This window comes from Seriola aureovittata, chromosome 13 (genome assembly GCF_021018895.1).
Source record: "Seriola aureovittata isolate HTS-2021-v1 ecotype China chromosome 13, ASM2101889v1, whole genome shotgun sequence".
NCBI classification, from domain to species: Eukaryota; Metazoa; Chordata; class Actinopteri; order Carangiformes; family Carangidae; genus Seriola; species Seriola aureovittata.
Window position 1 is genome coordinate 21,517,556 of NC_079376.1, and position 72,089 is coordinate 21,589,644.

The 72,089-nt window shown below is 39.8% G+C and overlaps 4 protein-coding genes and 1 long non-coding RNA gene across 8 annotated transcripts; 3 read left to right on the plus strand and 2 right to left on the minus strand.

The window, feature by feature from the left end:
- Positions 1-11,194: 11,194 nt before the first annotated feature.
- On the plus strand, positions 11,195-15,055 carry LOC130180434 (uncharacterized). Its single transcript, XR_008829403.1, has 2 exons — positions 11,195-11,905; positions 13,146-15,055. It is a non-coding gene; the product is annotated as an uncharacterized LOC130180434 (long non-coding RNA).
- Positions 14,333-28,379, minus strand: wdr43 (WD repeat domain 43). Its single transcript, XM_056393964.1, has 18 exons — positions 28,133-28,379; positions 27,209-27,343; positions 26,538-26,659; positions 24,446-24,566; positions 24,136-24,254; positions 23,891-23,993; positions 23,491-23,555; positions 23,006-23,165; positions 21,287-21,373; positions 20,990-21,115; positions 20,657-20,806; positions 20,232-20,318; positions 20,071-20,102; positions 19,803-19,866; positions 18,446-18,559; positions 17,125-17,194; positions 15,379-15,437; positions 14,333-15,242 (listed from the first exon to the last, which is right to left on the minus strand). Exons 1-18 carry the CDS (start codon positions 28,337-28,339, stop codon positions 15,102-15,104), a joined length of 1,962 nt encoding a protein of 653 aa, XP_056249939.1. The 5' UTR covers positions 28,340-28,379; the 3' UTR covers positions 14,333-15,101.
- Positions 28,380-29,351: 972 nt separating this feature from the next.
- Positions 29,352-32,755, plus strand: trmt61b (tRNA methyltransferase 61B). 4 transcript variants are annotated; one of them, XM_056392684.1, is made up of 8 exons: positions 29,352-29,440; positions 29,671-30,412; positions 30,531-30,633; positions 31,158-31,348; positions 31,508-31,599; positions 32,147-32,358; positions 32,444-32,527; positions 32,624-32,755. In XM_056392684.1, exons 1-8 carry the CDS (start codon positions 29,436-29,438, stop codon positions 32,656-32,658), a joined length of 1,464 nt encoding a protein of 487 aa, XP_056248659.1. In that variant the 5' UTR covers positions 29,352-29,435; the 3' UTR covers positions 32,659-32,755. The 4 variants fall into 4 exon arrangements, with proteins under 4 accessions (XP_056248659.1, XP_056248657.1, XP_056248660.1 ...); XM_056392683.1 differs by having other exon boundaries at positions 29,378-29,440; positions 29,553-30,412; XM_056392682.1 differs by having other exon boundaries at positions 29,354-30,412.
- Positions 32,756-32,824: 69 nt separating this feature from the next.
- On the minus strand, positions 32,825-38,046 carry spdya (speedy/RINGO cell cycle regulator family member A). The gene is made up of 7 exons (XM_056392686.1): positions 37,694-38,046; positions 37,073-37,352; positions 36,922-36,980; positions 36,749-36,834; positions 36,459-36,630; positions 35,647-35,977; positions 32,825-33,455 (listed from the first exon to the last, which is right to left on the minus strand). Exons 2-7 carry the CDS (start codon positions 37,323-37,325, stop codon positions 33,394-33,396), a joined length of 963 nt encoding a protein of 320 aa, XP_056248661.1. The 5' UTR covers positions 37,326-37,352; positions 37,694-38,046; the 3' UTR covers positions 32,825-33,393.
- Positions 38,047-39,711: 1,665 nt separating this feature from the next.
- Positions 39,712-44,075, plus strand: pcare1 (photoreceptor cilium actin regulator 1). Its single transcript, XM_056394444.1, has 2 exons — positions 39,712-43,093; positions 43,952-44,075. The coding sequence occupies exons 1-2, from the start codon at positions 39,717-39,719 to the stop codon at positions 44,073-44,075; spliced, it is 3,501 nt and encodes a 1,166-aa protein (XP_056250419.1). The 5' UTR covers positions 39,712-39,716.
- Positions 44,076-72,089: the final 28,014 nt, after the last annotated feature.

Consider the following 72,089-nt stretch of genomic DNA (forward strand, 5'->3'; position numbering starts at 1 on the left):
ACATATACAGTATATATATATATATATATATATATATATATATATATATATATATATATATATACACATATACATACACACACACACACACATATATGAACTAATATAAACTTATTTTTCTATAAATGCAGATATACAGTGATGAGATCCTGAGGTTCATTGTTGTGCCATTCATCTGCTGCCACCATCTCATGGTGTAGCCTGATATACACAATTCCTAGAGGCTTAAAGCATCCCAGTTCTTGCATGGCCTGTGAAGTCACCAGACATGTCACCCACTGACCTTGTTTGGGATGCTCCAGATCTGCATGTGCGACAGCATGTTCCACTTCCTGCCAATATCCAGCAGCTATCCACAGCCATCGAAGAGGATCAGTCCAAAATTCCTGCAATTCATGCAAGGTGGTCAAAACAGATAATGACTCATTTTCTGATCCACGACCCCCCAAGAAAAAGACACATCTGGTAGCCCAAGTCAAATGAAATCCACAGTTCACTGCCTAATAAATGTCTTTTTTCAAAATAACACAGCACATTTTTTGAAGTGGCCTTCTATTGTGACCAGAACCAAGGCGCACCTGTGCAGTAGTCATGCTGTGTAATCAGCGTCTTGATAGGCCACACCTGTGAGGTGGATGGATGATCTGGGCAAAGGAGAAATGCTCACTAACACGGATGTGAACACGGTTGTAAACAACATGTGAGAGAAAGAAGTGTTTTGCTTAGAAAAAGTCTTCGATCTTTAACTTCAACTCATGAAAACTGGGAGCAAAAACAAAAGTGTTGCATTTATATTTTTGCTTTGAGATCACCTTCCAATTCACTCGAATGCAGTGCACTGTATTTACCCTCCAACATTCAGGTTATGCTAATTTATGCCCTCAAACTTTCAGCAACGGAACAAAATAGTCGTGTTCATGTTCACATCCACCACTTTCTGTTATCAATCCGGCGACGCACTGAATTTTGTAGATATGAAAATGACATGTCTGTGTCTCTACACCCGTCGTGATGACGCAAAATAAGGTTTCATAACTGCCTGGAATCTCAATTACCTGCTATTGAGTTAACTGCTGTGTGCTTATTAGGAAGTAGTGAGTGAGGGAACGAGGGAGTGATTACAGACACGGCAAAGGTGTGCATGAAACTGTGATGAGTGATGTGATGCATCCCTGATAGCTCACCTCAGGAGGCTTGTTGGCTGAGTCAGAGCTTATGGGAAGGACATGATGTAGACCTCCTTTTACGACTCTTTGTAGTTAGAACTAGAGAATCTCTGAAATGTTGTTAAAGGGTTTTCACCTGCAAAGTTTTGAGTTTTTTAGACTTATATGTAGTTTTGGTTTGGGACCATTCTTAAGAGCGTTTTTTGGAAGTTTAACATCCACTGTGCCTGACCTTCTGTTGCTCTTGAAAGGTCTAATAGCATCACTTCCTGCTCTGTTTTAACGACAGTAATATTTTGCAGCAGACTGACACAAACAGCTGCTCTGGAGGAAATAAATTCACTGTTTGAATCAAACTTTAACAGGCAGAGCCAAATAGCCTCAACTGATCTGCATAAATCAATATCAAACTTTCGTGATAGATAAAAATTGCATATGGATTTGAAGTATCTTTATATGTATGCCTTAGGTGTGTCCATCAAGTTCTTGGCTGTAAACCATTTGATGTGGGCTTTCCTTGTGCTAAATGCTGGGATGTATAAGATTGTCATAGCAACAACAGTAAAAGAAAACATTTGGAAACAAAAAGAGAGAAAATGAATGAGTGGGCAATAACATCTAACCAGAATACGGCAAACATCATTGTTTTTTTTATTGCACGTCGGCTGTGTTCGCCATCTGAGTCTTCTTCGTTTTTACTTTATGGACTCTGGTTATCTCAGCCTCAGGCAGGGTGCCATTCAATGCAGACAGCTCATCAAGAAGACAAGTGACAAGTGTTGAAGTGTGAACATAACCATCTGAGGGAGGGGAAGTCGGGACCAAAAATACACATAGCATGAAGTTGGACTGCGGCTTTAAAGAGTCGCCCAGCATCTAAAGAGTGTTTTTAGCCGCAAAACATTGATGTGGCTTTTGTTATCCTGTATCCTTTCACCATTTCACTGGATGTTCGGAGTGTTCAGTCTGCTTACAGGAGTGAAAATCATTTTCGCAGTGTTCCCTTTGGAATGAATTTTTGTTGTAACCTCAATCAGTGATGTCAAGACAGGTGATTCACATTTGTCAGTGTGAAAAGCTCTCAGCAAAATGTTCTTACTGTCAGGAAAAAAAGTCTGATCCAGTCCCCAACATTCAATATTTTTTGACTGAGTACCAAGCAGAGACTGGCCACGAGACAGTGTTCGAGCGCTATATAAAGCAACATTACAGAAACAGAAGTTGCTGCCGTGATATCAAATGGAGCCTGTTAAAGTTAACGGGAGGGTGATTTAATTGACCTTCTTTTTAATGTTTGAAGCCCTTTTTCTCCTTCTTGTTTTGCTGTGTTATCCAGTTACTCAAATTCAAGTTAGTTTGAATCATTCAATCAACCAAGAAGCAAAACATTTCTCTCTTATTCTGCCATGTGGATCCAATAAGTACTGGCCTCCAACCAGGCCTCTAGACTGCTTTGATTGGGGGGGGGCATTAAGAGATGTTAATTGGTCACTAACTGCCAGACTTCAAGATTCGTTACTGGGGTCCTCAATACATGCACTGTTTTAAGTTATCCAAAACTAAAGCCATAGAATCTAATAAAACATAAGCCCCTAATGTATTTAATTTAATGTCAAACTGAAGTTAGCTAACATTAACACACGCAGCTAACTAGCTAACCACTACGTCTTCAAGGTGCTTGCAAATGACTGACAATAAATAATCATAAAAACTGCAATTTGCAAAGAGCCAAATAAATGTGATCAGATCTGGAGCTCAAATCTCCTGCATGAACTAAAACCAGGCTGTTCTCATCAGTCACGCGTGAGCAGAGTGGGCTGCTAACCAGTAATGAAGTAACTGCTCTTCCCGCTGTATCATGTTTTTATATGGCCAGACCAACCAATCAGATACAAATAATCTTCAATCATTGGATGTGGCATGTTTATGATTGGTCAAATCGACAAGGACAAAATAAAATACTTTTCTGTTATTCTTTTATTTTTGGGATTAAGCAGGGCGTTTAAGTGGGGCATGTACTGCCCCTGACAGGACTCTAGATTTCGACTCTGTTAATTTATTGTTCCCTTTTTTATTTTGAAATTATCACATTGTGTGCTGGATGTTTCACTTCCTGTCTTTGTGTAGTTTTAAATCTAACAGAGAGGTTCTGTTGCACTGTGACTCTGTGCATATGAATAGCTGATTTTTCTGAAAATGGAACAACCCACGCAGCTTATTATTTCATATTGGTCTAACATCTCTGCACCGCTGCTGTGAAACTACAGTCCTTATTCTTATTCATATGCAACAAGCTGGAATAAAGGCAAACCCTAAATCTAATGATCTAATAATGTATCGTTTACATGATCACTTATGTTTTTATGTTCATGTTTCCTGAGTCGTATCAACCATTCAACTTGTTTAATGATGCACTGTTGAGATTTGGTTTGTGGCCACATTGTCTTCTCTGCAACCTATGCAGTTACATATAACAGACTTCTGGTCAGTGGAGACGTTTGTTTGCTTGTAAAGTGGCTCAGCTGATTCGAAAAACTAATTATTTTATTAAAAAATGTCTCTATCCCAAAAAATTACTCTCTCCCAGCTGACAATGGGTGGGAGACAGAATCCAGTTGCCAGTCTACTCTACCTCCATTTTTCTTGGCTCTTCTTATCTATTTTTCATGTAAAGCACTTTGAATTGCCTCTGTGTATGAAATATACTATATAAATAAACTTACTTTGCAAAGAACCAAATAAATCTGATCAGATCTGGAGCTCAAATCTCCTGCATGAACTAAAACCAGGCTATTCTCATCAGTCACGCGTGAGCAGAGTGGGCTGCTGAAGTCAAGTGATAACGAAGTAACTGCTCTTCCCTCTGTATCATGTTTTTATATGGCCTGACCAACCAATCAGATACAAGTAAACTTCAGTTATTGGATGTGGCATGTTTATGATTGGTAAAGGACAAGGACCAAATTAAATACATTTCTGTTATTTTTTTAACTTTGGGATTAAACTTACTCTTTATAATTAATTGTTAAATAACATCCAGTTTAAAGTAAATTCAAATGTACACATTTGGAACATGGTGTCAGTTAAGGGCACATGTGTCAGGGCTCTGGGTTGTGGACCGCTGAGCTGGCCTGGGATGAACAAAACTAATAAAAAAGTCATGCATCATCTTTTTTTTTGTTTCAGTGTAGCAGACACTTGTTTGTTTGACATCCTAACTGGCAGGCGTAGAAACGGTTTCCCACTGAGGTTTAACTGAACCAATTTCTGACACTCAACAGTTCTGGCTCTGAGAAATGTTTGTAAGTAAGAATCCAAATTTCTGTTTTCCTGGATGACAACATCTGCCCGTCCTGTCTGTCTGAGAGGGAACTGAGATGACAGCCCTAAATGGTATTTTCATAGCTCAAGTTCAGCAGACAAACTGCACCGATCTGAATAATCTACATCTGTATACTGTTGATTCACTAATGCAATTCAATAAGTCTGTGATTTATTTACACTCCATCCCCCCTCCCTGTTTCCTCCCTCGTCTGTCTTCTGTCTCTTCTCTCCGGTGGGAGGGGGATGAAGGGAACATCAAGCAGACCAGACTGCGAGATGCCAGATCTCAAAGGATCAGTTCTTCAACCGGCCCGCCTCCCCCATCTGCATCTTTATTCTTGAATAAATAATCACACTAAGTTCTTGTTAAGGTGTGGTTTGTACTCATGCATTTGACACAAAGCAAGTTATCACTGACATTTACATTTACAATCACTGTTGCTGTGCCTGTTGAGCTTTCCATTCTCACACAATTCACAATTATAACTGTGATAGATTTACAGCTCAAAAGTTTTAGTCTAAATTTTTTAAGATCAGCTCCTTGAGGCAAAAACAGGCTTCTCATTAGTAGATGGCAGCCGTCTTGGGCGGCTGAAATGCAGATTTTAACAGCTGCAGCTAGCTAGCTCATTAAGCTAATGCTAGTTCCATGATCTAACTTTAAAGCTGACTCATTTTAAAACAAGAAACCTGTAATAGGTCTTAAATATTCACTCGATGAAATATACATGATATCATGCTTAAAGACTGAGTTTTAAAGCTGCATGTGCAGGGAAAACTGGTCAGCAGGTAACAGGTTGATACATGCATGAAACTATTACTGTAGCACTGCAGTGCGCAGCTAGTCCTATCATGTAATTACGTTAAGGTAAATGTAAAATCTACATTATATACTACTATATACTAATAATACACTATATACTAAGGTGCTGGCAGGGTAAAGTCTGTTCAATGTAAATGTGTTCACACATACAGCTCCTCCAGGCAATATTTACAAAAGGTGCAGTGCATGTGTGAAAGCAGCTCAATTTTCACTTCAATATTACAAGAGAAAAGACTTTCAGGATGAAATTGGTAAGAGTGGTAAACATAACACTATCTCAGGCAACCTTGGATGGAGTGTAAACCTGTAACTACGCTGTAACTAAAACTCCAGGTTTGAAACAGAGACAGACTCAACTGCTTGATGTGTGGCCTGCTTCATATGTTTAGATACAGTTCTTTTAATTTATGCCCTAATTATCTACTATCCTAGTTTATTCACTATTTATGTTTTCTAATGGCCTATGTGTTCAAAGGGCCTGCAGGGGAGGTGAGTACAAGCCGGGGGGGGGGGGGGGGGGGGGTCATGACTGAACTCTAGGCTTTTAGACAACTACAAAGTTTTACATATGAAGAAGAGAGGAGTGGTGAGTTAAGTACCTGCACTTGTAGTTTTTTCGTGGGAGCTGTAGTTTTTTTCTATGCACACAGGGTAATGGACCTCTCTCGCAGCTCCACCGTCACGCCAAACTTCAGCTGCCCTTCCACAAATACTGTGCTCAGCCCAGCATAATGTTGTCTGTGATAATAAACAGCTGAGGAGGTGGCTCAGTTGTAGCGGAGGTCTCCATTCTAGTGAGTGCTTTGTTGCTTAGCTTGTAAATTTGCATCACGCTCCAGCGGTTTATGCTGAAAGTGGAGGCAGTTGAGGCTTGGTATAAAAGTGGTTGCAATCAGCATTACTGCAGGACACTGATGATCACAATCGAATTGAGCTGTGATAAACAATGTCCTTGTGTCTAGGAGGTGAGCAAAACTACACAGCAAGAACTTGCACACACACACACACACACACACACACACACAACACACACACACACACACACACACACACACACAAACACGCACGCACGCACACACTGTCAGTCACACAACAGTGCACATCAAACGAGGGACATGTTGCATGGAGCTGTCCTCAGGCAGCTCCAGCAGAGAATCCGACGCAGCTTCTTTGCAGGAAATGGCCTTGACTATTGTGGTGTGACTGTCGCATAATGTCGCACGAATCTCAAATTAATTGTGGAACATTTTCTATTTAAACTCTGCTGGCTTCCTGCACATTTAAAACCTAAAACAATATTGACATGTAGTGGTTTGAAATCAATTTATCTACTGTCGAAGACAATTTCGAGGTACAATTTTGACAAATGGTTAAATGTGAATGTTTGACGAAACAAAAAGTGCCATCACTTCCAACAAAACAACACAGCAGAAAATAATAATAATAATAATGATGACAATAATGCAACATAAAAGGTTTTCTACAGACAGAGTGCAGGCTGAAGCTTCATCTTATTTTAATACACATCCTATTTTGAAAAGTAATATCACACACTTACTTAACCTGTCATGCTAGTGCCAACATGTCATTCATTTTTATATTGATCATAAAATTTTTATAAACCTTAGAAACAAGTGCAGAATTTCTACAAATTTTTCTGTTCCAAATGTTCCATAAATTCACTTTGTTTCTTGAACACACACTGTCTTCTCAAGTTGTTTAGATTCTTTTTACTCCTTTTAAACAAACTTTAAGGTAATATAAAGTAAAGATTTAGTTTTGAGCACGGCCCGGCGGCCATCTGAAGAACAGGTGAGCCAGGCTGAACAGGTGTTCTACATCTCCTCTGACGAACCTGATCACCGTCATGAGTAAACCATCCAGGTCGGCTACACACCTGTGTGAGTATGAAAGACTGCAGAATGAGACATGCTGTAAGTGATACATCAGATCCGCTGGTCGCAGCGTGAGAGAAGTGAATGTGTTGTGTATTAATAAGAAGAAAAATGAGATATCAGCGCTTATAAAAAATACAGTCGAACACCTCTCACAAGATGATAGATTATGGCATTAAAATTTAGGTTCTACAGTACATGTAATTCAACAGTAGTCCTGGATGTTGCCTAACATTTATTTCGCTGTGTTCTGAAATGAAAGTGTTGTAGATATTTTGTGGCAGCTCAGGCAGACGTGGTGCTGACAAACACTGGAAAGAGGAGTGAAGTCACAGAGTGGGCTGGAGTGTAAAATCAATGTCATTTCTGTGTCACCAAGATGGTCCAACTTAAAATGTCAAGTGCCATCATTGAAGATTTCCCTTTATTACAGAGGAACCTGCTGTGTGTGTGTGTGTGTGTGTGTGTGAGTGAGTGTGTGTGCGCTCTCATAAACACTTGTGAAAGCTTCTGTAAGTGTTTGTAGTTGTAGGAAATGACGTTTGGTGACATTTGAGCAGCTGTAGAAAAAAAGGAAAATAAATTGGGTGTGGTACTGGACAGTTTGGAGTGAAACCTGAAACTGTGTCAAATGTTGAATTAAATATGAAAAATTATTTACCTCTCCCCTGATGCACTGTGATATAAATAATAAGCCGACATTCAGCTTTCACAGTGAGGTAAATAATGTCAAACCTTTCCTGTGTATTACTCTTGATGCTGGTACTGACTGCATTACCTGAGCAGTGTGATGAAATATGTAAGATACTCTTGTCAAAATCTCTTCAAGCACTATATGAGATAAATTTCTCAGATAGCAGGAGGCGGTTATTTCTCTTGTCATGCATAATTCTCTGTGGACATGGGGGTGAAGTAAGTTTGCTGCAGCCACCGTCGCTTGTCAAGACACTCAAGAGGCTATTTGTTATTCCTCGTCTGTGAGAGGGACTGACATTTCCTATTGGCAGCTGAAGCACATCTAGCGGCGCCCTTTGCCCTCTTCATCTCCCGTGGTTTGCTCAGCTGAAATGGGACAAAGCTCACGGGGGTTTATAGAAATTCACAGGGGAACTCCAGCGGAGCCACATCCAGGGGTTTTCTGACAGATGTGCCACGGTATTGTGGGACTGCGATCGCCTCCGGAGACTGGTGGATCACCTTCTTACATACATTTACAAAGGAAATGGAAGCATGGAGATAATATTTGAAGCCAGCAGGCGAGTTAAAACTTTTCCATGCTTCTGTTCCATGCATGGACAGAAGCTGAGGATAATCAAATATTACAGCGCGTTCCACTTGGTGAGGAGTGTATGGATTTATGCTTTTCTAGTCTTTATTATTGAACAGGATGAATGTTCTCCCCTTCACATGATATTTTTCCCCTTATTAATGCTGATTTTATGGTGATCACTTACTTAAACCATTTCTTCTGCCTTAGTGCTGCAGTTCACCTGAAGAGTGTGACTGCGATGCGACAGATACAGCTGCTGGGGTAAGAGAACTGGTTCCAGCCACAGTTACTGTTCAGATGTCCTCGCCTGCAATGGTCCAAAACGATGGTGCTGTGTGTATTCTACAAATAATTCATGGACAAATTGAACGGCTTAGTGAGAATATGACTGAAGAAAATGACTGGGCTGTGGAAAAAGCAAGATTTGCTTTGGCCCCAACAGCCTCTGGCTTCTTGGGTCGACTTTAGAAATATACACTACTACAGTACAACATCAGCTGCCATGATGAGCACTGCTCCATTTTCTAATCTTGAGGCCAAGTCCTGAAGAGGGTCACTATATAAAAGTTTAGTTTTAAGAACTTGTTATTGTAATGTATGTGATTAATTAAACTACCACACAGCAACCCTGGGACCATGTAATATTCCAGGTTGAAAAACAGGGATTAATAAAGTTATGAAGGAGCTGCCCCCCCCCCCCCTGAATTTCCATTTCAGTATTTTATTTTAATGACATCCTCAATGTTATTTGACATAGAAACATGAGATTTTCCTGCATAAATCTTTTATCGTTCTAATAATTTCATCTTTCTTTTTGAGATATGTTTTTTCCCTCTGTTTGGAACGGCACTGAGTGCTACGATACACATGATCCCAGGCTGCTGATGCTTTGGAGAAGAAGCCAGTTACAGTCAGAGCTGTAGAGAATATGCTCCACAGCAATGCTGGCAGTTAGCCGGCTAGCAATAGCAACATTTGCTAAACCCATTCAAGAAGACATTCAAGGGTAACAGCAAGTTTTCATGCTACAGTAGCTGGTGACTAATGAAAACAGACATAGGCCTATCACATTATGTAGCCATCAAGTCACTTACACATCGACGAGAAGAAAAGCCAGTTCAGAGTCAACCTGGAGCCCTTTAGTAGCTTGTAGGCTTCTCCATCTCGGTAAAGCCAGACCAGTATCGGCTCCACGGATCAGACTGGGATAGAAATTCAAACTTGGATTTATCCACTGGGACCAGCCTACGGGCCACTGGCCAACTAGGATTTGAGTTGGTAGTCTCCACAGCCAGTCCACCTGTGTTCTGGTCTGATGTCTTTCTTTCGTCAGAAGCCTGTTTAGCCGAAAAAGTTGTTTCTTCAGTGGAAGAAATTCTGGAAGGACGCCATCGTCTGAACGCTGCATCCTGCACTGTGCCATCTCACCTGCAGGCAGACCCTGTGTGTTTATAAATGTGGGGAGGACACGAAAAGAGTTGCCTGCTGCTATATTTCTGTTTAAAATCTCGTTTACAGAACCTTTACCTTCTTCCTGCCGTCAGGGGCTCACATAACACAATTTGAAGCTCTGGGATTGTTTCTTGCCAAACTTCATCTTGTCTAGTAGTTGAAGTTAGTTGTAAAGTTTCAGTTAACTCCTCATTTTGCATTTTTTATGTCCTGAGACGTGTATATTTGCCTTTTGTATTTTCTAACACAATTATTTATTTATATTGTGCTGATGATTCAACCAAGAGAGCTTTGTGCCAGTCCAAGCTCCAGGAGTGATTATTCTGTGAGTCACCTAAAATTGTCCATGGAGAAAATGAATGAGACTCTTACTTCTGGAGCCCAAAATGGTTCCTCTTTACAACTCTACTGAGACCTAGCAGCTCATTTTTATTTATTTTTTTTAATTTTTTGGCCTCCCGTGGAGCCCTTTCAGGTTAATTCAGCCATGGCTACTGTGTGTCTGAAAAAGTGAGTCAATAAGAAATCCGGTGCCAACAGTGAAATGATGGAATAGTCAGTACTGCCAGAGAATGTATGGCCCAAAGGAATAAACCTTGAATTTAACGATATTCTTGTTATTATGTTAATGACATTTTTTACATACGCCTGTTCGTTCAATTTCATTTCACATTCCTAGATCTTCATTTTGCAATCCCAGGGCTTTTTCTTTGCCTTTTCTCAGAGTTTTCAATATTTCTTAGAGTTTCGTTCAATAGTCTCCACTCCAAATCTCCATGCAGTGCATCAGTTCAAGTGTTTGACTGACCTCTAAGCTGCTGCTTTTTTTTAGCAGCGTAGTGGACGTAGCTCATCCACTGTGGGTGGACTGAAACTTTCCCTTTTTGATTACAGAGACTTTATGCATAACATCGGTATCGTGTCATGAGCCGGGTCTGGAGGTCGGCTCACACAGTCCTTCTAAAAGTTTCCGTTTGTCCGCGGCGAGCTTCAAGAGCTGCGCTCCGTCCACCTCTCCTGCAATCAGTGACAGAGAGAGAGAGAGAGAGAGAGAGAGAGAATGTGGTGACAAAACACAGCCTGCCAGTGCCTTTTTTTTTTTTCAACCCTTTAAAGTGATGTAATGTTAAAAAGTTTGAACTATTGTAACTGCGCATTGAATTATGCATGCCATTCATTATTCATGCCTACTCATAAATGCATTATTCAATGTGCAAAAAGTCTGGTGCCCATTCACACAATTACAGCTTCAGTGGAACACTGACATTTTATATAACAGTTCATAAATGGTTAACCAATACTGGTGGCTCCGGGTAACCACTCACCACCAATCATTTGGAAATTGACACAGTTTTCTCTTCCCTTGACTGAACTTTTCTAACCACAGTTCAACCACAATCTGTGTTAATGAGCTAACATGTGTTCTGTCTGTGATCCTCGGCTGTGGCTCAGGAAGTGGTGTCAGCAGCAGGACAAGAAGACGCGTCTCGTGTGGGCTCGGTACGGACAGCTCTCACTTATTTTTCAACACTCTGCAGCCAAATCCAAGGACAAAGAAAATGTGGCTTCTGGCCAGTAAATCTGACAACAGTTGAGTCGCACGGTGTATTCCATCGAGATGAACTTGCCGTTTAATCCAAAACTGTGACGTTACAAGCTTGAACGAGGATTTACAGGAAGGACGCAGGGGGCTGACCAGAGGGGGTTTCATGAAGACGGCTCAGCAAAGTGATGCTCAGTGTGAAAGCTGTCTCGTGTGAGCCTGACAAACCAGACAGGGATTAAGTTGCACCTCGAAGCCAACGCAGAGAGCAGATCACATCGACTCGCAGTGAGGAAAACACACAAAGCTACGGAACAGCACAAATTACACATTCATCATTTGGAGAATCACATAATAAAGCAAAAACTGGCAACAAGGCAAGCTGATCCTGAAGATGAGCCAGACCAGGACCCGGTTAGTCTGCAGGGAAAGGTATCCATGGTAACTTAGGTCACTCAATACTCTGTTATGGAACAAAGTGTCTAGAGAATAAGTCTGCAGATCACTAGACACTGCTTGTAAACCTCAACCACAACTCAGACGAGAATCTTAATTTGTTGATCAACTTAGAGCTTCTCACATCTGGGTTTTGGCTGTTGGGGAGCGTTGATCAAATGAATGAATCAAACTGAGACTTTAAAAGTGTGTATATATGTGTGTGTGTGTGTGTGTGACAGACATGGTGACAGATTTGAGAGTACCTGCCACCCAACCATTTGACACCTTAACTTTCATGCTTGTTAATTGAGGTGTGTTTTGTGATATAATTTGGCTTTTCTTTGCCATATGCTTTCTTTCTAACGACAGGATGATACAGACTGAAACGTTGTTGTTTTAGTTTGTGTCCAGTGGGAGGTTGTTTGTAAGTTTATTAGTAAATGTTATTTTAAATATAATAAGAAAATAAATAAAATCTGTTGTTGTGCAAGTTAGATTTGATTCATTCACTCAGATTAAAGTTCCTTACTTGCTGTAGCTTCCTGCCAAACTCTATCCAACCCAACACACGACTGCACTTTCCCATACCCTGTTTTACAAGTTTACACTCATTACATGAGACGGTTGGTATGCAGCCCGTCCCCTGGGATAAGAACAAAGAGCAGCGAGATGGATCTTCGTCCTATACTGTAAAAAATGACCCGGACAACGGAGACACTTTACAGGACAGTCAGAGCGTCCCACCTGTCTTTGTCAACCTAAATCACAAAGTGGTGCTGCAGCACAGGAGAGTGTCCCCCTCTACTCTAATTCAAATCATAAATTCACTCCATTATCCAAATTAAATTCTCATATTGTATATGATCAGTGACAGGTTAGGACACTTACAGGAAATATTGAGGTAAAATTTAGGGGTAAAAAAGAGAAATAAGAGCAAAAACAAAGCCAACCACAAAAATAAGTGTCTAGGTAAATCCTAAATATTTTTCTGCTTCAGTTTCTTTTAACATTTCACTTTTGATTCATTTTGTCTTAACATACATTTGTTAAATAACATCCAGCAAGATTTCTTAACATAAATCCTCAAAACTCATCCTTTTATCCCATGTGAAGCCTCTTCATAAAATAGCTGTTATTACTTTAAACTCCCACCAAGAGTAGGCTGTTTTCAAAGAAGATGATTTGACTTGTAATAGCAGGAAAATCACAGAGCCAGTTTCTCTCCTCCCTTCAGGACCTTTACTCTACCTGCAGCCTGAAGAGGACTCGCTCCATCATCACAGACGGAAACCAACCAGCTCATGTCATTCTCATGCTGTTTCAAAATACTTTCTGAAAACACTTTTGATGAAACACAGATCTCACTGCGTCTGCTTCGCTGCATCCTGGTGCGCCAACCCTTGAGGCTGGACAGGAAAACCTGCAAGTTCCAAATAGCAGGCGACAACAGCTCCACTCATGCTGAGTGTTTTCCCCCCTAACAGCCACAGGGGGCAACAATGAGTCCATTCCACACTGAAACACTAAACCGACGACACGTGAGATCGATCATTATTTTCTGTTTTACATTAGAAAAACAGGAGTAACTGGTTGATTGGGTTTTTACCTACTTCTTGCACATTTACAACAAAGTAGAAACTTATTGAAGATTTAAATTTCATGAGGCGTCTAGTGAGTTTGTGATCCTAGATTCAGCCAAATTAAATATGACAGAGGGTGGGAGCAATATGACAATATAAAGTCATCAGCTAGTGATTTCTCCATACTATTTATTCCGAAATACTTCTGTTTATATTAGGCCACTGTGGGCGATGGTGCAAATATCAGAACAGCTTTATTGTAGTATTGGATGTTTATATTTTTTGGCATCAATGCAATTATGCATCTTTGCCAAAAACAGACTTCCCTGTCTGGCAATTTCTCCATCAAGTTTCTTATTTTTTGGGGGGAAATGTACTATAATCCCAATATACTGGACATATTAATATCCACCTTGCGTGTTTGATCATTTTATCCATATCACCTGCTCCTGGCCTGAACCTTAAAAATTTGTTCAGCTGCCTGGGTAATACATTTAAATAAAATATACCCATAATATTAACAAATAAAAACTCTACTTTGGTTATTGCCATGCCAACAGGTAAATAAAAAAAAAAATAAAACATCCCCACTTCTCTCCCCCCACCACACACAGTAAGCCATTTCGAAAACCCATTTATTCACCTATTAGAGCTAAGTTCACATCTTTTCTCAGCTACCCCTGTGACTATGGGTTCATGGCAATGGACATCAAGGCATGCCCAGAAACTTAGCGCACAATAGGAAAAGAACATAGTTAAAACAAGAGGGCTGCAACAAATCTGGAAAAAAGAAACAAAAAAAAAGAAACAAACAAAAAAAAACAACACAAAAACAAACCGCTTTCAGGAGACTTTACAGGAGTTCATTTAATCCCAAGGATTTCTGGGGGATAGCTGTAGAGGGAAGAGCTCATACAAACACTTCACTGTACATACAGATTTACATTGTGTGGGGACATGATGTATAGTCTTGTCTAGCAAGCCCACCTCCGGATCAAGCAGTTTTCTGTACAGCAAACAGCTGGGGGTCCTGCATCCCAACTCTACACCTGAGCTGTGTGTGTGTCTGTGGGCTCAGCTGAACAACACAGGAAGGGTGGGGGTTCCAGATGACCTACAGAGTTGAGTTAGAGTAAACCAATCACAGACAGACTGCTGTCTCATCTACTGTTAAGCTGGACATACAATAAACTCTAATACTATTTATCATATAAGGACATTGGAATGCAGACTGCAGTGTAGGCAAACTGGAAAACCACCAACTGATCTTTTCAGTCATTTGCATTGACACTCTGGCTGTAGAGCTGGGATGCAGACTGATCTAACACAGCAGGAGGAGAACTTGCACCAGTTTCATTTTGCAGACTGTTTTGCCTTCCTCCCCTAAAATGTTGCATCTGTTCCACAGACGGGGAAAAGACAGAGCATCACCCACCTTGCGAGTTATGATGAGGCAGGGGGCGGAGCTGCCCGCGTTTCAACATGTGTCCCTCGATTTTGTAAAACCATACTTTGTTCTGATAATAAAACCAAAAGCATGAAAATAAAATGAAAGTATATATAACTCTTTCAGGTCCTTTTTATGTGTGATTGGCATTTTTTTTCCTCATTCATTCTTCTTCGCTCTCGTTCTCATGCTCCATGTCTTCCTCTCCGTTTGCTTTGGACTCTGTTCTGCTGTCTGGATCCTCATCTTCCTCATCTGCTTGATCCTCCTCATCTTCTTTCATCGTCTCCTCTTCTTCCCAATTCTGAGGAGGACAAAAAAAACACAAAAAAAAACACTCAGAGTTCAACTCAACACTACTGATCTCCTGGTTCTTCCATCTCTTCTGGCGTTATTCTTGCCGACTTCTTCTACATTTGAGCAGACACGTTCATACTTACATCAGAGTCGTCATCAGGAAGACCTTCATCACCAGAAGCCTCATCTTCATCTGATGATTCTGTAAGAGGCAAATTAAGAAAAACAAGCCATCAGCTGATGCTGCTAAATTTTTCATTACATCAATAGCTGCACAAACCCAGATGCATTCAGTCAGCCACCTTCCATCTGCTGTAAACACAGTGACTGTGGACTCTGATACAGATTTTACTGACCAGTGCATTATTGTATGTCATAACTGTAAATATGTTTATATGCTGCAGAACAGGAAAATGAGCCAGAACGTATTATCAGGAATATAAAGACTAAGAATTACATTATGAAAAATGATGACAAAAATACATGAGGCACAATAATTTAAGGCCATTTTACCAATAATGCATGCTGAGTAACATAATAGGCCTGCACACATTTCCAGTAAAAGTGCAAAGCAGAGGAAATAGGTCAACTTGAGAGTCTGTGACCATTATTACTACGTGTACCCATCAGCTGAGTGAGTGAAATCAGTTCAAGTCAGGGGCAAATTGTTTTTAGAAGTGCTGCTGCATGTTGTGAAAAAACAGCTGTGACATAACGAATTGACAAAATGTACAATTTTGAAACTGGCAGCCTTATTATCTGCATCTCCCCTGGGTGCCTGCTGTACATTTATACAGGCCCAAATCTAATCCTATCATCTGACAGCCATTTCTGCAGCTACTCTAATTACACCCACTCATGCTACAGAATTATTAATTAATGTTTAATTAATGTTACCCATAAAGGCAACTACAAGTAGAGAGTGCGAAAATTGTCTGCAACCAAGAGATCAATTAATGAAACCCAACTCCGAAGCCTGTTGACACAACCTGACCAAACTGATTCACTAACTAGACTGACAACTCTGAAGCTGACTGTCAGATTCCCATGTTGGACCCATAATAAGCCCAGCTCACAGCAGCATCAACACAGGCCTGTAACAACCTCCTGCCCATCAGCTTCCTTTATCAGCTTTTATTTTTTACGAACCCTCACATCCTTAACCACTGACAGGGGTGCTGGAAGTTAAGGCGCAGCTTAATTATTTCATGAAAGCCAATTTTCTACATGGTTCAATAAAGCGTTTTCTACAGTACGGTAATGAGAAATGAGAGTGAACAGAGTGGGGCCTTGTTGTTCCGCTCAAAGGGGAGGATCTGAACGCTGCCGGTCAGGTTGCCAGGCAACAGGAGTCATGTTTGCGTGCAGTGCATCGCCAAGAGTGGCTGCATGATGGCCAAAGTTGCCTTCATGAAACGTGACCGATTCAGTGCCCATCTTCATGTAAATAAAAACGAGTTAAAGTAACCTGACAAGATAATGAATGCAAGTCAAAATAATGAGAAACAATATTCTGGCGGGGCAGAGATTTCAACAGAGCATCAGTGTGACATGTTGCATGACAACATGTGTAGGGAGTCACTACAGTGATCGTGCCCCTGAAATTTGCAGCTGATGAGTTAGAGGCTGAAACCGGATAATTTTAATCCCATCAGCTGCCGCTCACACTGCCCACCACCACTGACTCATCAGTGGTATTCAGACACACCAAGGTTAGGATGAAACACATGTGATTTGAAGGTCTTAAGGAAGTGATGTCACCAAAGGAAGAAGATTTTAAAGAACAAGGACAAGAAAAACTTGTCAATATGTTTAACATGTTGTTTGAATAACTCAGTGCAAGGGAAAACAGTGCTGAACATAAAGGAGGATACTACAAGAACACTTACCCTCTTCATACACCAGTTTAGCTGTGTGGTCAACATCTGTAACCGAGTTACTGCTGTCACTTGTTGCCACCTAGTGGTAAAGAGGAGGACAAACAGATCAAATGAAGTGTTGGTTCAGGAGATTTTTCAGTTTTTAATCCACCAGTTGCTCGTTAATTTAAATTCATCTTCACATAAAAAAGAGCCTGTGATATAAAACTGAGCAATGTTTAGATTTACAGAAAGGACATCACCTTGAAATCTCACAACAGTCATCAAACGTTGGACTTTTAAGATCACTAGGAAGGAACAGCTAACATTTAGCTGCCTGCATGTTTTTCATGTTTTCATCAGCCCAGTGCTCAAGGCCCACAGGTCCTCTCCTGTCCTGCACACCTGATCCAATTAGGGGCAGTGTGTTTACATGTTACCCTTTATTGGATTAGGTTGGTAAATTAAAAAGTGGAGCAAAAACTGATGTGCTGTCTCATCATTGGTGCAAATAAATGGCTATTCCTTTATTTTAGACTGACATCACATTCATTCAGCTCTGAAATGATTCTTAAACTGCGTTGGGGCAATTTAGGTCTCAGTCTGAATTGTGTGGATGTCACTCACTCACTCTCTCTTACTTACACACACACACACACACACACACACACACACGCATGCACACACGCACGCACGCACGCACGCACACACACACACACACACACACACACACACACACACACACACACACACACACGACAAGGAAGCAATACAAGCAGAGTGATCACTGACTATCTTCTCCTCAAGGTTGGGAGTATCAACTTTGCATTTTTTGAACTGATAATGGTCCTTGTAGGAGGTGTGCCCGAGGACTGACTTGGAAAGCACAAGTTAAAACTCAAGGTTAAAAATATATGGGGGAAAAAAAAAAACGCTAAGTCGACTTACAAATTTATTCAATTTTCCCAAAGTTAAATTAAAATGAACCTTGTGCAGTCAGTCAAGAATAAGTCCGTACCATTAACAGTTTGTGTAAACCATTTGTTATTCAACACATTTCCTGCAGCAGCAGATTTGCACAAAACGAATCACTGCACAACTAATACTGAACTAAATGTCTTAATTATGATCTTACAAAGACTTTGGTTTTGTTACTCTAATCTCCCCCACCTTTTGCAGTCTCAACACATTTCACAGCAGAAACAAATGCTGAGTAACACTGTATTTTCAGGGTGCTGCTGGGCTCTACAGCATCATCCCTACTGTCAAATTCATACGTCCAACTCTTATTCATACGAAAACACACACGGCATAGATGCTTTGCATATTTTCTTTACATGATGACACCCACCTGTGTCATCAGGAGATACAGTTTCCCATGCAGCTTAGTTAGCTTGTGGAACATCTTCACTCTGCTCTCAATCATGTGATAAAGCACTCCCAGCTGGGTAACCAGGTCTGGCAGCTGTTGGAAACACAGATGGATCAATTGAAGGTAAAAGCATTTCAGCAGCACAAAAACACACAAACAAGACAGCATCTGATGATAAAGAAAACCTCTGCCATGGCCTCATCTACCCAGTTTACCTCTGCTTTCATGTAGTGTACACACCCAGTGAGTCAGACTTCACTGGACAGTCAAGGCTACATCCACACTGCTCCGTTTTAGTTTTAAAACATGTCTATTTTGCTATGTTTTCACCTGCCGTCCACACCACTAGAGTTTTCAAGCATTTAAAATGGAGACTTTCAGAGATGGAGCTGCTGAACCTGTTTTAGTTTGAAAACTCCAGGCTTTAGTTGTAGTCTGGACAGGCAATAGCAGACTTTTGGAAATTATGGTGTAGACACTCAGGGTTGCTCCCTGATTGGGTCTCATCAGCCTCAACTACTAGTGATGAATGCAACATGGATAACAAATGACAAACATTATTGACCTTGTTGTCTCTGCTAGCAGCTTTTTTTACACTACAACTGTCTGTTCATAGTATTTTCTGCAACTAATCAACTGCTGAGTAGACAATCTGCTTCCTGTTTACACCAGCTCACGCATTCTCAGTGTATGTGAATGGTCATATATGTGTGTTTTCAGGTGTGATTGCATGGATGGAAAGTGACCAAGAGCTAAAAACGGTCACCTGGACAGAGATTGTTTTCATTTTAAAACACCGTTTTAAAACAAAAAAGTATGGACGACATTTGCTACATAGATGGGGTCGCCAAAAAATTAGCTTCTCTCTTGTTAAGATCAATGACAGCAAAAGTTGTGCCTGACTTTCAAATGACATATCCCCTGTATGTCATTTGTACAAAGTAAAGGGCACACAAAAAAATCAATCATTTTCTTCACTTTGTGCAATGATTGGATATAAAGCTGCTGGTTGTGCAGATATTTCGGCTGTAGTCATACAACCGGACAGACGGTCAGAGGCAATGCTATAATCTCTGCTGTGTGGTGGAGGTAATAACTGTAGATCAAAATAAGATTAGACATGAATGTCAGCAAGTGGAGACGACATGCAAGAAGGGTGCTGTGTGTTTGTATGCTTGTGTGCGGTGCTTAGGGGTAATCACAATATATGCACTGTTTGGATCATGTAGATCTTGAGGTACAGAAGGAAGCAGAGCACAAGTCAAACAAGCAGCAACAAACTAGAGCCTGGTGGCATCATATCAGCAGCACAGACAGAATGGGATGTTGGACTCACCGATGCCAGGTACGATGTGTGGTGCATGAGTACAGCTTTGAGCCACCGTACCATTAGAACTGCCCTGTAGGAAGTAACAAAGGGTACATGCTGTCAAGTGGGAAACTCGCTATTGACTGAATATACCACAAGGTTTTTATACTTCAAAGTAAGTGCAACGTAACAAATACCAGTATCTAGATCAAGTAGATTCAGTTTCTTAAGTGTACAAACACTGGAGTTAAGCTAGTTAAACGCTTAAGAGCCGCCTTATTGAGCTCTCACTTACGTAAAAGGGTGCCCTTGGAGCCTCTTTGTGATCTACAGGGGAGGAAATTAAACAAGTTAACATAACTTCACTTAGAAATCCTGGAAATGTGACAAAAGATCTAGGCTGACTGGTGTCTCAAAAACAACAACAACAAATATAGGCAGAAAATTGGCACCCACCTCTTCCACCAATGGTAAAACAGCAGAGAGGGGTAACCGAGCAACCGTTTTCTTTATTACCATCTCTTTGCGAGTCTGGAAAACTTTCTGTCAGGGACAAAGGAAAAAGAAAGTGATTAAGATTTGACAAATACAAAGATCTTCATGTTTAGACCTACATGACAAGAATGTTTAACTATAAACACTTTTGCAAGTCTGATCTTATGAAAGTTTAAACATATGAAACTTAATTTCAAAGACATTTTGGGGAATGAGTTTAAATTTTTACAACACAATCAACTGGAGTTTTGGCTGGTATTACATTTTGCTTTCAACTTTTTGAATGAAAAATGAGCAGAAACACACTTAAGACATTCACTTAGATGAAAAACCAAACTGAACTGAATGTTTTATTTCAGATCTCGGGCTCCGAGCAGAGAACTTACATTTAGGATGTTGGCGTCGTTGCTCTCCAGGCCCTGCACCAGCAGCACTGCAAAGTTGTCTGTCTGTAAAGAGGCTGTCCCTTTAGGAGCTCCCTTCTCGGTGGAGACCGTAGACAGATCAATTTCACCTAGTCGCTCCGCTATGGACATCTACAGAAGAACACCGTTATTTTAAATAAGTTTAAACAGGAATTGGCTCATTTCTGTTCACATGCTACATTTATCCATCTTCCAGGGTTCTACATTCAGCACATCACATTAAACTACTCTGAAAGCAGGAAAAGTCAAATGTCAATAAGGTTGGTGCATCATCATCATCTGAACTGATCCTACCTCTTTGGTGTCTGTGTCTTTTTTCCTCTTCTCTGATCCCTGTGAAGTTCCCTTCACTGGGGCTTGGTGGCCAGGAAGCCCTGGGACCAACACTCTGCCCTTGGCGTTGACAATCGGGGTTTTCACCTGGAACAGGAATCAAATTTCATATTTTTAACTTCAGTCATGGTTAAAGTTTGAATTCATCTGAAGTCCTCAAGTATCAGCAAATAATAAAGATCTGAATACCTTCCCCACGCTGTATTTATCTTTTTTGAGTTATAGAAGAAAGACTTAAAAGAAAAATGTGATTGTTACCTTGGAAACGGTGGTTTCCATGGAAAGGGACAAGCTGGTCTGAACATCCCGGGTCAAACACACATGTCTCTCTGCTGTGTTGATCTCCTGTTAAGATGGAGAGAAGGATGGTGGTGGGTGAATCCAGAGGCTGACAAGAATACCAACGTTATTCCTCTGAAGTGACCAAAGCTGGTGAATGTGTTCAAACTGGACAATTCACCAATAAAGACAAAGACATCATGCTCTTTACTGTAGAAGGTCAAAACAGAACCTCATCTAAATCTAACAGCTAACACAACTAAGATTTATCAATTGTACACCGCCATGCATTTAAAAATCACTATTTCACCATGACGCCGGTTCCCTGGGAACAGTTTTAGTAGCTGCGCACTCATCTGTCACTCACAAATATAATTTCACTATGAATCTCATTCAGAAAGAGCTCGCTTTTGCCTTGTAGCAAATGTCGTAAGCTCAGTGCTAACGATCGAACATAATGAAAGCTTATTAACATGTACAGTCTGAGGGACTTGCACATTTGCTGAAAAATTTAGAGTATTTTTTTCCTGCCCTGTAGTTTATGCAGAACAAGATACACCAGGATGACCAACTGCACTACATTAATAACCTTAGAAAGACCTTTTGAACAGAAATCCATTTTCCATGTTTTATGCTGCTGTATAAGGAGATGAATCTGTCACATCAGCTGTCCAAGCACTTCTTCACAGTGATCTAACCCACACCAGTGTTTCCCTATGTGCACACTGCTGCTGTTAATATTTCACGTTTCATTACTATTCATGACCAAATGTAACCATCACAACCTGCACTTTCTACACTGCACACAGCTGAGTGGGGCTAGTACGAAACTAAGTGGACCCTAACACGCATCCACAAACAGATGCAGTCACTGTTCAGCAGTTCAACATGTGCAGCAGCTGGACAATTCACTCGGGAGAAGTGGCATGAGGCGACGCATAGCCCTACCTACCTCTCCTAATGGAAAGTCTTTCACTTACCTAATCTTTAGCAAAGCCAGTAGAAATCCAACATTAGTATCAGAATTGAGTTAAACAAAGAAAAGGCACAGAAAAGGTTACAGTTAGAAAATGGTTCCTAGACCACACATTAACACTGTTGTGCAGCCTATTCCACCCTGTTTTTTGGAGGATAGTGCGATGGTGTAACGACTCACTGACGTCTGGAGGGAATACTACTTAACCCCATATGATGAAGGTAGGAATAAAATGATTTCAATTCAGTTGTGCACACAGAATAAAAACCGGTGATCAAAGCACTTTGGAGAAATTAAATATTAAAAATTTTAGCCTAGGCCTATTATGTCAGCAACATTTTAACTCGCTAATGACTCTAAAATGATCTCATTCATCTCAACATCATTGATGAATGTTTATAAGCAAAACATCTATTTCAACATTCCTCAGATTATCATGACTTATTTATTTGACATGTAATGCTCATAATGTAGCAAACATATATTCACAAACAGTATTCAAATGAATGAGACCAGTCATTTGGATGCTTATGCTTAAAAAGGTATTGTTTAGTTTCTCAGACACTGTGCGAGTATACATTTGTGTTACTACTATAACAAATCTAAGGTTGTTTTAAGCTAAAGCTGCACTGACATACAGAAATACTGGTGGGCAAAAAAAAAAAAAAAAAAGTTCCTAGCATACTGCACACATGTATTCCTACAGCCTCCTGTGTACTCACCACTCTCTCCATCACAGGCTGTAGGTGGTTGCCGTAGGCCAGCAGCACAGTCCTAGTATCCGCTCTGAGGGCTGCTGCCAGCAGGGGGATCGGCACTGGGGAGTCTTTTGTGTCGGACATCTGCACCGTACACAGGGGTGACAAGGGCTTCTTACAGGGCCTGTGAAGACAGAGATTTTTATGGGTTATGATCATGGAAAGTGTACAACACTGATTAAAATGTACTTGGTTAGATTTAACTTGCAACATCAACAGGATTACTGCTACTGTGTTGGGGAGCAGGTAAAATTTCTGAGGCTAAGTGTCATCTCTTGGTAGTGCTATGTCACCTAGCAGCTATTATGGAGCAAACACACCAACTCTGATTATGAACAAATATGAAAATGACTTTCAGGCTCCAGGAGGTGCTCTGGATCTAAAAATACACTTGTTTCTAACCGTGTTATGCAAAGTTGCGCTCTAAAAAAAGTGTTTTTAAGGCTTACCCATTTAAAAAGTGCTCAAAGAGATGCAACTGTCCGTCCTTACACACCACTGCCAGCCTCACCGCCTGTGTAAAACAAAAACATTTACACACAGTCAACAGGTAATGTGAAGCAGAGCTCCACCACCTTGAGAAAATGCTTCAATCCAATGTTCTCCAACTAAACTGCTGGATGTGCAGTTACAGACACTTTTTCCGTTATTTCCACAGAATAATGGTGCCCAAATTGGGTTCAACAATGTCACCACGGTTTTTTATCCAACCAGTACCTTTTGTTCAAAGTTGCCACTTGATGCAGTTTTCCCAATGTCAAGACAGACTGCAGTTAGATGCAACAATTCAGCTCAACTACAGGCAACGTTAGACTCCCAGTATACACTACAATGTGTTTCCCCTCTCACCTCTTCCTTGCTGTTGGACGTGACAAGATCAATGTGTTGTGGCTCGTCTGTCAGTGTGAAGGACACCACTGAGTTCTTGTCCTTTCCATCTTCTCGTACTTGCCTGCAGTGACACAACTTCTCATCAGTGCAATGATAACACGATTGATAGCACGGCTGATCAAAACCAGCCAAATAACAGCAGAAAATTCCAACATGACATGTAACGACTTGACATGACCAACCAACTCAGGATGAGCACTCACCATACACTGAGCAGTCGATCGTGTGCAGCACCAGACAGGAAATAGAGGCCATTGCTATCAGGAGGTCGCGTTGTGGCGAAACTCAGGGTCGTCACAGCTGTGGAGTGGCCTGTGAATTTCTACAGAAAAAAAAAAAAAGTCAGCAACTGGTTTATAACGTTCACCGTTTCTCTGTGGTAATAGCACAGATTTGTTAGTTAGAGATTGTAACTACCAAATTCGAATGAAAACAAATGCTATTAGTTGACTTTGGTCCAATAGTAAATCTACAAATTTAAATGTTGATCGGCTGATTAAACAAGACACTTACCCTGTAAACCTCCTTGGTGTCCAAGTCCCACATCTTGATTATCTGTCCAGCTGAAAGCAGCAGTTTGCCATCGTGGCTCACACACAAACTGGTCACTGCCGCACGGTCAGCCTTCCACTTACTGTGTCAGCATGAAGAGACAATGACAGTGGTTGGTGCATGTGTTTATCCATTTGGGTGAAGGTTTATATTCTAACTGCACTTTCATCGGATTCTCTTTTCTTTTTTGACATTACTCAACAGCACCTTCAAACATACCTGCTTTATTCTCCATTACTGTCAGATCCACATTGTATTTTCTCGCTCCTGTTTTCTAACGCAGCATTTTTCATATCTAAGTGAGGTGCCTGAATTTTTACAGCTACATTCAACAGAGTACTATTTACTGTTTCACTCCACCTGAAAGCAGCAGAAACTACACAAAAAACTCACCACTCTCCAAAACCATTTCATGGACTACAAATGGGCTTTAGTGAGCTTGAAGTGAGGACTCATGGTGACATTACAGGTAATGATTGTACTTTATTTCATTGTAGAGCTGTGTGCAGCGCATTGATTCACTCAACCCCTGCTTCTGACTTGGATGAAAATGTCTCCAATGAGCAGTGTTATTTTCCTGGAAGGACTTTCACCCACTCCTCACTGAACTATGCCACCCCTTATTTTTCTCTTCACCTCAAATGGGTTTTGAACTGATCGGAAGGATTGATTAACTTAACATATGCTTTTACTGCTAAATTTGGTGAGCGGCAGCTTGAGTTTGTTTTTTTTCCAGACGTGTTTATACCTTGGTGTGATCACATCAGATCTTTTCTGTTTGACAGATTAACAATGACGTCAGATTGCGTTACACTGTATGAATGTAAACGACATCTGCCAGTCAATCCATTCATATAAAACACTGGAACCTAATGCAGCGTTATGGATGAGTGAACTAAAGAGGAGCAGAAATAAAAAAAAGCAGGCAGCAGTCTGAATTAATGCTGACACTGAGTGAGTGGAGAACAGAGATGCTTTGGGTTAAAAAGTCCTGCTGTTGGCTGAATACTGCATTTGGGCTTTAGTTGTTGGTCCACAATTGGGATGAACAGGTCTCAGAAATCCCATTCTAAAACTTTTTCCAACAACAGCTCCAGACCAACATTCCTGTCTCCACAAATATTTTACACTGATATCTGTGAATGAAGATGACAGTTCTTCATAGTGTTTTAAAGTAAAATATATTACCTTTGGGGAAAACAAGTAGAGCAACAAAGACCACGCGTTTCAGGAGTGAGTAGACCTTTTCAGGTGCATTAGGATGCGTCTGATTCAGCTCAGGAGTTGACTGACAGATCAATCACATTGTACATTGCTATGCTGTGAGTATGTAGAGCAGCATGTGCGGTACTGAGCAAAACAAACATCTTAATTCCAAATTTTTACAAGTGTAAAAATTCAATTCAAGGCAATCGGCTCGGTAAGAATTAGGTGGGAGAAAGGAAAATTCACTGCCGTCAATCAGAGTATGTATCGAGCAGGGGTTTAGCAAAGAGTAGTAAAAAGCCGTAAACATTCAACTTTTGTATGTGTCCATGAAAACTTCCAGGCTTGTCATTTAAAGCACTTTCACCAGTTACAATGACAAAAGTAACAGGCAGAAGATCAGATCAGCTGTGAGCGCGACTAAGAGTGGACTGTGTGTTTTTGTAGTTCAGCAAGAGCAACAGAGTGGAGGAATGACAATGAAATGTGAAAGAGGCATATGATGATGTGTTTCTGGTAACCCTGATAGATCAGAAAACACGTCTTCAGTCTAAGACAGACTGAACAGAAAACATCTTTACAATTTCAGGTAGATTAAGTGGTTTAAAGTGGGATGAACTGAAAACAGACTATTTTTATATATTATTTCTCCCCGTTTGTGAGACAGTCTACAGTTTTCTCTGGATGTGATGCATTATTTCTCTTTTAAAAAATCGAATATCATCCAATTTAGATTTTAGCAGAACAATATGATTCTATGTAATAGGAGACACACCAAAATTGTGTTCCATGTTGATTTTTTTTTTTTTTTAAATACACTATCCTCTCTGACAAAGTAGGCACTGACCTTCGCATCTTTCCTGTCTGCAGGTCCCACTCAATAATGTTTGTATCATCTGAACCACTGTATAAAAAACTGTCGTCAGGGTGCCACTGGACACAATTCACTCCTCCACTATGGCCTCCATCCTGCCAGAGACAGAAAATTACAGTTAGAAGCGATAAACAATTTGTTCCATTATTCAATAGTGAAGACTTTAAATGCCCACATTATGCCCACACTCTAAGTTATTTCTGAACAGTCCAGGGTTTCCCCCAGGAAAATTGTTTAGTAACTGCATATCAGAGGTGTTGATTTTCAAGGCTGTAGTTTGTTGTATTGTTGACCTTTGATTGTATTATAACATACTGTATTTCTATCCAACTTCAGCCTCAGTGATGAACATGTCTGAGACTGTTTCAACAACTTTAGCTACATAAATTGAGGATATGTTTTGTATCATTAGCTCAGTTTAACAGTATGGATTGATAAAGCAAAAGATTTCTTACTCTGACAGTCAAATTCATTTGCAAATTACAAGTTCTCTACATACTACAATAAAATTCAAGGATCTATATGAAGCAATCTTTCACAGTTACAAAAAAAAAAAAACAGACTGATATAATGTGCTTTTCATTCCACTTCTATAACACATGGTGTAAAATACATCACAAAACACAAATCACTGTCAAACTCACCAGAGTACAGTGCAGTGCTCCCTTTGCTGTACTGTAGATGAGCACAGTGCCCGCTGCTGTGCCCATCGCCAACAGGTCTGCCTTCTCCTCCACCTGGTCCACCTCCGATTTCCTCTTCTTCCTCCGCGGCCCTTCCTGAAACACAGCACACTGGTACTGTTAACCCTACCTACACATGGTGAATTATGGCATAAATATTAGCATCCTTGGTATTCTTTGACTTAACGTTACCAATTCTAATGATAATTTAGGAATTTACTTAACAACTTGCAGGCTAATAATGTTAGTAATAAGGGGAAATATCATGGACACAATAAACTCATTCCAAACAATACTAAAATGCGTATTAATTGAATTGTTGTCATACATTATATTCATTTACCAGTGCTCAAGTAAAAATTAATTGGCACTAGACTCACTGAAGTAAAACTTTTTGAATCTCTCCAGCCCTAAGTGTCATGGTGGCACACGCTTCTGAAGCTTTGGCGAGCTAATGCTAACTTAAATAACGAGTTTATTTGCATTACTAACGGTCCAAAGACACTGGTAAATTATTGGTCTGACTGATGTACATGAGGTAGGTATTCTTTAAAATGTATTCACTCTGAAACGACAATTTTAGACATTGTCCATGTTTTATACGACTACCATGTGGGACTAACATGTGCGTCTTGCGCAGCTGTTAAGAGCTAGCTAACGGCTAACGTGGCTCCCCTGCTAACCCAGTCAGTCAGCAGATGAAAAGGTCTGCATTAACGTACAGCCGAGGGTTTCGAGGTTTCTGAGCACATTAATTTGTGAATATTAACACATTTCTTGTTTTAACACACACCCTTCTATACGAAACTCTCTCACAGACAGCTTGCTCAGGCCTCGCTAGCTCATGTAGCTAACATCAGGGAAATCCTCATCAGCCTCACGTACCTTGACTGTCCGGCATGGTCCCCAGGCTATGCAGGTACAAGTGGCACTCAAATGGGCTGAAGGCACATACTCTTGGTGAAGTGTTTTACTATCTGTGTTCCAAATGCGAAGTCTACCATCCTGGGCACACAATGCTAAGTACTGTCGTGATTTGGGTGAAAAAACGCAGGGTAGCTGCAGCGGAGAGCTGCCAGCATCAGCCGCCATTTCTGAAGCGCTGCTTGCATCTGCGTGCGTGGTTTACACAAACCACGTGTGGCCGTCTGAGCACATGCGCGTTAGCGCGTCAGGAGCAACGTCAGGAGAGCGTCAGGAGCACAGAGGAGCACCACCCTCCCATTGGCTGCTGCCAGACAACAAGCAGGTTGTTTGATGCTGCCTTCAAGTCGAGGCTACCGAGTCAGAGGTTGTAAATATCACATTTACAACCGGTCGATGCATTTACGTCCTTTCGATCGAAAATAACAACAAAACAAAACAAAACAAAACAAAACAAAACAAAACAAAACAAAAGAACTGACGACGTTACCTAAGTATTCCAATTTGTTTTTATCAGTACCAATAAATAATACAATATGTGCGTATTTATCTCTGCATCACATCTCATTGGGGGAAGGCGTACTGTGGAAATAACTACGACTTTTTACAGTGAACGCAGCAACAAATAAATGAAACTTAACTGTAAATCTTATTTTGTGGGCCTGTTTTTGATGTCACCTGCATTTTAAATAACCCAAGCCACTAACTCACTGTACGTGTGGTCAATTTTCATATTTCTTGAAGTGGAAAATCAAATTTCTTCCAGAGAAACACGCCTTTATTTGAAGTTGTCCATCACCCTGAAAATCTTAGGTTGCAATTTACATTAATTCACTAAAACAGATAGTTTCATGAAGTGTATTACATTTGGTTTGCATTTGAATAATCTGAATACATTGTTCTGTGGCTCTAGTGTTACTAATAGAAAATGTAGAAGATTTTTATAATTGCCTCGATTTCCAAAAAACCTGGAGCATTACAAATGTAAAGAAAACTAAAGAAATCTTTAAATATATTTAATATTTATATAACATGGCATTGGTCAAGAAGAACACTTAATTTGCATCAATAATATATAACAAATGAACTGTTACTATTATCTTCTGTTTACATGTCGTCCTCTGCTGGTATACTTAAATTACTACACCTGTCGCTCAGTTATGACGCAGTTCACGTGTGTTTTTAAAGCATGGTGACCTTCCTGTATACGCAGCCGGGTTTAGGAGAACTGAAGACCAACGAATTATAAATTGTTAAACTTTAAATGGAGTAAGTGGAATTTCAACAAGCCGTATATTATATAGTATATAGCCGTACACTTTGAGCTCTTATTTAGCTGGTAGACATATTGTTGTTAATAATTGCAGCTGTTATTTTCTAGGTTTATTTCACTGAATGGGATCTAAGTACATCGTCTTTACTTTTGGTTTATATGTTATGCTATAATCTGAAGTAATGGCTGTGCAAATGCCCTTTGGTGGATTTCTGTTTATGCACAGACTGATGAGAACGTGCACATCCAGTCAAAGACATCTCAGACACGGAGAGATGCTAGTAAATCTCACTACAACTAGACAAGAGATAAGAACATTTTCAACTAGTTCTGTGAGGTGTAACAACAAAGAGAGAGAGGATTCAGACTCTTCACGGCTGAGCACCAAGCTGACATCCAAACAAGCACTGCTGGCCAGGAGGAGGAGACCACTGTCCCCTCTGGAGAGGATAAGTGGTCTGCTGCCCCAGGATGCCCTGAGTCCAGAGGTGATGCAGCTGAGAGAGCAGAACCAGCAGGAAGCTGAAGGAGGCAACGACACCCAGGGATCAGTCACACACCGCACACAACAGGAAAGTGGACATACTGACACACTCGCAGCAGATAAGACAACACCTAAAGGGGAGGAATCAGATAACCATCATGCATCTGATGTAGCAATGGTACCAAACACTTCAGAGAGTCGGACATCAGCCACTCTCCCAGGGGACAGCTTGATTGTGTTCGGGGAGCTGCTCATCGCTGAGTATTATAAGAAAGGACAAGTTGAGTTCAGGAAGATGTTCAAGCCTCAGAAAGGGACTCGTCTGCACAGCAGCTGGGGTTTTATCCTGCATGACAACATAGTCGGGCTGCCCGCAGGTCAGTTCCTGAAGACAAGCATGGGGCTTCCCATCCTCATACGGCGGGCCAGCCTGGAGGATTATGTGCTGTATATGAGGAGGGCGCCCGCCATCGCCTACCCAAAGGTACTTGTTTGTATCTTATGTATTTATTTCTGAGTGTTTCAGGGTTGCACTAGTCCTCTGCTGTTCTCAAAGACATTGTGTACTTTGTTTCTTTCTCTCTGCCACCCTCTTTTCCAAGGATGCAACCACCATGCTGATGATGATGGACGTCACAGAGGGAGACCGTGTGCTCGAGTCAGGCTCCGGATCAGGGGCCATGTCTTTGTTCCTGTCCAGAGCAGGTCTGCAGCCACTTTACTGTCCCTCTCTCTCTGGCTTTCTTCCATTAAGACTGAAATGGTTATATTTACTGTTTTATGAAAGAGAAACTTGTTGTTGATTAAAGGAATTATTCACAAAAAACATGCACATTGTAAAAAAACAAAAATTGTAAAACATAATTAGCTTGAACTCTACAATTTCACAGTTGTTGCTGTCGATTAAAATCTTGTTACTTTTTGTTTCCTGAAGTATTGAATAACTGGACACTGTTCATTGTAAGCGCTGTTTGGAGTTTCACAGAAAAGTAATCCATCATTCATTTATTTTATTTCCCCGATCGGTAACTAATGTCCACCAGCATCTTATCGTGCAGCAAAGTGGCGTCTGACGTCAGCTGACGTCAGCATTCACCTTCTTCCTTTTACTTCACGAGGTGTGCCATAGTGCAGCATCCGGCTCTGGTGGCCACTTACACTGTATGTAGTGCATGTTATAATGAAATATCTGAAGGTTATTGAATTGAGTATGTTTTTGTTTTTCCCAGTTGGGTCTAAGGGCAGCGTGCTGAGTGTGGAGGTCAGGGAGGACCACCTCAGGAGAGCCATGTTGAACTACAGCCGCTGGAGGACATCATGGAGTCTGCGGCGAGGGGAGGACTGGCCCGACAACGTTCAGTTTCACAACGCTGACCTCTGCACGGCTTCCTCGCTCCTCGCTGGCCAGGGATTCCATGCGGTCAGTTTCTGGTTTAAAGGTGGTACTGCACAGAACAATTCATTCATTCAGTGGTTGTACTAACAGTAATGCAGCATTACATAAACAGATTTATTAAGGTTATGGGAATTACATTTCATGACATCAGCTCATTCACCAGATGGATTATATCTGTTGCAGATTGCTCTTGACTTGACGAACCCTCACCTGGTTTTACCCACTGTGATTCCACATCTGCACCCTGGAGCTGTATGTGCTGTCTACCTCGCCAAGTGTGTATCTACTAATTCATTGTCTTTCAAAGCAGATTTAAGATGTGAGGTTAAATCAAGTTGGATACATTTTACTATAAAACCATGCAGTGGCTTCTTAGTATATGTATATATATAGTTTAAAGAAATAGTTAAACATCTTGAGAAATAAACTTTATCGTTTTCTTCCTTAGAGTTAGCTGAAGAAAATAGCACCACTCTCATATTTATGCAGTAAATATGAAGCTATAATTCATCAGCTTTAATTAGCATGAAGACGAGAAACAACAAGGTTTAATATTATTATTAAACATATTAATTGCTTCTTATGTACTATTAAGAATTCAGAATGCAGCACATACAACGTACAATCTGACTTTCACATTACGAACTTATTCAGTACATAAAGAAGTTAATATGTGATTGAACAGATCTGAACAGTATAACCTTCTATCCAGTGACACAGGCGTAACTGTGTGACAGTTTATCAATACCAGTATTGCTTTAATCCACCTTCTTCCCATCTGCAGGATCTCAACTGCTCACTGACTGTCCTACTATAACCCAGTGTAACACAGGTCGTTGACCTGCTAGAGGGCATCCGGTGTTTGGCGCTCCCTTTATTGTGTGAATGCATCATTGAGGTTCCGATCCGACACTGGTTGGTGGCCCCAGCCCGACAGAAGAACGGGCGCTACTGCACCAGGAAAGCTCCAATCCTGGAAGAAGACCACAGTGAGGAGGAGGAGGAGGAGGAGCGAACAGATCAGACTGACGAAGGTGATTTAAAGTAAATCGCAGACGTCTGAGGAATGTGATGTTTTTGAACTTTTCTTTCAGTTGAAATTGTACTAATATATTTCAGAAGATTTGGCTGCGGATGAACACCCGGCCTTTGGGGGTGTTCCCTACATTGCAAGACCTTGCCCTAAACAACTAAGCCACACAGGTCAGATGCTGCCACATTTCCTGTAGTCCCAGTGTAAAAGTTCATATTTGAAGATGATATAAATAAATGCTCATTGTCTACTTTTGCATTTTTCAGCTTTCCTGGTGAAACTGAGGAAGTTTGTTCAGTAGCTGCTCTGCCTGGAAGGAGTCCTGGACAAAAATGAATATTTGATGTTGTAATATTATCTTATTGTAAATATAATATAAAATAAAAACTGACATCACAACATCAGTTTTAGTGTATTTTAATGTGTTTTAGTGCACAAAGCAGATTATAAAAAATCTCAGAATGACTCATTTAAATTCAACCCTTTATTGGAAACTCAAGAGGCAGTGTTGGATCATTTAACAGGCACACTGGCAACATTACTAGAAAACACAACTAAAAGAATTCCAGTATGGTGAAGACATGTGAACTTAAACTTAGCCAAAATTTCAGAAACTCACCTGACAATTTCTTTTTTCATCTGTGAATAAGTGCTTCAGTAAATAAATAACCAATACATACATAAATAAATAAATAAATAAATAAATAAATAGCTAGCAGGAACTCAGTGCAGGTTAAACAGACTTTACAATAATACTCTTTGGCATGTCACAATCTTAATGTATGTTTCCATCAGAGTATGATGTATAGAACATCATTAGCTCATTCTCAGTCACTTGAACATTTAACTTTGTTCTGACAAGTTGTGAAAAAAAATCAGCGTGTTTGCAGAGATCAACACAAACTAATGAGTTACACTTATGATTCAGACCTTTACTTCAGAGTCAAAGTGCTATTCAAGAGGAGAGAAGATAATACAAAGAACTGCTCTGTCATTATGAAGAGGGAAGCAGTATAACTGCTGCGGTGGTGACGCCCTACTCCTCACTAATCCAGTCCATGGAGGTGTCATATGCAGATCCACAAGTAGACTCATCCCCTAACAAAGAGGGAAGACAAAAAAATGTTGTTTAGTTCAATGGAACTTCCCTGTTTATGTCCAATCATTTACACTCATTAACGATAACGCACTGGCTGTGTGAAATAGCACATCTGCTCTTTTTCCTCGAAGGTAATTTTATTGCATAAAAAATGTAAACTCACTGAGCACTTTATGAGGGAAATCATATTAATACTAAAGGCCACCCTTTGCGCTCAGAACAGCCTCAGTTCTTCATGGCGTGGATTCCACATGTTGGAAATAAGTTCTTTCAGATTGTGGTGAAGGTGGACGTGATTCATGCTTCCAATCTCACATTTTACCACATCCCAAAGGTGTTCTATTGGATTCAGATCTAGTGACTGCAGAAGCCATTGAAGTACTGAACTCTTTCTCATGTTCATGAGACTTTTGCTATTAGATGGTAAATTGTGGCCATAAAGGGATGAACATGGTCAACAGAAAAACTCAGACAGGCTGTGATATTAAGACCATGATTGACTGGTATGAATGGTGTCAAGAAAACACATGCCATTACACCACCACCAGCAGCCTGGACTGTTGACAGAGGACAGGTTGGCTTCATGGATTCATGCTGTTGATGTCAAACTCTCACCCTACCATCTGCTGTCTCAGCAGAAATCCAGATCCATCAGACTAGGCTACGTTTTTCCGGCCTGTCCAGTTTTAATGAGCCTGTGTCCACTGCAGCCTCAGATTTCTGCTGTTGTAGCCAATTCACCTCAAGGTTGACCCGTTGAGCTTTCTGCTCACCTCTATAGAGCGGTTATCTGAGTTACTGTAGCCTTACTGTCAGCTCCAATCAGTCTGGTCATTCTCAGCTCAGTGAATATATAGTGTGCTAGTCTATAAAACACTAAAAGGAAACTTTACCCAAATATTACCAGAGGAAGAGAGGTGCTGCAGCCTGTCAAACTGACTCCAATTCAAAGTTTACACTGGGTACACAAATGTGTTCCAGTGGGGTGTCTCCCTAAGCAGACATGAGCAAAATGAATTTGAAAAGAAACATGAAAAATACTCTAAAACGGTATTATAAGGAGTCATCCACTTGCTAGAATAAATCCTATCCTATTCTTAAACTTAACATTCAGGCTCTTTTTCAAATTTAAGTCGGTATCACTGGGATATAACACAATCTTTTCCAATTTAACTTTGTAATCCAGCTTTGTGAAATTCCTCCCAGGTGTAATCCAGCTAAATCACATCTACACACAATCCTGATACAGACACCCTGAAATATGAGATGGAAATGAGAGTCAAGTTTCCATGCTTTATTTTCAATGGCTTTAAATTTTTTTTTTTTTTTTATAAAACAGACTCTTCTCAAAGCAGCACTTTTTGCACAAAGAAATGTTGTACGCCTGGGACTCTGTGGTATAAACGTAAATCTTAATGTGCAGTCAACAGTCTACAGCTTTTAGCTTTGGGCATGTTACTCTGTGCAAGTAAGTTGATGACAGTAAACTTTGATTAATATAGCTGCTGTTCGAGACAGATGTTACTCTTAAGCTCATATTGAACCTCAAAGTAAGTGGTGATGATTTAATGAAGATGTGTGTCATCAACTCTGAAGGTCATTCTGTTGTCTTTTCACTTGGCAAACAACATATGCACCATTAAAACATCAGAATAATGTCTAGTTTATGGCTCTTGCAGGTTCTCAAGCCTCTTAATTTTTAACCCTCTACAGTATGTGCTGGGTGCAGGAATTTCTTAATCGACAATGCTTCCATGTTAAGTTCAAAAACTTTTGTCTTAAAATGCTTATGGGAAATGGGGCTCTTCTCAGGGTTAATCCCGTTTGTGACTTCAGCACTGCGCACAGTGCAGTACTATGTTATTCTGTCACAGAATTTCTACACAAACCTCTTTCTAGCAGTTGGTTGTACCATCAAAGGTATTTTGTAATCCCACAGATGTCTTCTATCTGGTGAGAAACTAACATTTTATTTTATTTCATCAGACTGCCTTGGCCTCTGCCAGGTAACGGGTAAAAAAAATATTGTTTGGCTTTTTCCCCTGAGGTTTGTGTGATGCTATGTAACTGAATAATGGAGTAACAGACATAATTATGAGATCACAATTAGGTCTAGATCAGTGTGCGACTATGTCCACTTTTCCCTAGCTATGGTTGGAGGAGAAGCACATCTGTATTTGAGATACCTACTAGGAACCTCCTCAGCACAGCAGCAGGAGGAGTGCTGCATGCGGCTTTTAGTCTCCGCCTTCCTGCAAGAGGCTGCAGCGTTGGGTGGGCTGATCTCCAAAGCCAGCAAGGAGGTGAATGGGTGTGGATAGGTGGTGTTTGGGGTCTGTGAGGAGCCAAGGCCCTGATCTAACCTGGTGCTGCGGTTACAGAGGGCACAGGAGACTGGGGAGGCAGAAGGCCCACGAGGAATACGGGAGTGATCTTGGTCACCGTAGTGCCGCTGGGCACCGCTATGGTGCTCTGATCTCTCTCGCTGCCACGCAAAGTGAGAGGGAACAATGGCCATCACCTACAAGGAAAGAGGTAGAGGAGACACAGACCAATAAATAAATAAATACAGCTCTAATAGTAATACATCCTAAAGAAAAAAATATCGCAGTTGTATACAGCCATGTCTCCAGACTAGTAATATAGACTCATAATATATGTAGTTAAGAATTTGAAGGAATTTAATAAAAGGTATTACATGTATTTTATCATAATTAGCATATGAATTCTTGAGTTATGGCCACAAACAGCAATATTTGACCATTCAATTTTAATCAGTGCATCCTTGAGTCCAAATGAATGTTTGTGCCAAATCTGAATAAATTCTCTTGAGGTGTTCCTGAGATTCCTGGCAAAGAGGCATAAAAATACAACACATTTGGAACTTCTGGCATTAAACCAAAGTTATAAAAATTGCACTGGGCAGCAGAAACAAGCCTCTTAAAAAACCCCCAGAGAAACATCATTTATCAGTCTCTTCAGGCAATTTCACTTGTGTGTACCTCTTCACAGCAGCGCCTGCTGACAGCAGCTCTGTACTGGATACGACCCCACAGCTTGTCTCGCTGTTTGAGGAAGCGGGGAAACTGCTTCCTCCAGTTCTTGCCCAGCGCCCATGGAAAAATCTCATACTTACTCTCCTCCTCATCCTCCTCCATGGTGTTAGCAAGATACCTGGCGGTGGAGCACAGCAGCAGATTTATGTCAGCAAATCAACATCGGGGGGATATAATCAGTGGCACAAAATGTTTGCTCTTTATTATAATATCAAGATCTTTTCTCTAAAACTTACAATGCAACGAAAAAATTCTTTCTGGTGTATTCAGCAATGGTGAAGTGGGCCCTTTTGAAGTACACAAAGGTCATGGCAAGAAGGTACTGATGAATTAGGGAGAAAACTTTGATCAGTTAATGTGAGTATCATAAAGCTTCAGAAACAAACTGAAGCCAAAATAACTGCTTTACCTTGTCTGTCATTTTACGGCAACAGTCCATCCACAGGAAGTCTTGAATAAGGTCATTGTCTGTAAAAGAAGTATTGTAAGCCTTTGCAGCTTATTTTAATCACTTGGATACAACTGACTTAAAACATGCAGTTTATTTTATTATTATTCACCAAAAAGTCTGAAGTATGATGCCATTTCCTGCTGCTGGATGACAATAGTTGGAGGCATGGTCATTTTGGCATAATGCACCTCATCCTGATGCTGGCTCAGCTGGCTCTTCCCTGGTGGGCCCTGGGCGTCTTGGCCGCTGGCTCTTTTAAGCCGGAGACCTCTTCTGATTTGAAGAGTGTGGGCACTGTTGGGTTTGACCCGGACAGTCACTGAGGGGGGAGTCTGGCACCACCTGTGTGTGTGCTTCATCATCTGAGGTGAAGAGCGTTTTGGTGTGTTCTGAGAGGTAATGGAGAAGATGTATCAGTGTAAAAAATTAACAAATAACATTAAGTGAAAATCCAAAGCAAAATTCCCTCATATTCCTTGGTGAATATACATAAAATATAGGTTTAGCCTTAATTCATCATGGCAATCAGACATTAAATTAGCTAGCAAAGCTGCCGACAGCTCCCAGAAGCTAACTTTAACGTTATTTCATTTTGTGTATACCGTGTACATTGTATGCTCTGACAATAAACACAGCAAACAGGTGTTAAAATTAGACAGGTTAGCTGTAATATAAATGACAGCTGCTGCGGTTAAAGTGAAAGTTTAAATCTCCTCAACCAAGTCCTCACCTCCACGGATCTTCCAGTTCACTTCAGTGAGTGAAACAAAGATGAATAACAAGCTAGAAAACCGAAAAAAAAAAGTCTGATTTCAGTGTAATTAACACAACGGGACAGAACCTGGTGGCTGTAAAAAAAAAAAAAAAAAGAGGTGAATAATATCTTCCAGTTCTGACAGTTTTAAAAAGCTAAAACTGACACAAGTCGTTACAGCCGGACTGGAGGAGATGGTAGTTTGGTAACGCGCGTCTGGCTCCCTGCCAATCACCCAGCAGCATAACCGCACGCGGGGACGAGCGGACCAATCACGTCGCTTCTTCTTGTTCTTGTTCTTTTTCTTCTTGTTCTTCTTGTTCTTCTTGTTCTTCTTGTTCTTCTTGTTCTTCTTCTTCTTGTTCTTCTTCTTCTTCTTCTTCTTCTTCTTCTTCTTCTTCTTCTTCTTCTTCTTCTTCTTCTTCTTCTTCAAGTAATGGCGAACAGCCAACAGAGAGCAGATATAATGTATGAAAATGGGGGCTAGCTAACTGGTTGTTTTTATTGTTAGTGCAAAACAACAATGCATTAAATGACGACTTCACAGATATTACAGAGACAGCTGAAAATAACTAAAAAGGGAAAATACAAATGCAAAACAATTACACCAGTTTAAATGTGTATAGGAAGAAGAACTTGTGGCAAATGGGTTACATAGTACATGGATAGGGTATTAATTGTAATTCTCCTTTTTGGATTTGTGGTCATGCTATGATCTGAGTCCTTGTTTGAGGCACAAAGTAAAAGGCACATTGATTAGACTGCTGAGCCTCAGCCATACTAAAAAGATTCAGTTAATACTAATTTATACAAAATTATTAAAACATCATATTTATGAAAGGCTATAAGGGATATTCACTTATCACATAAATGTAAACAGAACTTTACAGAGTTACCTAATGAGATGATTTAAGATGTTTTTATGAAAACATTTATTTCGTTAACATAGTGTTGTGATAAGTTCAAGTAAGACATTCCCATAAAAAGTGAACATTAACATCCAAATTCACCTGTTGAAAGGTATGAGTCACATCATGGTTCAGTTTACACTACTGTCACTTTAATGTAAACCATAGCTCTTAATACACTATCTGATTTATTTTATTTCATTTCTTCTGGTCGTTTGTTTCCATCACATTGTGTTAAAAAGAAAGGCCTATGAGGAATGAATACAATAATCTTTTCTTTTTTTAATTAAGTTGGTGTCCACTATAGAGAGGCAGCAGTAGTTCATGTTATTTTAAAGCTTGCCTCACTGTGCCATTGAACTGATGCTGGATATAGAAGTTAAAAGAAGATCAGTCACTCATCATGAATAACTGACTGACAGAGCAATATAGGCCTTTTGGATAATATGGCCAATATATCATAAAAGTGATAATAGAAAAATAAATATTAGTGCATGTTTTCTAATACAATTGAAATGAAACACTTTCACTTCTATTTTGTTATTGTTTTGTTTTTCCCTTTTTGCTATGGAAATGGCTCAAGGGCTAAATAGGGAGATATTGTTTTCTCGGCTATAAAAAGCCACCTGAGGCCAGCCCTCATTACCCAAATGAGCTTATGGTCTTACAAGTAGGTGAGTTTTATATGCTTTAACGTGACATATGTGCACACTGAGGAGTTCACTGAAAGCCTTACTAATCCTATCAGCTGCTTGTCCTTTGTAAGGAACAGAGGGATGTGTTTCAGAGGACACTACAAGGAAATATTTGTAAACATGACCACCAATCTGTGGATTTATTTTGCCTATCTATGACATGTGGAAGAGACTTGTAAAATGGATTTATCAATATTTTGTTTTGGTAGCTTCCTCCTGGAAAAGGATATTACCAGACTCGACAACCTCAACAACCTCAGTCATCTGGCAATGACGGATACAGCAGGTGGCTAAAGACCTTGGCTATTCTTTGCATCATTCACTGCACTGTCTGCTCTGCTGTGTTGGTGTCTCTAAGAAGACATAAAAATCAGATTGTATTTGAAAACATCTAAAATGGGCTGCTCACCATCCAAGGGTAACAATTTTGGGACCCTGGGTTCCATAAGGAAAAGCAGAATGCTGCCCCCTCCACCTCAAGAAAGCACCAGACAGCCCCTGTTGGAAGAGGAAGAGAATCCTAATTCAACTGCATCTACAGATGGGGATACAAAGGAGAGGAGGACATCTGGACAAACCCAGGTATTTCAGAAAGAGGCACATATGTTACCACAAAAAGAAAGATCTGTCACTGAGCTTGCCCCAGAAGCAGTAAACATGGATAAATTGGGGAATCAAGGAATGGACAACAACATTGTGTCCCAGAGAAAAGAAAAAAATTATGACAAGCAGGATGTACCAGAGAAAAAGTCGGGCCGAAAACCAAAGAAAAACACCAGAGGTGTGAAAGTTCCTAAAAAGAAAGACAAAGACAAACTATCAGCAGAGCACAAAGTGGACTTCCCAGAACCTCTGGTTAAAGCTCACCAAGCTGCTTATGCCTTTTTGAATCCTAACATAAACAAATATGACGTTCTGCTTGGACTTTTAGAACAAGCAACCCAAACTCAGGTTTCTGTGCAGCCCATGGTTGCTTTTATGGCTTTACGCTACCAGGAAATAATTCAGGGACTGGAAGAGATGGCAGACGAGGGAGAGAAAGTCTTAAAAGAAAATGGAGAACATCTTGCTTGGCCAAGTCAAATGAAAAACCTCTCATCTTCCCCACCTCTGAAGTCTGGCTCTACTAATATTGAGCCCCCACCGGATTTGTTGCAGCAGCTGCTTCAGTACACCACACAGAGAATGCGAAATGTGAGCCAGACTGTTGGTGGAATTGGGGACTCTGCTTTGGAGGAGGCAGTGGAGTACTTTGCCTCAGTCTCAGAGCTTTTAGAGGAGAAACTGAAAGTCAAACGTGCAGTAGAGACTAGGTTAACACAACTCTTAACTCGTATTGAAATGGCTTCTCTGCGCAAGCCTGGGCCAGAGGACTCTGCTCTGTTTAGTGAGGACAGTGGTATTGGGGCTGAGAGTGAATCACTCGCTGGATCTGAAAGACGCCATAGACGAGAGAGTTGTGAGTCAACTGGAACAAATAGAACTACTCCTGTCAGTCCAATGGGATACACCTCCATGAACATGAGGCAAGGAGTGTCAAGGCAAAAGCTTCTAAGTAAAATAAGTCCAAGTGTTTCTCTCACCTCACTCAACTCACTAGGTTCTACATGTACCATAATGGCAAATGACCAAAGAGACTCATTGCTAGGATCAGTATCTTTAGATGATGGGGAGGAGGAGGACGATGAAAATGAGGAAATGGATAGATGCATGGGAGATGTGCAAGTAGGGTTTAGAAAGCATTCAAATTTGTCACTGGTAAACCGTGACCAACAGCAGCCACGTCGCCTACCCTCAAAACGCATAGAGAATCCTCAAAATGTAGAAATGACTCTCAAAATGAAAAATGCTATAAGTGGTAGGATACAGTTTGTCCCATCACAGAACCCTAGTGCCAAAACAAAGGTAGCAGGCAGCCCAAAAAACAGAAGCCGCCAGTGGACAGATGAGGCGGAACAATCTCCAAGGAGACCTCAAACAGCAGCACCTGTTCGGAAAGCATTGGTAAAAAAGACCCCAGTGGCTAGAGAGCAACGTTCCCGGTCAGCAGAATCCCTGCGGAGCAAAGGTGAAGATCCTACTCTGCTTGAACTAGAAAGGACTCAGAAAGATTTAAACCAGAGGTTGCAGAGGATGAGTAAAAGCAAGACAGGAGTAAATACTAGGACTACTCTGTCTAAGCAAAATCAAGGAAGCTCACCAGCACAGTCTCCGGCAATAAATCGCAAACACCCATCACTAGAAAAGACCAGCAATCCCCAACCACTTAAGGACAAAGCAGACTTAACAAGGCGCAACAATACAGAAAAGGAGGTACTCAGTGATGTGGAAGATGACAAACAGAAGAACAAGAAAACATCTAAGGGTCCTTTAAAAGCTACCCCACCCCCCAGCCCTCCTTCATCACCACGACCATCTTCAGGCCTTCACAGAGGAAGGAATTCGGTCAAAAAACTGATTGATACCTTTAGTCAAGGAATAGATGAACTTGACAGTCCTAAGGTTTTGGGGCCCCTTAAAGGAGTACGGAAGTGTGGTGTTCCTATTTTACCAGGTTTAGGAAATGTGGAAGCTGTGCTTAGTGCTGGGATTACCAGCTGTAGGCCTGAATCCATCTCATCTGAGAAAACTGATGATTTAGATCTGGATAGTCTTCCTCCGCCTCCATTGGAAGTATTAATGGACAATTCTTTTGAAGGTGCCCAGAGTCTCTCAAATGGTGCAGCAGATGATGGGGCTACAAAAGTTGGCAAATCACCTGTGTTAAAAAGGACTGTAATATCACAACGACTGAGGGCCTCAGTTCAGTCAGTGCTGCCAAGCAAAGGAGGCTTGCGACAAGCTTCAAAGGTTATTTCTCTTACTAGAGCAAATCAGCAAGACACATCTGCTCTGTCAAAGGTTAGCGAACCAGATACTCAAGTGGAGGCAGACCCAAGAAAGGAAAAGGATTCATTGAACAAGCAAGCCAGAAAGATTATACACCTAAGACTCTCTTCAGATTCTCAGACAGAGAGATTGTCAACAAATTATGTAGAAACCAGTCCGCCTGCCAGTCAAGAAGAGTCCACAGACTTTCAAGATGGTGGCAACATTTCAGTGCCTGGATCTAACACTACAGTGTCTACATTGCCTCCTTCTTCAGTAGTCACAAGCCAACCACCTGCCACCCCACCTAAGTCTAGGGGTCGAATGTTACCATCCACACCTTCTACACCAAACAGCTTACATCGAAGACTTCCTAGTCCCCACAATTTCAAAAGGCAACCTACTCCACCATCTTCAGCCAGCCCCCCTGTTAACAGGAAACTCCCAACACCACCAGCAGTTCAGAGAAGGCTTCCCAGCCCACCTGTTGCAAAACAGAACATCTTGAACTCAAACTCAGCCCCCTCATACCCCTTCAAAGCGCCATCTCCACCGGCCTCACCAAAAGTACAAAGATGGTCAAGAGAGAATAGCAGTGAAGACTTATCTAGTGCTCGGATGATCAATAATGCACGTTCGGTCTTCTGCCCTGCTTCTCGATCTATGTTTGAGGCCCAGCCTTTTTCCGTTCCCCGACCCCCTGAAGCATGGACCTCTACCGGGGTGTCTTTTCTCTCACGTCCTTTGGGAAGTCGTGTAAAGTTTCCTGTGTCTGTTCAAGGACCTCAACCCTTCATCCGACGTAGTCATTCAGACCGAAGGCCAAGTCTAAATCTACCACCAAGATCACCAGGCATCTCAGTGGCTGAGACTTGTGGGAGTGAGCCAGCCATATGTTCTCAGGGGTGAGTGTTTACATTGTTTTCATGTTACACATTGTTAATCCTTCAATATTGCCTTCTTAGTCTTTGATCGTATAGGTACCTTACTCTCATTTACTACAATGGGGAATCTTTAGTAAATTTCCCATATACTAGAGTATATGGGGAATTTCCAAGAAATTTATTAAACATCAGTTTCAAACTCTACTGCAATAAGAAAATGCAGCAAAGCCACAATATCATACCACAAACAAGATTACCTATACTGTACATACAGTATATAACAAATTGATGACTGTGGACTGTCCTGTCCTGTCGACCGTGACATGACTGTGTGAGATAAATAAATGTAGCAGCCACAAAACAGTATCCTATTTAAAGTTTAACTGATTTGACAGTGCTGTTACACCACATCATTAGAACATCATTCAATGATTTTTTTTCCTATGCTATAGTCAAAATTGGACTTCAATATAACATATTGAAAAAGGTCCATGATAGACAAGAGAGAACATTTGCATTATAGAGACATCAGCTAGAGAACATCACATACAATATACAAGGTATAAAGCCAATTATATGAATCTCTCTGGATTGAATTGTCTCTACGCCACTGCTTTACTTGTCATTGCTGTATTGAATGCTACATTCATTTTAAATGTCAGCATGATATTCATCAATAACACTCCAAAATATTAAAAGGGTATGTCTAACATTATGGGTTTTTGCACCTATATGGCCTTGCGTGTCTTCTTCCAAAGCAACTGTGTGAACTTCCGTTGTCAATCACAGTAATGCACCATTACGGTTTATAACTGACACAAACCCACCTGGCCCACTTCCCTAATTGCTAATGACGACATTCTCCATTCATTCTTATAGGCTGGACGATGAACCAACCAGGAGTGATGAATTATGGGGAAGCCAATCAGACCTCAGAGCTACACCACGCTCTGCATCACACCCTGATCTGTGTGTTGTTGGTCAGGCCTTGCACAGGGACTAAAGGGGCCTGTGGGATTATGGATTAGCAGGCCTTACCAAGGATTTCAGGTGATGGTGTTTACGGCACTGAGAAGAGAGGAAGAGCTATTTCTATCCACTCGTGGTCACACACCTCCACGATGTTATTAATTAAATGTGTTTCAGTGTTAATTTCTTATGTATGTGCAACTTTGAATGCATACATCTACACGTGTTGTGTCTGTGCATAAACATGCTCTTGAATTTGTTGCATTGTATGTATTTCAGAGGGGAACACATTTTATGACACAATTTCATGTTTACAATTTAATCATCATCTGGCCTCATAATGATTTCACAGGATGTCCACCTAAATCGTGAATGTATCAAGGTGTTTTACAAATGATGCTTTATTTAAAGTTCCATAAGTTTACATTGAGTCCACTCAGATCACTGTTTACATCATCAAAATGAAATTACTATGTCCAGCTTTTAACTATTATAGAAAAGAAGAAAAAGCCCACAGATATGTATTAATATGAAATGAAATCTTATTCCTCCATTATTGATAAATAAACTGTCTCAATGAATTACCTGAAAGTAAATAAATCATCATACATCATACACCAGTTCCATGAACCGATCCAGGATTTTGTGTTTAGGGTTTTTGGAAATTATTGGTTCAAGCAATAATGTTATCATCAACAACAAAATATCATACAATTGTAAATAAGTAGGTTTTAATAACTTCAGTGAGATGTCAGTTCTCCCTGTTGTGTTTTGCTGCAAGCTAAAATGCACCTGTCTGCCATTATATTCATTTTTTTAAAATTAATTGTTATTTTTGTGTTTCATGTTTCCTTTTTATTCTTTTTTGTCAATAAAAGGCACAAACAATCATTTCACCCTACCAATTTGTATGTTTAATCAAAAGTAATATAGTTATTGGGACAAAATCTTAACTATTGATTTTTGGCCTAGTGTCTTATGCAGAGAATAAATGCAACTAACTTCACTTAAGTTCAAATTTGAGAAAACTAAAACTACTTCAACATCTATCCAATCATTTAAATATTTTTTTTATTCAAGGCAATTCATGGAACCAGCTACTCAACTGAGGAGTAGTCAACAAATCACTCAAGTGATTTGTTCAGGAAATATGCTTTGAGGTCTCTGTTGACTTCCACTGACATTTATTTTGCTAAAGAAGCAGATGTTGGAGGTCACAAGGTTGAACACTTACACAAGCAAATACATAGCCACATCCACATTAAGACCCGACATGTCAGGAAACAGAAAGAAAAGAGATACTGTACTGCCATGATTTTTTTTTTTGACATTTTCTTATTCTTTGGAGATGCAGTTAATGCCAGCTTTGTGTTCAAACATGTCAAATCGCAACACTTTTACTTCTATTCCTCATATCAAATAACCAACTGTGGTCAGCTATGTCACAGCAGAACAAATCCATGAAGAAAAAGAGCACAGGGCACATTAACAGCAACCAGTTAAATTGTTGCCACTTAAAGGGATAAAGTGTGTATGTGGGTCATCTAATAGCACAGGGAAAAGCAATAATTGTGATATACAAGTCCAGTGGGCAGTGATAATTGTGGTACAGACCTTTAGCACACCGGTAAAATCCTCATCTCAAATATCAGGTGTGTGGTTGAGGCATGAAAGATTCTGTAAAGCTGGAAATTAGTTGTTATAAAATGTCTAGGGAAGCTGAGGTCAGAGTTTGAGGTCTATTCAGACACTTTTAAGTTTATTTCTCCTGCCACGTCAACATTATCAGCAACACTTTTAAACCAGAAGTCCCAATACTGACATTTATTTTATACCATTTTACAAATGCAGAGTGGTTCTTATGACATAATTGAAAGTGGATTAGAATAATGTCAGCACATTGTTTCGTGCTAATGAAGAACCGAAGAGTTGAATTATTCCCCGTCCAGCACCTGTGACTGTGTCTGCATATATTCTGTTTTTGCCTTTTGTCATGCATTGAGATGAAGCGGCACTCAAGATTGTTTTTCCTTCAATGAATAAAACATCTGCTTCCCTCAAACTATTTAAATTAGTAATGAAATAATACAAAAAACAGTAGAATAATGTTGGCAAACAAAAACTCAACATTATTGGCTAACACTTTGATGTGAGGAAAGAATACATGATAAGCTTATACTTGTGTATCACGAGGGTCAGTCTTTTTCTTTTAGAATATTTATATAACATATAGCATTTATATAGCATGTTTAAACGTGTGGCCTACTGTACTGTGTACATTTGAATGACAAATGAGCCAACAAACACTATTTTTAGACTAATACAGTGGTGAGCGTCATGGCAAGCAAGGCGAGTGCTTGTCCAGTTAAAGCTAAAAATAGACATCAAATAGAACGATGCTGAAGTAGAAGCGATATCTCTCCTCACATCTGATCTCAGAACAGCGTTGGTTCTGTCCTATAAAGGCTCTGATGGCCGTTTGTAGTCATCTTTTACTGCCCACCTGTGGCGGCAGCAGGCTATTGCCTCTGAAAGCTTGTTAGACATCAAGACTGTAAAGAACTTTGGAAGCAGTGCTGGGTACAACTGAGTTCTGACAATTTTGAAGAAAGTGTCAAAGATAATCTACTGAAAACAATCCTGTTTTGAAGTTCCCATCATGGGAACTAAAACTCTCAGATGGTGAAAACTGACATGACATACAAACTCACACTCTGAACTCACTTGACACATCAGTCACTAGAACTGTTCCAAGGTGGTGGAGGTCTGCTCTTCTCCTTACCTGCACTCCTCTCTCTGGAACTAACAATGAATGTTCTTATACTAAGCCTATCAGGTCCCTGCATGTTTTAATCCACTGACATCATCTGTGTTTTTGTGTTTATGCATTGATAGTCCAATGCAGTGTGATTCATGTAAAACGTAAACATTTATTATTATAACAATCATTCACCTTGGTCACTGTAACATACTGTACATTCTCCCATATGTGACTTAAATTAGAATAACTGGTAAATTCAGTAGAGCAGTTACTTTAATCCAAATCATCAAAATGCACTAATGCAACCTTAATGCACATCTCAGGGTCAATTCTTACACCAGAACACTGACAACATGGCAGCCATTTTTAACCCACCTATTCACCTAAGCTTTAAAAACCCTCTCAATATATTATCAGAGTAGATATGTTATCTATACAAATGACAAGAACATTTAAAGGAGCTATTTGTAACGTTAGCATTAACAGTTGTTTACTTACTAATCTTGCTGAGAGCTTCAGAGCAGCCTGGACTCAACAGTGACTCTGTATTGGAAAGTGAAAGAGATGGGTCAGATGGGCTGGGGCTAGCTGGTTAGCTGGTTAGCTAACTTCAGCAGAAGAAAAGAAGTGATAGAGACAAGAGTTAACACTGGTGTTGCTTTCCACCTCTGGAAACAGCTCTTGTTGAGTAAAGGAATTAAGTTTAATGCCAAACTCATAATGTTTCCTCTAGACTTCCTCTAATGCTTTAGCTATGTAGCAATAGCAAAATTTACAAAAAAACATCATTAGTCCACATTAAAATTATTTAAAAATACACAGAAGAAAAGACTGGTCACTGAAGTAGGAAGAACACAACAATAAAATTCTAAAATAAAATATATTCTCTTTTTTTTCTTTCTATACATACTTTCCACTCAAGAAATGAACCTTTGAACAAAAGTGAATTAAATGGCCTCTTTCTCTTAACTAAAGCAATGCATTACAGTAAATGAGCTCGGTGGATTATCTGCCCTCAGGGTAACTCATTTAGTACAAGGACAGGCTGTGTTAAGTCATGCCTGCAGTGAAACCTGTTCTCCACTAGAGGAGGACCTCACCATACAATCCATCTCCCATCATGCCTCTGCAGTCAAATGAAACTTGGTGAGGATACAGAGACTCAGGTGGAATGCAAATGTAATGCATCACATTAATATTTTCACTTTGTTATCTCTAGATTATGAGACCAACATATTCCACCATCAGTGAATTCTCTAATGTGTCAGACAATACACTGAATGAGATAAACGGATTTAAAAAAAAAATGCATTGTAGAAAATGTAATGATGACATGGTGGAATATGATGAATCCACCAAATCTGAATGCTGTCCTGAGGGACAACAGGAACATTTGTGGATTATAAAAAAAATCACACTGAATAAAATTATCCTTACGTTTATGAGGGAATGTTGCCACTAGAGTATTCAATTTATTCATAATGGCATTGGTTATATACTCTTTGTCTTCGTTTTTATACTCTATAGCTTTCAATATTCCCTCAGAAAGTGAAAGATACAGCTTTTAAATTCCCATTGGGTTCCACCTTTATGCAGGATTATGCTTTAATTTTAAAAGAGCTGAAATATCTAACCCAAGCAAAGAGAGAAAAGCAAACAACACTAAAGCAATACTTTAGTTATTATAATTGTTAATGAAACCATTGTAGTCCTGTATTTTAGCGTTAATACACTTAAATTGACAATTATGGTATTATTCTTAGTTTTCAAATGCCACCACAACCCTCATTACTCTTGAAGACTAATGTGACATTAAGTTTACATTTACATTTATAAAAAATAATTAATTTTGTTCATTGTAACATTATTTTTTAGAAATAAAACAATCCACAAGCCTTGTGTATACAATATTAATTTCCCAAAAAACACTAGAGATTCATTAAAACCATGCTTAATATCATTTACTTTTGATTTTGTGTGAGTATGGTCTGCCACTGCTCTCTGGTCCAGCTTACATATAGCTACTTGGCTTGTAAGTCAGAGTACAGTATTCTGATTTTCTGAACTATCTCACTGACCTCCATGTATTACCAGTAGCCTACAAATACATAAATACATACATAATAATGCTCAAGTTAGAGGATTTAACAAGTGCTGGGAGACTAACAACTGCTCTACTGCCTGTGTGTATAATTTCACCCTTTCTGGATTTGCAGTTGTTTTTATTACACATAGACTGCTGCTGGGATTAGTTGCTGAAATAAAATGTCCTGAAATAGAGTTCAGGACTGACCGACCAACCACAGACACAGTGCCATGCTTTCTATGTGCACTGAAATGCATCTCATCCATGCTGGATTTCCACTGGCCCCAGATTTGGTGTATTGTGTTATTTGATGAAAGACACATGAACTGGGGCATTAAAATGAGGTAGTTAAGAGGGTCCCACTTTACAATCTACTGTATAAACATCTATAAAAATGACCTTTCTACTAATAAACTGCAACAGCAAATATGTTCTGTTGGAAATATAATATCTGGCTGGATTATGTTAAGAGGCAATGTACTTTTTGAACAAATTAAGTGATACATTTATTAAAGTAGCAAAGTCACACAACACGCTTGGGGTTGATGGCAGACAAGGCTAGGCCTATAGGCCCCAGAAGTACCTTGATTAAAGGAGCTATATGCGAGTTTTGATATTGAAACATAATATTAGCATTAACAGCGGTTCATTTACCAGTCTAGAAGCAACGTTGTGAGTTCAGCATCAGCTGTCTCCTATGTAGGAAAGCAACCCTCTTGATTTGGTTCTGTTTTGATCACTGCTTTTCTTCCACTGAAGTTATCATGCTAACCAACTAGCCCCAGTCCAGCCATACTGTCTTGTCACTGTCCGATACCGCATCACTGTAGCATCCAGTTTGTCCTGAAGAATTCGTGCTGCTCAAAAACAAAGTACACCACAGTAAAGAAAAGCTGTGAGGTCAGTCAACTGACTCCTTAATGTAAGGTACAACAATAACTATTAAAGGTTAGCAAAAATCTCTAATTTTATGCTAACTGGCTAGCTATTAAAATGCAATAATTTCCACATAAATTCCTTTCATATTTTTAGCTAATGTCGGCAACCATACAGCTAAGCTAAGCTACTGACCATACCAGGTCCTAAGTAAACCCATCAGTGTACTGATGTTACAGCAAGTTTTAGTTTAGTTTAGTTTTAAAGGTTTTATCTGAAAAAGAATATTGTTATTTTTTTTCTGACGTTACATATTCTCACTTTAAGGACATACAAAATAATAATACCATGAGGCTGATTCAGTTAGTACTACAAGACGGATCCTGAAATTAAAGATCAAAGTAAAAATACAGTTGTACAAAGTCAAAGGAAACCAATCATCTAAAGTGCATACACTGTAGTACCCACTCTTTATTACATATCAATAGAAGAGGTAATTATTATTTTGAAGGGTATCGACCTTGTCAACAGCCTTGAAAAACCTGCTGTGAAAGCCATACAGTTTGGAAACTACAATTTTTGTCACCTCCTGGGAAATCTAATGCTGTTCATGCCCTCCACATTCAGCTAAACAGAAACAGTTTTCATCCTAAACACAGCAATCACTGGACATTTTTTACCTCAGCGTGGCATCACTGGGCCCTGGCTTGAGCATTATAACAATAGGAAATTTACAAGAAGAGGAGCGAACTTACAGATCAGCAGAGAGTGTGGAAGCACAGTACTGAAATAGTAAAACTCGAAGAACAAGGTGTGCCTACTCGTCTGATTTCTCCACATATTTACATGTTAATTTGAATATATATAAAATACAGGAAAACAGTGATAAAATGGTATATTTATTGAACATGTACTTAGTATTCTCTGATTATCTAGCAAGACTGAAAGGCTAAAATGATCACCCAAAAGTTTAAAATTTATAGTTTTTCATGAGAGTTGACAGGGAGTTGACGTTAAACACAGACTGCCAATGCACCTGGTGTTTTATAGATGCGTGGGCATCTTCTCCCAGCTGAGAAAACCAGGTATAGAATTGTACTTTCTGTCACTGAGGCTGGTATATAGAAAGTTTGCAGCGCAGTAACCATCATATTCACACCCCTTAATGACAATGTGGAATGTGCCCCGTTAATAATTGGAGGTAAATGATGAGTTAAATGATGTATTAATGCTGTTCATTATTTTTGGTTTATTTCTCTGTTAATGAGATGGAGCTAAAGAGATATTTACTGAATGAGTTCCTCTCATAATTGCCTAGTCCAACATTGTTATTGTATGTTTGCACAGCCTGTCAGGAGGTGAAATCAACATTTACCTTGCTCTCCAGCTCTTCAATGGATGTCATGGTCCCAACAATTGCATTTGTTGGGTCTGATGGGTTCACACCAGTTCACATGGGACTGCACCCATGATGGCAAAACAAATACCTGCAGACCTGCAGACACAGAGAAAAAACACATTAATAATGACCTATAACTGAATATTAATTATAACCATTGAAGTGAACACATAGTGCTGTAAGTAACGCACAATAGGCAGCTACCATAATGGAAGATGATACATGAATCTAAATATATCAATAATATATGCAGCTTTCAATTTTCAAAATCAATCATCTGAGGCATTAAAAAATACGTGCTTAAGGTACAGGATGTAACAGCATGGTTCCACCTACTTCCTTTTTGTTCAGACCATATTAGCAGCTCCATCATCTGGCTAGAAGGTGGCGTGCTTTGCTGCATCAGAGAGACAAATTAATATTTTCAAACCATTCACCAGGATATTCTCCAACTGAATGTGTTTCTGATTTGCCTTTATTTTTCTAATGTAGAATTTAGTATTGGAAATGTGCACCCAGTGGTCCAATGACTCCTCCAAGATGGCGCCACCTGTCTCTGCAGGAGATCTGTGACAGAAGAGTAAACAAACTATCATTTTCTAAAACTCTTCTCATCTTGCTGATCTGGCTCAGATTCCATTCATTACGCAAAATCCAAGACCACAGCAAACACATAAGTCCATTATCCCATTTACACAGCCCCACTCCTCTGGCTGGCTTGCAGCTGCTGAACTCTGTGGTCCAGTGAGGCTGAGAAAAAACATGACCCACCAGCTGCCATGGATGCCTCTTATCAGGCCTTGTGTGTGCTCAGTGCTGGTTCGGACATGGCAGCTCCCAGATAATACTATGTGATAACCGCTTGTGTCAAATGGCCCCAGCCTGAAGGTGAACCCTGATGCAGATGCAGAGATGCAGAAAACATGGTCTGGAAGGTTGAGCGTGATGATTATGCAGACATTTTTTGGCAGGAGGGCTCACTGAAACATCTCATCCGCATGCCTGAATCACTGATCAACCTCAGATAAAAGCGTTTTTGTCATATGTGTTAGAGATGCAGTGATTCAATAAAGACCGCATGATGTACAGTATGTCTGCACAAGCTGTCATGGCATCAACAACAGAGTTTATCTAAGTTTATAGATGCAGATGCAACATATTAACATTTCCCAAGAGGACAGAAACTGGCTATTGCTTTGTTCGACACTCAGTTGAAACAACAAACATGACCTCGTGCCTCGCTGTATAAGCCATGTTAATGGCTGTAGGCTGGTATCCCACACATATTGAATTCTTTCTTTTAACCTCTTTCAACCCATTCTTCTTGTTTTCAGTCCAGCTTTTTAAATCTGTCTCAATGTAGTTCATCTTTTGCAAATCATATGAAGGCATAATACTATAAGATATGAGGTGAGAACCGTTCAATGTCACACATGAATGTAAAATAATTGAACTTCAGAACAAACTCTTGAATTTACCTGAACACCCACTACCTACAGAAAGACCTTTAACTATGGTCATTTTGCAAGGACGTCTCTGGATTAGTGAGGTGAAATCTTTATTATATATGATTCCGTTTTTTTATTTTACTTTTTTTCTAAAAAGGCTACAGTGTAATTATTAATGATGCATTCATGAACAAAGTCTAAATTACAACCATATTGCCTAAAGCAGGCATGTCTTAGCAGTTATGCTAAGGTACAACACCCTAAATTAACAGGCAGGTTTGATGGTTTGCATGAAGGGAAAATACTTGAAAATGTCCTTCATTTATTTTTGCTACAATATTAATATATAAAGCTTGAGCTGTGTTTTAGGAAGGGAGTCTTTTTCGTAGCAGACTTTATTTTTCAATCTTTGGACAGAAGACACAATAACTAATGGTAAATGGACTGCACTTTCTAGTCTTATCACCCATTCAAAGTGCTTTAGACTACTTGCCACATTCACCTATTCACACATCACACCTCTACACACGCTTGTACACTGATGGAACAGCCATCAGGGGCAATTTGGGATTCAGTAACTTGCCCAAGGACAGTTGGACATGTGGAGGAGGAGGAGCGAGGGACTGAACCACCAACATTTTGATCAGTGGCCACAGCCGACCCACAATTTAGGAGTATTAATTTTTAAATGACGATTTTTCAGAAAGAACACATCGAGGGAACAAGTGTGCTCCGTTAACAACATAAATGTGAGGCAATAAAACTAAAGTAAGAACTACATTTTTATCATGCCTTTAATGAGGTCTGTTAAACTCACCAGGGGCACCAGAGTATCGAGTTTCTACTTTAAATTATTCCATAAAGATGTAGCAAAATGTGAGTGAAAGCCCACTGAATTCACTGTTGAAACATGCACCTGGAGCCAGTCTGCAGATTCTGAAGGTGAGAAATGAGGGTAGTTCAAAGACCCTCATAAATGAACATGAGCAAATGGTGCTCACCTCTTACACGAGAAGAGCAACCCTCATAAGAGCAACCAGTTATGATTCTAGTGTGATATAATGATTGATATTAATTCTGGCAAAATAAATAATAATCAGTACAGCAGTAAAAGCTAAAGTGTATATTTGGTGAATGTAACAGGGATCAACGGAGCTTTTTTCATTCACAACTATGAGTGAATGGGGTGGAATTGAGATACTGAAACACCTTTGGAATATTGCTTCTATTATAAAAAGAGAACAATAAGAGAAGTTATAAAAATCACAACACATATCTGTGTTTTTCAAAGTATGTCAGTCCTCAGCTTTGATATTAATATGCCATATGCTAATGTATTCACAAGAGGCATCTTCATACCACTTGCATATACCACTGTCTTTCATCTACTGTAGATCAGCTGCTTCTTGTTTTGTTATCTACGTGCCCTCAGGCCCTGACACTCTTTCATCTCTCAACACTGTTGCTCACGCACAGTCTCATGATGCTAATTTCTGCTGATTGCTTTCTTGGGAACATTCAAACTGGTTACTCAATGTGTTAATATTTATGTAAATGACTCCATTATTGTTTTCCTGCAAGCACCAGGTATTGGAGACAGGAAGAGTATTGTTAGGGATTGTACACAAATTATTAGGGTTGGAGGGGAAGTAAAAAACAGAGTGTGGGGTTATGTGGGGTTCAAACTAGATATTTTGAAGCTTGGGGAGGATAAACAATTTCCAAAGCAAAACTAGTTAAAAATGCTATTTAATTGATTTCTGTCATATATTAAAGGTGCAATATGGTAGATATAAGTTAACAGAATACAGAGAAACATTGGGATGTCGAGGTTTTTCTGATTTGTTGCATTTCTTTTCTCTGATGGTCTTAAGTCTTTTTGTTTTTCTCACCTTTTCTAGTTTTAAATATGTCTGAAATAATACACTAAAGGAATGTATCCAATAAAATGCAAGTTATTTGTATTTTTCAATAATGTTAAAATACTTAAGCAAATAAAAGCTTATACAAAAAAACTTTGGGGTAGCTAAAAAAGTGAAATATAAGATTCAACAGACAGCTTCAACTCCCTCCTGCTCAATACTTATATGCAGTTCCTTAATATTACTAAATCTTTTTATATTAAATGTGGTTAAGTACATGAAACCATCATATCAGTGTGATTCTAAACCATGCTTACCTTATTCTGCCATTGTATCATGTACATAGTCCTATAATATAAAATGTAATTGTTATTTCGAACACTCAAACCTGGAGTATTAAATTGCATTAAATTTGATTTCCCTGTTGATGTTAATCACCTCCTCCTTGTGTGAGATTGTCATGTAGAAGATTAGCATGGTGTGCTCTGATATACACTGTATATGCACTCAGATAACCCAGTAGAGTGTGCACATTCAGCAGCTGGGCAACTGTAAACAAACATGCACACCCTGTGTTGACTGGATTGTGGCTGAAAATTGCTATTATACAAATAAAAAATATCTAACCCCAGCAAGCCTCTTTATATTGAATGTGACTTTTTTTTTTTTTAATATATGATGTTTAATAACAACAGTTTTGTTGGTACAGTGCTCCCAACAAAATTTATCCCATAACTACACACTGAGCCACTGTCAAATTTCATGGGTCATTTGCATATAGACAGCACAATCAAAAATCTGCAATGACATGATTTAGAATTTTTAGATTGCTTAAGTCTCAAAGTGATGATTGGATGAAAACTGGTGATTAACAGGAACGGATTCAATCAGTTGCCTGTATGATAACGAGTAATAATAATGAAAACAAATAGGAGAGGAGGGGAAGGGAAGGGCAAACAGGTCAGCGTTATTAGTATTCAGAGCAGAGTGAATGAGGAATCAGCGTATAAGGAAAGGATCTCTAAGCTTTAAGATGCCCTAGCATCCTTAAAAGCAAATAGTGTGTTTATATTGCATAGGCTAAGCTATTAGTTTAGAGCGTGTGTGAATATCTCTGGGCTTTGTACTCACTCACTGCATGAAGGCTGAGGTCCCAGCACAGTGCTGGCATGCTCTGCATCTCAATAATACCATTAGCATTCAAGGTCTGTAAACTGTGTTGGACTAAAAATACTGGCAAACTTAGAGCGGGATTGATTAGATAAATGCAGTAAAGAAAAAACCCTGTTTACTTGCGTGTTTCCATCTTTGGAAAATATCTGTAGTTACTCATATATAGAATGAATAAAGCAACTTAGGTGTGGCATTATGGAGGAGCTGCATTATACTTTTTTTCCACTGTAGTACTTTAAAGTGGTGTTACCTTGCAGGAAGATGGGTGTAATAGTTTCCCTGTGCACTGGGTGGCAGTGTTAGCAAAAGGATTCTCGGCATAGTGTTTTACACCTGACTATTTCAAGGAAAATATCATTTTCCATTTATCCTGCTCATGCTTTGCTGCCATTAGTGGTACATATTAACCTGCCCTTTATGAGGACATAAAAAAAAACAAACCCAAGATGCAGGTGTAACACAGAAGATGTTACCATTAGACATTCATTCTTAACACATCATATCTCATCTCATCAGCTGGTGGTAAATGAAAGAAAACTTGCATGTACAACATCATTACTGCCTTTAGTGAAGAGTACAAATTGAACTGCTAGAGATTGCCTCGTACACAAATTCACCTGAGAGCAACTGTGTGGCTCCTCTGACACAGTGTAGCAGGAGCCATTGTGAAAGGTCAGGTAAGCAGCTGTGACATTGTTCTACTCACCAAATGTCACAATGTCCCAGGGGTCGATGCGACTGACAGAGGACCTTCTCTGGTGGGATAACACCACTACTGGTGGAGGACCATACGAGGGTCGCTGGTGGTGCAGTTGGAGATAGTAGGCGCTGGAGCGGTTAGACATCCCCCAGTTTAATAGTGCAGTATCAAGAGACCAGTCTTTCGGTCTGCCGACATATTAGTGGGTAGTCCAGTACAACGTGCGACAGTGCTGTGGCTGTTATCCATTTATCAAAAGAAGATAAAACTGAATATTTGTGGGCTTGTCCCCAAGTGGGCGTGTCCCATGGCAGTGGCTAACCAAGCGGCAACCTCCAAGGCTGAAAAATTAAGCCAAAATGGAAGTACCAAGGAAGCAAACTGCAATTCTTGGAATGGCCACTAGAGTCTGGCTCAAACAGTGAGTCAGTCCCCTTAGACTCCCATGTTAAATTGTCCAACTTTACAGCAAAAATAAACATGTATACAGCCTGGAACAAAAAACATTTTCGGTCTCTATAGCTATTCCCCCCCCCCCCCGTCATGACAACTATACAAGGGGTGAATTTTTATAGAAGTCACCTGTTTAAATTTTGTTAAGGCTTAAAGTCCTGCATAATTTACACACCAACATGCACCTAAGTCTTGGCTCCACACACGCCCCACCTCTTTGCCCATTTTTTGGATTAGCTGGGAGTTAGGCGGAGTCAGGTACTGCCAAGTTGGCGATGGTGGTGCAGCTCACTCTGAGCTTCAAAACCGCTCTACAGAAAAACCTATGGGTGATGTCACAGAGGCTACATCCATCTTCATCTACAGTCTATATGGCTAACTGACATAGATCATGTTCACGTCATAGTGTGTTAGGTTTATTTAATACAATTGTTAATTAGCAATAAACACAAAGTAGCTACAGATGACAGCTTATGGAAATGTCATTAGTTTTGCAGGTATTTAGTCATAAACCAAGAACTGGAAAGACAACATGTTTGATTTTTTAATGGCAGCAGATTAAAAGTGAAGGGTTTGCCAAAGCTGAAGAAAAAAATTCATGGAAATAGCCAACAACCAGACAAACATCCAACAACCAGAAAAATATTGCCATCCCCAGAGCCAGGAGAAAAAAACAAATAACTTTTTGGTAATAACATTATGACCAAATAAGTTATGCACCATTAAAATGAATTTTCCCAGCTATAGGGGAACAAGCTCTTAAAGCTGTAATAAAATTTGATTTTGTTCAGACATTTACTTTTTATTTAAAGGAGTATAATCCAAAGAGTTTAAAGAAGTCCTAAAGGAACTGCTGCAGCAAGAATTTCATTATTATGGGTTTGAATGGGGAGTTTTAATGGACTCTGTTCGAGGAATTTTCATTCCTAGACATTTTGGGCGAACTTTTTTTTTCCCGAAAGTTGCTCTAATTCAGAAATTATTCATACAACAAAATATAAGAACAATTGGCCGCTTTGAAACAAGATTGACTGTACAGGTTCTGGCCTTAAATGCTTGTTTTTCCTCTCACCTGTATTGTCACTATTAAAACACTGTTCCAGCACATATGACTTCCCTTCACTCTGCCCTGTGAACTCTCTCAACATATTCAGTAGTTTGCACTTGAATCATGTCTGAATCACAACTGAATACCCGATGAGTAAGTGAAAGAGAAACATAAAAGCAGAAACAGGGGAATTGAAAGAAAATAATATTTCGGTGGTTCTCCTCTAACCTCTGGGTATAATATTAATACAAAGCTGTTTGGAGGTACGTGTTTTTGCCATGCGTGCCCTCTGTGTGATATTTATGAGGATAGCTGCAAGACACACATGGATTTCAGGCTGTTTGAACGCCACCTTACTCATCGCATCATATCAGAATATCAGATGTTGTGTTTTCACAAACACAATTTTGAAGCTGCACTCATAGACTTTTGACCTCTTTGTGGATCAGGCTCTAAGCAGTGTAGCAAACTGTTAAACAGTAAAGCCCAATATTCACTCACCTATTATATGTTTTGTCTGAAAAAATATCGTGCTATTTGGCAGGTCAGTGCTCTATTATGTTCACTAGCTAGCTGCAAACTTTGCTTGTCTGTTGTTTGGTGCTTGTTTGGTGAAGCGAGCGTACAGGTGAGTTCATCATGGCTTCTTTTTCTTTTTTTTCTTTTGCTGAAAACAACCTGCCCGCTGTGGCTGGAAACAAGGTTGATGAGGGCAGTGAGAGTGAATCTAAACAGTAAAGCTGCAGAAACCAAAACAATGAGCTGAACAGCACTGAAAAGCTCAGTAGGGCTGAGGGCAGCTGCAGGTTTGGAAGATAATTCTCTGTGTGCGACCCCTGTCACATTAAACATAATAAATCGACTCATTGTTATCATGAAAATATTGATTAGTGCAGCTTTCATTTTTCTTATTTTCTAAATTAATTTTAACCATATAACCTTATAAGCTGCCCTGTTCCATTAGGTCACATCTGGTGTGATGAGAAGTTAATGAACATGCGGCTGCAACTAAACTCTTTTCACTCGCTCTTTTTATTTTCAGCTTGCTGAATCAGAAAACTCATATCAGTGTTATTGACCATTTTGCCCCTGGGTCTTGGGGTTACTGATGATATCTGCCCCTGCCAACTTTAGATGCATACACTATCTTTGCACAAACTTATAATTAGAATTGACTTCCTGTACCTTGTAGCGCTAGTGCTTCCATACTGTACCTTAACCGCTCTCCATGGAAATTGTTTTTCTTCTGCCTTTATTTTTCATCAATCATTGTGGCAACATCTGCAGTGTGATACTTGCTTATAAATATGGCCATTTCTTGGTTCTACATAAGCAAGTAGAAGCTGAAACAGCGGAACAACTATTTGCAGATGGGCACAGATGAACATAAGGATTGTTAATATATTCTCTTTCATTGTTAGCAGGCTAAAAATTTCCCTGTAGTCCATGCAGTCCTTTGAGTCAGAGTGAAATGTCAAATATTACTAAATTAGATCAAAAAGGAAAAGCAAAGTGACCTATTAAGAATATGGAAAAATGATTAATTCAAACTGTCAGAATCATTATTACAATCAGAATAATAATTCTTATCTGTGGAAATCCTTAGGATTTAAAGAACAAAGTATTTGATTATTATTGCACAGCACAGCGGTGTATTACTAAATTGAGTCTGTTTGTAAAATGTCAGTATATTATGGGGACAATGGGAATTACATGAATAGTTTCAAAAAGGGAGAAAAATAACATTTTAAAATGATTTGAATCACTCCTCTGTGCTCATCCCTTAGACTTTGAAATTTCCTTCATCACAAATTAGCCTCATCAGAGATAATTAACATTTTACAAAAGCGGAATTGTGGTTCCTGTTTAGCATGCACTTCCTGTGCCCTGTGATCCACCTGTGATCACTCAGCTTGAGACAGTCTACCTAGATTATATCTCCAGATACATTCAGCAAATTAGCATTTGCCAGTAAACCAACGCACTGGCTATTCTACACTCTCAGTTGCTCAAGTTCATTGTGCAGCTCCTTTTCAGCAGTAGGTCCCCGTCTGTTCTCTCTCATTAATACGTCTCTCTGCTCTGGTGTTTTGCCCTGAGACTTTTAAAGAAGCAAAAGATTAAAACCCTGTTCATCCTCGTCCCCAAAATCCCTAACAATCACACACCTATTTCAAATCTTTCCTTCATCTCTAAAGTCCTGGAAGATTCTCACTTAGCTGATGATCCTTCCAGCAAAAGAGAGTCCTCACTAGGTAAGGTGTTGTGTGTCCTGTGTTTAGTTGGTGATATGCAGAGTTGACATAACTGTTCAATGAACAATTCAGAAAAATGAATGAATCCCACCTGTCTGCTCTACCTGTACGGCAGATTACTGTGTGGATGTTTGCATTGGAATAGAATAGAATAAAATAGAATATCTAGATTCAGATTATTTTACAGACTTTACTCAACTGAATGAATGAATTGTTTGTATAAGGCCTACACAACAAAGATGTCATACTTGTCACGCACATGAATATTATTTCCATGGCTGAAAATAGTATCGGTCTGAAAGCTTCACGTCATTTCAGTCATAAAACCTGTTTACTATATTGTACAGCAAACAATCAGTTAGATTGCACCAAGTTATAAAGTCATCAATAATATTTCAGTTTTTGTGGATACAGAGGTTTTTGGTTGTTCTCATAGGCCACACAATCATGTACACTGACTTTGCCTCCAGATTAAGGTACCTAAATTATTTACCCATGGAGTATTGGTTATAGTGTGCTTTATAAGATATCAGACCTCTGAGTGTTAAACCGTTAAACCAGTTGCAAAATAACGTATATAATAAATATACATAAAATATTTGTATGTAGAATAATATCAACAGGGAGAGATATAAGAAAAACTATGGGAAATATACACTGTTGCCTATAAAGTTGGAATAATTCTGTTTTCAGACACAATCCTGTTTATTCCTATTTAAATGCATCAGTAATCACTTTTGACCAGGTACAAATTGCAAAGTTTTGAGAAGATATACACTTTATCTGTCAAGAATAAATCACATGGTCACAATCATTTCAAAAAGAGGTAAAAAATATTTTATTCCAACTTTATGAGCAACAGTGTATAATGTGTGACGGTCCTAGTCAGTTCCTTTGTTTTATAAAGTGCATTGGATTTGTTTGGAAATAAAAATGGTTTATAGCAAAGATAATACAGCACCTCATATATAGCATCGACCAGACAACGCCACAACAAGGGGAGGAGAGCACACTGCTTGAAGATTAAACACCAGATGACAACATGACACCACCTCGCTTTTTGGTAAGCCAACTCTATCTTCCCAGAATGTGATGCACTCATTTCAGGATGCCATTAACGTAATCAATGAACTCTTTCTGTCCTCAGGATTCAAACTCCAGAGGCCTGCACTACGAAGCAAGGTGAACATACCCCTGAAATATGTCCTCAAAAAATGGAACAGAAAAGAAACGATAAATAATTTCCAATTATTATGAATATATTATATATGAATTACCATGAAGTTTCTTACTGAATATTTTCACTCTTTTGTCTGATGATGAACAATCTGTTATGAACATGTGATGCATGAAAAACAAAAGTTAATGTCAGACTGTTTCTGCTGCCAAAGCAGAGAGGAGGTCATGAGATGAGGTCAATCCGACAAAAATATTCATTTATAATCATGGGAAATACTTAACAATGTGCGGGTTATTTTTCTCATAAAAGACATCAGAGAGTTTAGTTTTTATTTCCAGTTATTATTACAGAGGTTCCTCGAGTTATTCTGAGCTGCAGTGATGAATAAGGGGGTAAAAGAATCGACACTGTCGGAGTAATAAATCTGTGTTCAGTTTAAATGAAGCTATAATAGTTATTGTGTAATTGTTTAATGTGATAAACTCTCCCTCCGTTTGAAAACCAGAGTGGACCCTCGGGAAGCCGCAAACAGCTGAACAATTCATCTATTTAATAAAAAGGTCTGCTGCTAAATGAACTTAATTATAAACTTTTTTGTTCCCGTCGGGATCCTGTAGGAATGATGACTCAAGTTTTTCCGGTGATCTGATTGGTCAGTAGCTTGGCTGTTGACAGGTTTTGATCTGATCCTCTGACGTTAACCTGCTCTGGAGCAGGTTAGGAGTTCAGCACAAGTTACCATAGTGATTTACCTTGGTAACAAGTGAACCACTACCTTAACCCTGGAAACCTAGTTACTTCGCTAACCTTAAATCCCGCTTCGTAGTACAGGCCTCTGGTGATGTTTGGTGAAAACTTCAAGCACACTACCGTGGACGGGATAAACTTGAGCCAACACTGTGAGTTTTCACCAGTGCGTTAGCTCTGTAACAGCAGCCACACAAACAGGAACAGAAGATGGCGTAGCCTTCCCCAGGGCTCCACTCTGTACAACACACACATAAACAAACTCTGAGTTTAGAAGCTGTATTTGACTCCGAGTTATAACTTAGATGTGTTTTGTAAATAAATTGACACCCACTGATCTGGAGTTTTGTCAACCGCATGCCTGGAAGATATGACTGTTTGCTGTTTGTTTTCTGTCCGTGGAGATATTTCTTCTGTTGTTGGAGCTGACTCTGAAAAAGTGGTGATTTGCGGACAAAAGAACGCTTTCAGATCTGCTATGAACAGATGAATTAATGCATGAATCAGCCTTTGGAGAATTCTGCAGAGAGCAAATGTGATTAACATTTCATTTAATCTACATTTTAAACACCTACATTTGAGTGTACGGCGCAGGTCACAATTTCAAATGCAGGCTGTCAAAGGCATCACTCTTTTCATATTTCAGTGCAGAGCAAAAGCTGATTTTTTTTTTTAGAAGTTCCATCAGCTGAGGTGACAGATGGTTAAACATCTCTTGGTTTTCCACCAAAAAGCTTAGTGTCTTGCGATTCCATTCCCCAAAATCTGTTGATTAAAATATCAAACTGGTTCACAGCTGCTCTGGCTTCAATTCATGCCTCTCGTGTTGGGCTTTCAGGTGGATCAACAGCATTTCACACAGTGGACAGACTACAGCAGAATCTGAGATGTCAGATAATCCCACTGCAGAGACGGACTATACTACAGACAACAGGCCTCATTTCTCGGTTCGGATCTGTGTACCAGTGGCCAAGAGAAGGACTGGCAAGCGCCGATGGCTTGAGCAGCCAAAAGACTCCCCATGCGACCCCGTACTTGAGACTGACAGCTGCTGCCAAACCCAGGGGTTTCATCAGGTAGAGACGAATCACAGACTTTCAGATACAGCATTTCCTGGCAGCAGAGCCCTCCTTTGTGCGAGAACCAAACAAACATTTTCCAATGACAACCAACCATGCAATTTTAATATAACAATATAACAATCATGCTAATTTAAAGATGGTTTTGCTGAAATCCCACCAACGTGTTGAGTTTACTACAAGAGGAGAAAAATACACTGGACCTCATTTACTGCTGATGTAGTGCTCACTCTTTCCCTTTGTGTGGTGTTTGTGTGTCTGCTTCATGTTGCTCCGAGGTCCATGAAGAACGACAGGTCAAACGTGTGGAAATGATAATGAACCTGAACTTCAACAACAACAATAAAAATGTATCTTTAACTGAGAACCGCGCACACAGTAAGGTGCGGACCAGCGTGAGCTTCAATGCAGGTGCATAAGAATGCTGGTGTCCCACCCATTGTTTTGGTGACCATTGCTTATGAGCCAATTAAGAGGCAAAAGTCAATGGAAACTTCTTCTTCTTCACTACACCGGCCTTTACAAACCAAACATTCCAGCTATCTTGTTTCTGGTGTCCGTATAGTCGACCATATGTCTTTCAGCTTCATTTTCCTTACACTCAAATATCTTCCATGTCTTAATATTTATGGATAACACAAATTAATTCAAAGATGATCTATGATTGATCCAAACACATCCACCCTTTGACTAAACGTTGTGTTTTAATTTCAATCTATCAGACATGATCATCTGAGGTAAGCATCTCTCTTACTGTAGTGTTTTCTCTACTGCAACTTAGGACAGCACTTCCTATAGAGTGACATCTATGTACACACACTGGTCCATACTAATAAAAGCCTGCAGAGAATTTCTCGGCCTGGGGAGTAAGAACACCTGTGGCTTCTCTTGTCTTCAATGACAAGTTCACACAGCAGAAAAAAAAAAGACTGCCACCGGAAGGACTGGTAGGAGCAGTGATTTTATATACAGTACATCGCCCTGGATGACGAGGATGCAGATACTGTAACGTCACAGCAGGCTCAGCTGTCAGGAGAATGTCCTGTTCCTTCTGCATCTATGCAGCCACAGTCTATGGCCAGCACCACACTAATGAACGGGATGCAAAGCAGAAGCCCAGAAGTTCTTTACAAGTAATGGCAACTTTACAGCTGCATGAAAAATGTCCAAGAACCGCATGTCTGGCAGCATCAGTGAGGTCCAGGTGGTTAAATAAAGGCTAAATACGGTATATCAGCACAGTCAGTTATACATGAGACATAGATACATAGAGACATACATGCATAGAGATAGCCACTGTAATGACTGCAGCTCCGCAGCCCATTATCTGAGAAACTATGTCCACTGTTTTTCCTATCCTTAGCAAAGGGTTTGAGTTTCCTTATCCCAATTATACCCTAAGCTTTACCAAGTACTGTAGTTCCTCAACATCAACAACACTGCAACCACAGTTTATTAACCATAAACACATGTTTCCCCTCTCTTACCATAACCCAACCATCGCTGCCATGTGCAGATATAATAGAAAGTGAGAATATAAAAAAACAAACACTGGGATTGGGATTGTAAATTAAAGTTGTCCATGAACATTTAAGCTAATGGTGCAAAGGTCAGCAAGCAACTACTAGATGAGTACACAATATACAGTTTGTTTGTAAGAAAGAGAGAGAGAGAGAGAGAGAGAGAGAGAGAGAGAGAGAGAGAGGGAGAGAGAAAGAGAGAGAGCAGGGTAAAATAAACAATAGTTTTATAGCTATTAAATATTTCAGAGTGAATAATCTCCAGTAAATGTAGTACTTAGTCTTTACACCATGGTCTCTTGCTGCACTGAAGCTGTAGTGATGTTGCTTTGGATAAAAGCATCTATTGAATGAGTAAATGTAAATGTTGATGTATAAACAATACAAAATGATGTCAAAAATTTGAGTCCTTTCAAGTGAATCTACTATATATGTAAATATGCCAAAATCTCTAGGAGTGTTTAAACTCATCACTTTCATTTCAGAACATAAGAGCAAATGTAATTACATAATGAGTCACAAATCTCAGAAAGCATTTCAGCTTGTGGCGGCTGCATTAACTGGGCATGCTGTGAAAGCTCGCGACGAGCACTGTTTCTTTTTGTTTTGACTTCACTTAAAAATGAAGCGAGATTCCTGACAGCACTGTTTGTTGTCGACTCATTGCAAGTTGGGAAATAAGTTGTCATTCTAGCTGTGTGGATAGAAAATGAATATCATAGCTGAAGGCAAAGGACTTCAAATCAAATATGACATTGCGCCAAAAACTAGAAAGTGTCAGTAGAAAGTTAAGCACTGAGTCCTCAGCTAAAAGTTGTGCTGTTTTTCCTCCTATTTCCAGTTATGTTTCTTTCAAAGTCTCGTATTAGCTTCAGATATGGATTTATCAGACATTTTTTTCTTTCAGAATAACCAGGCGCAGAGCAACATAGAAATGTAAACATACTGCAGTTGTTTTTTTAAAGAAAATATACCATCCAGTTTGTTTAGTTATGTTGACTGACTGGAAAAAGACCTGTGGAGGCATCAAATAGCTCAATATGGAGCAGTAACACATCTGACCAGTGTAATCTGTGAGGTTTCTGGTGAAATTGACCACAACTATGAGCCCACAACAGCCGCATAACTAATTCATAACACATGAAAAAAACTTATAAAAGTCAACAACAAAGATTTACTTGGCTTAGCTTTTATTCAACTCAAACCATGCTACTAACATTTCTGACTTCTTAGAGGTCAAGGGTCACCAAAGCATCATAACCAATGAATAACACAGGCACCAATGTTTAGTAAACTCTATAGCCTCATTTCCCTTTGATCATCAGTCTGTTTGAGTTGCTGTAACATCTTGCAAAGAGGAATTATAACCAAACGTGATAGTTAATTTTATTTCACAAGCAACCGCGCTATTAATATGATGAGTGACAGTGAGGTTGGTGTGTAAGCCTCACTGACAGTGAGCAGGATGCCGGCGCTTTGCAGAGACTGATAAGGTTAAATGAGTTGAGAGGCAGTTTGTATAGGTGTTAAGGACACAGCTGACAGGGAATTTAAATCTGGTTATAAACACTATGTTTATCTATCATTTACTGTGGACCACTGAAAGTTAAAGGTTGGAACAAGGTTAAAAAAAGTACGAGTCATTTTCCATCTAACCACTCAGAACTCAGTGGTGAATGAAGCGAAGTGCACTTACCACAGTCCTGGCCCAGTCAGTCTGATGGAGTCTTTAACACCTCACCTCTAGTTCTCCTTCTGTAAATGCACGCTGCTTTCACTCTGAGGCCTCTTCAAGTTTAATTAGTTAAGTTGATTCTAAACACAGTGATAACAAAGACATGCTTTAGTGAGTGCATGTGTGGACTGACAAAGGTGAACGTGAATGATGGGTGTATTGATTTTACATCAACAAAAGAGTGTCTGAGCATCTTTAAGTCTGTATTAGAGGAGCGAGAGTAAGTGTTTGATAAAATGTAAGCATGTGTATGTGTGTGTGTGTGTATGTGTGTGTATGTGTGTGTGTGTGTGTGTGTGTGTGTGTGTGTGTGTGTGTGTGTGTGTGTGTGTGTGTGTGTGTGAGTGTAAAGTAGAGGATGCCTCCCTTCTCGCTCCTGCTAGGGACAATCACACTAACAATCACAGTTACAGAGTGAGACCTGACCTCCAGGTGAGTGGCAACTTAATTGCCACCTGGATTTAGAGGCGTATCACTTAGCGTGGACCTCTAAAGAAAGCTGGAAGCGTCTGAATCAGTATTAGACAAACTGGGGGTTAAAACCGGCAAGATAAGCCAGAGGGGCTGCAGGAGGAATTAAAAAAAAAAAACAAAAAAAAAAACACAAAACACTTTTGCTACAAGAAATCATCAAATATCAGCTTTTGCTTTTTTTTGCTGTGAAGCACTGAAGCCTCCAGGTCTGTGATAATTAATCAAATGAAACATACTTAAGAGAGTGAATCACTGCTCACCACTCGTGGGCATATTCAGCCTGTCATGTGAGGTCATGAGCGGAGACTGCTTCATTATGAGGAGTCAAAAAGGCAGAGAACCACTGCTAAATAACACATAAAAAGACACTGCTCATCTGGCAGCGGCGCAGAAATTAATTCTGCTGCAGGACGTTATGGCTCCATTGTTACGTATGAACCGTATAACCTCACTTTTTTGATTATTTTCATTTTTATAGAGAGCTGGAGTTGTAGCTCAGAGTTTATGCTTCTCTGTGATTTATGAACATACTCTGATCTCTTGTGCTTTTGAAACAAAATCCCAGGTAAGAAGTAGAAGAATAGAAAAAGAGTTTTTCCTGGGTGATACATGTGTTTCTCCTGACAGCATGTACCAGGGGTCCTCAAGTACATTTGTCCATAGACCAGAATTTTGTGTCTATGGACAAATTAAATTAATTGTATCATTAAAGGTCACATACTTTACACTTTCCCTGTTTATTTGAAGCATTGATCCATTAGAAGATATATTTGTGGTTTTTAGAACCAAAAACCATCTCAATGTAGTTTTACATCTCCTCTCTCAGGCTTCTCTCTGGAGCTCTAGTTACAACAACAACAACAACAACAACTTCTGAGCCAATCAGAAGAGAGGAGGCTCTGAGCCTCTCTTCTGATTGGCTTACTGTTTTCTGAGCGATCAAATAAACATATAGCAGATTTCAGGTAAGCACTCAGAGAGACCAAATCCTGCAAGGTGGGATGGTGTGTCCAAGTGGGCGGAGCTTGGGGGCATGTCTGGGAGCGGTTGATGTGACATCACAAAGTTACAGAAGTCCTGACAGCTTATATTACTTTCAAAGCATTAATATAGAACCTAGACCTGCATTATAAACAAAAAATACCATTGTACTATATGGGACCTTTAAAACAGGTAACTGGTTTTAATGTTGTGGTGCCACTGGTGTTTATATGGTTGGTGAAATAAGAGAACAACTATACAGCACAAGGTTGCCACACTTAAACATACAATTCAAGACTTTTCAAAGACTTTCCAGGCCCATTTCCTACATATTCAAGGACCCAACACGGCATAGTGTGACATATGGATCAAGGTTAATTGCTGTTACAACACTGAGGATTGAAGGAAAGAATAACATTGAATGAAAGGATGAGAACTATGACACTTTACTGAAGCTAAAAAGAAACAGACTTGAATGTGTGAACACTTCTCAATTGTGCTGAGTCACAGTGATGACAGACTATGTGCACACATGCAGACAGCAACACTTTGCCTATTTACTAACATTAAGCCAAAAAACTTTCAAGGCCTTGATTTTTTTTTCTCAAATTCACAAACTTTCAAGGCTATTAAAGACCTGTGGGAACCCTGACAGCTCTATCTCTGTGTTTGCTGTCAATCTCAGCTGTTGTCTCTGCCCTGGCTGGCTCTCCCCCAGCAGCATGTTGGCTGCCGTCCTCCTCCTCCTCCTCCTCCTCCTCCTCTCCTACATCTCTCTCTTCATTAGCTACAGCTGTCCCTTCCTGACCCCGTCTTGATGCTTCACCTGCCACAGCAGCATTAGCTGGAGCCTGAACATATTCAAAACAAATTAATTGGAAAGCTAATCTCACTGGTCAGACCGTTCAGCTTTCCCCATGTGTGGTTTCTTAAGTTTCTGGGTACTCTGTTTTGCTGATACCTCTGGTCCAGGCTGTCTTTCTGCCTCCTCAAGACTTTGAAAATATTTTTCAATGTTCATGTGGATTGAGGGAGCAAACATTCAGCTTCAGAGCTATAGAATGAATATTAATGTTATCTACTTGCACTTGAATATTGACAAGTAGCCATGCTAGGAAAAGCCAACAATAACCCTTCCTCTCGCATGATCATGTTTTGATTCAACTCGTGCACAGAGAGGAGGGGCTGTTCACAGGCGGCTCTGTTGTCAATGTGTTTGCATGAGAGAGAGTGAGAGCGGGTAAGGAGGGGCTGAGTGAATGAGCCCTCTACGATGAACTAATATGTTACCCATTTTAAATAATAAAAAATTCATCAATATATGGGAAACGCTGTCAGTAAGAAAAAAAAAAGCTGGACATTCTAAATACCAGAACACATTTTTTTTCCTCCTCACATTTTCCCTATTCAATAATACTCTCTGGTTTGGATGACGCCTGCAGGCTGCCAGTTGAAAAGTATACTTTCTCATTTTTTTAGCCATGCTAGCGGTGAGGCTTTAGGGACGGCAGAGTCAGTTTGCTCCAGGCTATCTCAACAGCTATTGGATTAATTGCCATGAAGCAGTAGACATTCATAGTCCCCAGAGGGAGAAGCCTGCATACTTTGGTGACTGGCTATACCCTCACTTTTAATCTAGCACTACCGATGAGGGTTGACATTTCTGTCTCGACAGAAATCAGATGAATTGCCATGACATTTGGTACAAACATTCATGGTGCCCAGAAGATGATTCTTAATGATCTCAATAATCACCTGACATTTCATGCCAGATAGGAAAATGAAACTTGCCCAACATATGGCTTGGTCCTTGGCCCAAGTCTGGCCCGTATACTTCCACATGTGGGCAGCGTGTGGCTGTTATCCTGCAGTATGCTAACTGACAGATTTTCTGTGTGTTCACCAGAATTGGTGCAGATGCGGAAGTAGCATCTGACAAAGATGATGGATATGGGCGAGATTCGGGCCGAGGAACCGGGTGTTTGCTATCTGGGATGTAGCTCTATCGCTAGATCAATATTTTCACTTATCCAGTAAAATATCTTTACGTTTGCACCATGGATTGGCACATGTTTTGGTACAAATATTCATGGTTCTCAGTGGATAAATACTAATTACTCTGACTTGTCCTGCATCACCAACCTGTCTAATATCATCAAGTTAAGGCACTGCCATAAGTCTCAGCTGTACTTGCTTTCTGCTATTAAGCAAACATACAAATATACTAATAGTAACCTAACATACATAGCATACTAACAAAGCTAGCATGCCTGCAGAATCTTAACTCTTGTTGAAATAATGTCACAATAGTTTTATATTAAATATTTCAGTTCAGAGAGATTTGTCTCCAGTTTAGATGTACAAACAATACAAAATTATGTCAGAAATTTGAATCTTTTCAAGTGAAGCTTATCAGAAAATATATGGCAAAATCTCTGTGAGTGTTAAAAATCATCACTGTCATTTCAGAGCACAGAAGCAAAAGTAGTAACAGTTATGAATCACAAATCTGGAAAAAGCATTTCAGCTTGTGGCAGCTGTGTTGACTGGGCGTGTTGTGTTTCGGCTTCACTAAAAAATGCGGCGAGACTCCCGACAGCACTTTTTGCTGGAGAGTCATCGCAAGTTGTTAAACGAGTTGCCATTGTAGATGTATGGATAGAAAATAAATATCATAGCAATCAAAACTAGAAAGTGTCTGAATTTGTAACAACTTCCAAAGGTAGGAAGAACAGCAGGGACATCTCTGACTCACCTGAAGCTACTTCATTATTTTAGAATATTTTTAGAAATAGTAAAACTCATATTCTTATCTTACTTTCCTTTGCTGGTGGGTGAGGTCCTGACTTAAAGACTACATACAAAGTCTGTGTGAAAGATTATTTTTGTCTCTATTCTTGTTTCTAAAAGTCATTTCACATTTTTCTGAGGAAAGAAACGTATGAAAAGCAGATTGATGTCACACCATCCTCTTTTATTCCTGTTCCATCAAAACACAGCTCGGTTCTCACTGCTTTGCCACACAGAAAGGCTTGCTACTGGAAACAATTCAGATCTTGGTCAAAAAAAGTTGAAAACAGTTCCTTTCTTTTTTTTTTTTCTTTTTTTTTAAAAAAAAATCTAAAACTGCTTTGAGTGCTGTGAGGCTCATGACTCGTCCTCCTCACTATGTCTGTATGCTGTTATGTGGGAGGAGAACACACACTTCACAGATTTGGAAACGTAGTTGTATGGTTTTGTTTGTTGTTGTTTTGCATCCTCAAAATAATGTCCGTAAATAAATCTTTTTTTTTTTTATCTGGATCAAATGGATGATGGGATATGCGTCAAACCCACATGTATAGTTAATTGCTCTTTGTATACAGTGCATTCAGAAAATATTCAGAACTCTTCAAACTGACATAAGTTTTCAGACACCTTGCCCACGACACTTGAAATTTAGCTCAGCTGCCTCCCATTTCTCTTCATCATCTTTGAGATGTTTCTGTGCCTTGATTGGAGACCTCCTGTGGTAAATTCAGCTGATTGGACATGATTTGTCTGCATATGGTCTCACAGCTGGCAATGCATATCACAGCAAAAACCAAGTCATGAGGAGGAAGGAGCTGCCTGCAGAGCTCAGAGACAGGATTGTGTCGAGGCTCAGATCTGCAAAAAAAAAAAAAAAGAGAAAAATAAATCTGCTGCGTTGAAGGTTCCCCAGAGCACAGTGGCCTCCATTACTCTTACACTGAATAAGTTTGGAACAACCAGGACTCTTCCGAAAGCTGGCTGCTCGGCCAAACTGACCTTGGTAAGAGAGGTGACGAAGATCGCGATGGTCACTCTGGCTGAGCTCCAGAGATCCACTGTGGATAGGGGAGAAACTTTTCTTGAAGGGGTCTGAACACTGTCTGAATGCACTGAAGATACTATGTGTTGGGCTATTAAATATGCCATGCCGTGTGAAAAAAAAAAAAGTTTTGTATAGATAATAATGTGAAAATATTCTGTGCACATAATGAGCAACTAAACCCATATTTTTCCTACTTGGCGAGCTTGATCTATAATAGCGACATGTACCAGTGTGCACTGGGTGTATGTGAATACTGGCTGCTTGCAGAAACTGCTTGTCATGCCCACTTTCCAAAAACAAGTGATTCAGCTTTCCTGATACTTGCAGGGCCCGTGGTTTTAAAAGTAAACATTCTCATAAGTGAGAATCAGTGCTAAACATTGTCCAGGACCTTGTGCTGCAAGTGAGCAAAAATAAACAGCAGCCAGCCAGCAGT

Bases quoted from the DNA above. Each gene is read 5' to 3' on its own strand.
- pcare1 (XM_056394444.1), top strand. From the start codon at position 39,717: ATGGGCTGCTCACCATCCAAGGGTAACAATTTTGGGACCCTGGGTTCC. The intron at 43,094-43,951 runs GTGAGTGTTTAC...TCATTCTTATAG, and splicing joins CCAGCCATATGTTCTCAGGG to GCTGGACGATGAACCAACCA.
- wdr43 (XM_056393964.1), bottom strand. From the start codon at position 28,339: ATGGCGGCTGATGCTGGCAGCTCTCCGCTGCAGCTACCCTGCGTTTTT. The intron at 20,103-20,231 runs GTGGGTGCCAAT...CCTCCCCTGTAG, and splicing joins TTTTACCATTGGTGGAAGAG to ATCACAAAGAGGCTCCAAGG. The intron at 15,438-17,124 runs GTAAGTGTTCTT...TGCCTCTTACAG, and splicing joins TAAACTGGTGTATGAAGAGG to AATCATCAGATGAAGATGAG.
- trmt61b (XM_056392682.1), top strand. From the start codon at position 29,627: ATGGCTGTGCAAATGCCCTTTGGTGGATTTCTGTTTATGCACAGACTG. The intron at 30,634-31,157 runs GTCTGCAGCCAC...TGTTTTTCCCAG, and splicing joins TTTGTTCCTGTCCAGAGCAG to TTGGGTCTAAGGGCAGCGTG. The intron at 32,359-32,443 runs GTGATTTAAAGT...AATATATTTCAG, and splicing joins AACAGATCAGACTGACGAAG to AAGATTTGGCTGCGGATGAA.
- spdya (XM_056392686.1), bottom strand. From the start codon at position 37,325: ATGATGAAGCACACACACAGGTGGTGCCAGACTCCCCCCTCAGTGACT. The intron at 36,631-36,748 runs GTAAGTTTTAGA...CTCCACCGCCAG, and splicing joins AAGAATTTTTTCGTTGCATT to GTATCTTGCTAACACCATGG. The intron at 35,978-36,458 runs GTACACACAAGT...CTTTCCTTGTAG, and splicing joins GCAGGCGCTGCTGTGAAGAG to GTGATGGCCATTGTTCCCTC.